This window comes from Tripterygium wilfordii, chromosome 6 (genome assembly GCF_013401445.1).
Source record: "Tripterygium wilfordii isolate XIE 37 chromosome 6, ASM1340144v1, whole genome shotgun sequence".
NCBI classification, from domain to species: domain Eukaryota; kingdom Viridiplantae; phylum Streptophyta; class Magnoliopsida; order Celastrales; family Celastraceae; genus Tripterygium; species Tripterygium wilfordii.
The window spans coordinates 7,088,188-7,141,860 of NC_052237.1; the positions used below are offsets into that span (position 1 = coordinate 7,088,188).

Sequence of the window (53,673 nt, forward strand, 5' to 3'; positions counted from 1 at the left end):
ATATAATAACTTAGTTTAATAGCTCAATGTTCAACACATAGATGAGTTCATCTGAGTAATAAATTATTGTTACCTCTTCCTATCTTTCACCCTTCTCTTAAGTGATGCAGATATGGGCTCATCATCAGAAATCGATGCATTTGAATTAACTGGCAGCACCTTCTGTTTACATTTCGTTGAAATTGCAGGCCTTAATTTCTTGGGAGTATGCACCTGGATATCTTATTCTAACTGAGTTTGCTCATTTTCTCCATGATCATTTGAGAATGCTGACTCTTGAGACAACACTTCCTGAGATTTCGTTAGCCCTTTCATGCTTGGTTGTGCTCCAACAATCCTATCTTGGTTCCTTGACTTGAAGTTATCACCGTTCACCTCATCATAAACATTTGATACCTTAAAACATATGGATTTCATTTTTTTGTTGTTAAGGTTTATCATGACTTGGAAGATGCGAGAAATAGGGAACAAATCTTTGATTAGTTACGACAAAACATAACGATCTGATCCTTTCATGGAGGTCATTGTTGCTGCAGATATTCCAATAATCTTCTCTGCTTTCCTATCAAAAATTGTGAATAATGTCTCTCCAGTGTCATCTTCAACAGTTGCATTCAGTATGTAACTGTTTCAAACAAAACAAATATTTTAGTTTCACATATCATGGATGACTGTCAAGAGTTTGATTAATGAATGATCAATGACATGGTTGATAATATAAGATACCATGGAATTGGAGGCTGATCGATGTCACTACACTATGAGCACAGATTAGTTTGGTTCCATTGTTTGGTTGAGCTGTTGCAAACTGGGCATGTAGCATACCACCACCCATCACTGACATCTATGTTATTGATCTTTGCTTTGCAAGTAAACTTCTTGTGTTTTTTTTTTATTTTTAGCCACAGAACAAATATTTATCAGTTCCGAGGATAACAATTTTTTTATGTGTAACATATGAATCAAAAAGTCACATTACTCACAAAATTAGGCTGGATGTCTAGTGATACTAACTCTACCACTGTCTTTCAATTGACAGGTAGTACGGGTTTATCTTTCCTTCTTGCCAAGCCTAGCCGACTCTGACACCCTCTCTCTCCCTTTGGCTGGGTTTGTTCTTTCTGTGTGTTTCTTCCTAGGGTTTCCTGGCTAACCATGGCTTCCTGGGATTTTGCATTAACCATGGTGAGTTGCCATTTTCTGTTCCTTTTGGGTTTAGTTCGATATTTTTTTGGGCATTTTCTCTGTGGAAGAAAGAGGGAGACGAAGTCATCGACTGTTCTTCAATGGCCCAGCTTGGCTGCTCAGCTGGTTCGTTTCTAATATGTAATTCTATTGGGCCACTTTCGAGAGAGATTCATTGGCCTTTGTACTGAAAGCCCAATCGGTGCGGCCATTTTTAGTGTCAGATCCAAGTTAAGGCCCAACAAATTAATCGTAAAGTTTCATCTAGAAAGTAGAAATATTAAAGGCCCAAACACGAACAAGGATTAACTGATCAAGGAATAACGGATGAGAGAAGCCATTGGTCATCTGCTTGATGCCCACGCTACAGCTCTCCAATTGCTTCATTTCTATTTCAAATGAATTATTTAATAAAATAAGGACTACACATTTTTAGAGCTTATAAATTAGTTTTATATGGAGTAACTTTAGCTAAATCAAATACAATAACTTAAATCACAAATTATAAAACATGAACAATATCGGAAAACTGTATTAGACTACATATCAGTTTCAATCATAAATTCTTTCTTGATCAGCAGTATGCACAACATAGATCAAAACAGTGGGTGGAGGTCTTCCTCACCTTCTCTAGACCTTGAACACAATGGGTTCAATGAATGTGCTAGAGTGGAGTGGTGAGGGGACATATCCCATATATAAGAGCATCCACAATGGGATGATTTTGAAGTGCTTGAGATGATACTTTCTTGATAAATTAAGCGCTAGATGTTCACAATGGATACTTGAGATGATACTTTCTTGATAAGTTAAGCGCTAGATGCACACTTGTGATAAAAAATGTCACTTGAAAAATTAATCCATACTTGATTTTTGAAGTGTATGATAATTGATGAATAGTGAAGAGAGATGATGAAAAAGTAAGAGAGATATGATGAAAAGTAAGAGAGATGATGGAAAGAAAGAGAGAGAAGATGAAAAGGAAGATAGAGGTGATGGAAAATAAGAGGGAGATGATGAAAAGGAAGAGAGAGAAAATAAAGAAAATGAGTATAGAGTGTTGGAATGTATAGAGTGTTGATGAATAGTGTAGGTCGTGGGATCCAATCATCCAATTAAATTGTGCCACCTAAGAGAGAGTAGAAGAGAGAGAATATAATTTAGTGAAATTTGAAGTATGTGCTCAAGTAGCACCATTGTGGATGCTCTAAGCTTTAATATAGCCCCCATCATGGTTCATAATGTGTCTACACTTGAGTTTGCCCAAATCCATACATAAGTACATAGTACATATGCCTAATCCAATTGATTGTCAACCGAGCCACCTCTCATTAGTCCAATGAGGTTGTTTATAGCCTATAACTTTAGGAATTACACAAAATTGGGTATACTACATTGTGTTAATAACTATAGGCTTTGATCCATTTTACAAAATCAAAATCACAATCACAGTAAGCCGATTTTATAGTTTATGGTGGAAATTATCCTTATAGTTGGAATTATTCTCATACCACTTTCTCAAAAAAAAAAAAAAAAAAAAAACTCAAAAAATTCTAGCTCATATTCTTATACCACCTCTTTACTCACTTACTTTAATTGATGTACTAGCTTTTAAACTATTTTAGTTGAACAATTCTCGAATATTAATAACTTATTTTACGATATATAAATAAAACTTTCTTTAAAATTATAAGCTGTAGGAAATAAATTCCATCAAATAGAGGCTGTCTTGTACTCTTGTATGGTATTAATTTTTGAACGAAAAAAAGTATAATTATTTAGCCTTTTTAAACGAAAATAAAATCAGATATAAAAATTAGAACGGCTAAAACCTCCTCTAACGGCACAAAAAAGGCGCTAGAAAACCCCTATGCTCCTGTGCTCTCGCTTCCTTCCGATACTCTCTTCCAGCATCCGCCGCCGTTACCCGTCCTCTTTTCTCTTCTTTTCTGAATCTTCATTTCTCCGCCTCCTTTGCACCACCACAGCCGCCGCCTCCTCCATGGCATCCCATCCCAAGGATGAGGCCTATCTCCAAGCAGCCATTCCCAAACGCATCAAATTCTTCGAATCCATTCAATCTCAGCAGCTCTCACAACGTCAATCCCTTCCCCATGACCCTATCAAGTACTCCTCAGCCCTTATACTCGCGCATTCACATATGTAGATGTGTATCTGTTTGATAAATTGTATGTGATATATTTATTTATTTGTAGGATTACGCTGCCGGATGGGGCAGTGAAGGAAGGGAAGCGGTGGGAGACATCGCCGATGGATATTGCAAAAGGAATATCCAAGGGTTTGGCTGCTGAAGCCTTGATTTCATCGGTCAATGGAGTTCTATGGGATATGACCAGGCCGTTGGAAGCTGATTGCGAGCTCAAGTTCTTCAAATTCAACGATGACGAGGGTCGTGATACTCTCTGGCACTCAAGCGCCCACATTCTTGGTCAGGTGCGATTGCTATTCTGTGAGTCTATTTGGAATTCGTTGTCATTAATTAATTATTTTTTTGGACTTGATTGTGGTTCAGTCACTCGAAATGGAGTATGGATGCAAGCTCTGCATTGGGCCGTGTACTACAAGAGGAGAGGTGCATTCTGGTCACTGCTCAATACTTGTTTTACAATGACTTTTATATCTCTTCATTGTCAATTGCATTTTCTCCTTTACTATATATAATCCACACACATATCACGAATTCAAACTAATACCGTCTAATGATTATGGAAATCAACTTTTGATGATGTAGTGCCTAAACATTTATTCAGTGTCCTTATCTAATAAGATATGATACAAGAGAATTGTCTTCATTAAGATTTTTTTTTCGCATTTAATTTTTGTTTTTTATCCGTGAAATTATGATACAAGTGAATTGGTTATTGGTTTATCAGTTGGGAATGGAGTGCCTAACCTTGAAAAGCACAAGAAGCATTTATATAAATAAGTAATTAAGATATTTTGCCAAATAACTGATTCTAGTTTTGAGTGTCTAGTTTAAAACAATTTGGGTGGTTTCTTTGTTCTCATATGGAAACACTTGTTGCAGTTCTGTGCCCTCTTCTACTTGACTTTGCATGAGACAGTGGCCATGTAAGATTCATTGTGTGTTGAAACTTGAAACTCTTGATGTTGTACTTATTAAGTTCATTCACTTACTCCATCATCTTCATTTCACTTAAAAAAAAAAAAACTCTATTAAATCGTTCTCGTCAATATAAATTAAACAATTCAGACAACTAAGTCAAATTCCAACTCATGTGGCTGTAATGGGAGGATAATGATATGGCGTGCATATCCTGCTAGAAGAAATGATATGACATGGATAAAGACCTTTCGTGCTCTACAGAACCAGTGTTTTTTTCCCATGCTCCTTAGACTATGTGTCTTTGTTTACTTGGATGATTTTTGAATGGGCCCTGACTGTTCTTTTTAGATACTTGAAACTGCAAATTTACCAGAGTTAATAATTATATGTTTAAAATTTGCCACATTTAACTATGCGCGCACATGTAAATGTCTTCTTTCATACTCCTGCATGTAATTGCTGAACTCTGTGGACTTGTACAAAAAAATTCGTCCATCAGTGAAATGTGAAACACGTTGATATTCCCAGTTGAGGTATCCTAGAGTTTAAGAGAATTTTTATTATTTAACTTGTGGTGAAGCTAACTATTTATGGAATGGTAAACTCTCTTACAGGGCTTTTATTATGATGCCTTCTATGGTGACTTGGGCTTGAATGATGATCATTTCAATCAGATTCAAGCTGGGGCAGCGAAAGCTGTTGGGGTATGCTTAGTTTTTTTGTATTTGATATATAATATGTTATCTATTAGTATCATGTGAAGTTACTAATATGATTAGTGGTAGTGTGTGAGAAAGGTGCTGCTATGCTTATGCTCTGATTTACTTTATGTGTATCTTGAGTTCCATGACAATAGAAATATGAATTAGGATTGAGGACTGAAACGGTGATTTGCTTAAAATAGCTGTTTCTTGTTTAAAGTGGTAAAATAAGTAATCATCTACACTAATTCTTCAACTGACATGAATGACATGTTAAAGGTTTGCTGCTGTCTGTGTTCTAGGATAGTTCTGTTGTTAATGACTTCAAAAAAGAGGGATTACCGTACAGTAACTACAGCCGTGACTATATGGATCATTGCAAGAGTTGCTTTCTCAAACCAATTTCTGCTTGAATTCGCAAATTTCAACTGTTAAGGTTTCTGTAAAATTGCTTTAGCTTGTGGGTTGCACGACTTGCGAGAGACATATGTTAAAATTAGTTACTTTGCTATTCGACCCAATAAGTTAACTTGTTGGGTTGGGGCATTTTACATCATTTATACATATTCTAACACTCCCTCTCACGTGTGGGCTAGGCAATCCGACGGCCCAACACATGCACAACAAACGAGGCCCTCACTTGGGGCAACAACAAACACACACAAAAGCCCACACTTGTGGCAACAACAAATGGGAGTTTAAATTGTGGGAGCTAAGGTTGGAAGCCAAGACCTCCCGCTTTGATACCATATTCCGATTAGTTATTTTTCCATTTATCCCAATAAATTAACCTGTTGGGTTGGGGCATTTTATATCATTTATACATATTCTAACAACATCCATCACTCGCTAACAGTCAACCTTTTGATGTAAGACATCTTTTGAATGTGCGTCCGCCATATGGTCTCTCTTTTATTTTATGTTATTTTATTTTTTGGTGATCTTAGATAGGAGAATTTGGATTGTCCTGTCAACAGGGCTCATGTAAAGTTGTGTGCAAGTTTTATTTATACCATTTATGATGTTACTGGATTTATACTATGTGATATCCCAGGATGATATTTATCCTAAAACCGGATAAACTTACCCTATGGAAGATCAGATAAATGGGTAACCCATGCCTGTCAAAACCTTAAAAAAAAACTCTCAACCATTTTAAAAATCATTTTATAGCACACTATATCCTGACTTATTGATATAAATGGCCAAAAAATTGATAGAAAGTTGAAAGTTTCTTCAAATTTTTAATGATCTACCAAGAAAAGTCATCCATTATGATATAACATTACCCTATTTACCATTAGTAGACATTTTTTTACCCCTTTTACTGTGACTCCATGAAGTGTTGCCCCTTTAAGGAATCAAATTTGTTCCTTTGAAGCTTTTTGCTGTTTTTGATACAAGATTTGCTTCTAATGTTGTAATGTTGAAAAGGTTCAAATTTGGTTGAGGATATGTAATGAAATTAGGCTGTTATTGTTATTTTGTTCTGTAATGTATATTATATAAATATATTTCTGAATTTTTATATGAATACATATAAAATATTTAATTGTATAAGCCGTATCCAGGCGCACATGTATCCTAGTTTTTAGTAGAATTGGTGAATCCCCGTATCCGTATCACCGCACCCGTATTGGTGCTTCTTAGCTTTTCACTCATAGACAAATACACTGCTATTGAGAATGGTGTTTGTCTGTGAACCGCAAGTCTTTTTTTTTCCCCTGTTCTCTCAGGAAAAACAGCCTTTTGAGCGTATTGAAGTTACAAGAGATCAGGCACTTGAAATTTTTTCTGACAATAGTTTTAAGGTGAGTGAAGCTGCTTTTATTCATTGTAAATAGCACATTGTGTTTTTAATTTTTCATGTATTCATTTTGTAGTTCTTGTTACATTTTCACATGGTTTTTTCTTGTTTTACTATTGTACTGTTGCAATAGATTGAAATCATTAGGGATTTGCCTGAAGACAAAACCATCACAGTATACAGATGTGGTCCCTTGGTTGATTTGTGCCGTGGTCCCCACATACCAAATACATCTTTTGTGAAAGCATTTGCGTGTTTGAAGGCAAGTTACCTGTTCATTTGTTAGAGCTTTATAAAACTTTATTCCTATTAATGCCAATTTAGTTTCTGCTGTATTCATGTGTTTGTAATTATAGGCTTCATCAGCTTACTGGAGGGGGAATAAAGATCGTGAAAGTTTACAGAGAGTCTATGGGATATCTTATCCCGATGCAAAACGTTTGAAGGTGATTTTTTCCTCACCCCGTACAGTTGTGTTGTTTTCATGTTACTAGAATAGGCATTGTTATGAAATGCATTTAATTTTATGATGGTCTTCTTTTGTGATGATGTTATTTTTAGATAGATGTGCCCCAAATGGACCAAGTATCAGCCGAATATTTCGGTTAGCCACACACAGTGATAAACTAGTTTATTACACTTCTAATATTTGAGTTGATAAAAATTTCATAGGATGGGGAAACATATAACAAGGGAGTGGTACTATTACAATGAGGACTTGAATGTCTCTTTTACATGGCACTCTGCGTTTTAACTGCTTACATGCTACATATGTTTCAGAGTATTGAATAATTAGTGGTTATTCTTGTTGTGTCACTCATAACTGTTTTGTCCAAGAAGCAGAAACTCAAACAACCAATGAATAATTGAAGCCTGTGGAAAAAATGAAATATATAGCTATTGTGATGCTTTATTTTAGATTTCTTATGAATGGTAAATTCTTAAAGGTTAAATTTCTGTGCAGGAATATCTTCACCAGCTAGAGGAAGCAAAGAAATATGATCATAGGTTGTTGGGTATGAAGCAGGAGCTTTTCTTCTGCGACCCTCTGAGGTATAGCACGGGTTCATATACTTGCCACTTGTGGTCAATGTTGTCCACAGATATTAAATGATACTTTGTGGATTGCAGTCCAGGAAGTTCATTCTTTCTTCCGCATGGGACTCTGATCTACAATAAGTTGATGGAGTTTATACGAAATCAATACAGGAAGAGAGGTTATCAAGAGGTGAAATGTCAACTTTTATTTGTTTAATTGTCTATGTATCTGACACTCACAAATGATTGTTGAAGTTGCAGGTTATAACACCAAATATATATAATATGAAACTTTGGGAAACATCCGGTCATGCTGCAAATTACAAGGAGAATATGTTCTTAATTGAGGTGAGAGTTTTTAGAGCTACATACTTCTGTGATTTTAGATGATTAAGGACCTTGCCTTCGGGCCATGCTTACTGCATGCCAGTTTTTTGGGTGGATAATCAATATGGGGACAATGAAGTCAGAATGCATATTCACTTGCTTACTAAATTCTGAATTGCATTGCTGAAGGGAAAAAATATGGTCACCATTTAAAGCATTATCATGTTTCTTCGTACAAAATATATTTCAGCCTGCCATATATTTATTTTTTGGATATAGATTGAAAAACAAGAATTCGGACTGAAGCCGATGAATTGTCCTGGACACTGTGTGATGTTTCGACATAGAGTTCGTTCATATAGAGGTAAGATGGCACGTCCCTTTTCAAAATATTTTCGGTTTGAATGGCGACTGAATAAAATTATCGTTCATTTAAAATGATTGGAACAATTTACTTAGAACACTATTTGATTTATAGCTTTTTAAGTTATAGTTATTTGAGTTTTATCTTGTTTCCTCTAGCTCAATAAAAAATAAAATAGCAGCACTGCTTTGGTAATATTTTTTTTAAGTGTCCTTGTCTAGGACTGATAAGAAATTATTGGTTACCAGTACTGATATTTACACATAGTTTGAATTTGATGAACAAAGTATAGCTCAAATGATTCCTGTACTCACTACTCGATGACGTATTAATTTCTGAAAGTAAATCAAACAGTCTTATGCTTCAACGATGGCTAGTCATTTTGCCAATATAGAAAAGATATAAAATTGTTAAATGAACCAATATTCATATATATCTGTTAACTGCAAAAGAAAAGTAGTCTTGTAGGACTAGAAGTGATATATAGACGTGTCCTCCTGGGCTTTATGATGTAAATCCAGGCCCAAGCCCAGCAACAAGTAGGCCTAACTAGCCACTAGAAAACCGGTTGACTAATGTTAGGTTTGCCCAACTTATATACTGCAACTCAGGATCCTGAACCACCGATGTGGTATTTCACATTTGATGTTCTACATCACTTTAAGAGGCAAGAATCTCCTGGATCATAATGTTTACATTTCTTGAACAGCAATAAATATTTTTTAGCTGTAGAAGCCTTATTTCCTTGTATTCAGAGTGCTTTACTTCTTGGTACTTGTATGTTTACTTGCACAGTATTTACTGGAGGAAGTTTGGACTTTGGGACTTTGTTTCCATATGTATTTTTTACTTGCACAAGGAAGTAGCTTATTATCGTGAGGGAGGATCATATTGATAAATTCTTTCATTAAAAGTAACGTTTTGTTGTCCCATGGCCGCCATTGAGATACGCCTTGGTGATTTTTGATGATGATGTGTTGTGTGTAGGTTTTTTAGCTTTGCAGAGACAGATTGTTAACCTAAGTACCTAATGAGTATCACATCTATGTATCTATTTATATAATGGTTAATGTGACAGTTCTCTTATATTCAGAGATTTGATCTCTTGAGCTCATCCCATATTCTTCAATTTGTAGGTTCATTTGAATTGCTAGTTAATGGCACTTACATTTTTGCCATCTTCCCTGCAATTTAATTCTGAGTTCTTTTTGTGTTGGTTCTACAGAACTTCCTCTCAGACTCGCTGATTTTGGGGTCTTGCATCGAAATGAGGCTAGTGGTGCGCTCACTGGACTAACTCGTGTCAGGAGATTTCAACAGGTATTATTATCTTTATGATATGGTTAGTGATTCAACCTTTTTGGACTGTAAACTGCCATAATATTCAAGGTCATTTTGGTTGAATTTCAAATTAGCTAAATAGTCATTTGGACTGCACTAGATACACGTTTTTTTTTGCCTCAGCTGGTTAAAATCTTAATGTTTGGGAGGTAGTTACTTGTGTTCTGATAAGTTTTGGTTGACTTTTTGACACAGGATGATGCTCATATTTTCTGCAGGGAGTCCCAGGTGAGACTATTACTGCTTTTATCATTCATGGAAAAACTTTGAACATCATTTTTGTCACTTAACCTGACTTGGCTGAGGTGTTTAAATCAGATAAAAGATGAAGTGAGACACGTCCTCGAATTTATCGATTATGCCTACAGAGTATTTGGTTTCAACTATGAATTAAAGCTATCAACGGTATGATATTTGTCATATATTATTTATTCATTGGCATCAGTGTTTGCAACCATCATGTTATTTGTTAGCGACTAGTTTATGAATTAACTGATTGTTATTTCTTTTTCATATAATTTAGGATTCTCAACTATCGTGTTAGGGTGACTCCTAAATTGCATGAAAAGGAAATCTAAGTTTCCAAAGCATGGTGGTGAGGTACATGAATGAATAGGAACATTTGTGTTCTAACTTCTATGCCTCCCGCACTCTCTGCTAACCATTTCAGCTTGTTATTAAGATTTTTTTTAAAATGTTATGTCTGCACACTTTTTTATTTTAATAAGAGCATAGGTCTTTGTTTTCTTGAAAAAAATCCGCTCTCTTATTTTGCATTTGAACAGAGGCCATCGTCCTTGATATAGTGTCTTCTTATGGCGATAAACAAAAAAGACTGGAACTGCGACAATTTTCTACAGGAATGGGTTCCCTCATCTTCCCCTGAAAAAAATTTGAAATATTTATTCTACCTGCTTGTGATGGATGGATTTTAGTGCCCTAGTTATGGTGAGAAAATATGTTACATGGAGTACTGCAAGGTAATAGTTTTGGTCATACCAAATAAGAAATTTAGGCCATAACAGGACTGGTTGTCTTCTGCTCTAATAGAGTAATATTTGATCCTACCTATCAAAATAATTTTAACACATCCTTGCTGTAATTAGGTTTTTTGTTGATTGCCATTTTTATTTATAATAACATTGAATATACTTTGCATGTTGGCATTTTTTTCCCTATTAATTGTAATTTCATAGCAACCTATCCAAAGATTTTCATCGTTAATGGATAATCCTGAAATCAACATTTTTTATTTTTGATAAATTCAAATAAACATGTACTTTTAATGGAACGTACTTGCATGGAATACATATTTCAGGGAATGAAAAGGCATTTATTTTTGGACCTGATTTGAGATCACCCTCAAAAGAATATGGGACCTATTATCAAGGTCATATGAGATGTGATCAATGCCTGGATAAGTAAGGAATTTATTATTTAACATAGAGTGCTTTTGTAGTGTTCTTGGTGTAACAATATTGCAACGTAGTGAATTGTGACTTATTGTTGCTACAATTTGTATATCTGATAAGGATTCAGAATTCAAATCCCTTAAATAGCATAGGGCAAGGCTCCAAATGTAATTGTATAAATTACTTATCTTCTCTGCTATTTTTGGTTGAATATCCATTACCTTGTTGTTCCCTACAATTCCGAGTTTTTCCTTGGTGGAACAGGTTCATAGTTTAAATTGATCAATGCATATATGTTTCCCTGCCCCCTTTCATTGCCTCTGTTCTCATCTGTTTTTGAACAAGCTGAGAATATATATTCATGTATGTGTGATACAATAACGTAGAGGCCAGAGAAATACCTAGGAGATTTGGCAACATGGGATAAAGCGGAGGCGGCTCTTACAGAAGCACTAAATGAGTTTGGGAAGCCATGGCAGGTAACTTTTTTTACCATTAACTTCTCTTTGTATGTGAATACTCATAAGAATTAAATTTTTTTTTTGTGTGAACTGTTCTTTTCTGGCATTTTTTTTCTCGAAATGTTGACTTAGCTGCCAACTTTTCATTACATTTCTTGATTCAGATTCCAAGATTCGATTTGCAATTGCTGAAATCTATTCCCTTTGCTTATTAATGTTGCACCAAGCTAAGTTTTTTGTCGTATCAAAGGATGGAATTTTTTTTACCTCCTTGATTGAACTTGCTGTCTCTCCTATAAACTCCATGGTCGAACTTTTCATTTTTTTGTCTAATTTCCAACAAACTTGGTTTTTTGGCATCATTTTGGTACGAAAAGTTCTCAAAGACCAAACTAGCAAGTTAGACATATAAGAATAAGAACAATAAATAGAGTACAACGGTCCCTTTGATGGTTTGGAATTGCTCTCTCTCCATGGATGAATTTTCCACTTTTTTGTCGAATTGCGAACAAAACTTGTACATAGGATTGCTATTTGTTATAGGTGGTCAAGGGTGGGTTGGATTGTGGAAGGATATATTGGGAAGTTCTTTGGTGTTCTATCCTTTGATCTTCCCAATTCCTTTCGCAATTATGAATATGGACCTTTTTCGTGAATCAAATGTTTTTTTTGAATTTCATAGGTTCTTTAATTAAAGAAAAGGCGGTTGTCTGCTCCATAAACATAAAATAATTACGTTGAAATCCATGGACTTCTCTGATAGGCGTATTATTTCTGGCCGGAAGAGAGCCACCCAATATGGAGTCTTTAAACTATGAGGATGTGATCCGTCATGACAAAGAATATTGAATTACTTTGAGTGTGATGATGTTTTGTAATGATACCTTTGACCTTTCAGTGCATCATTAGCACACTGTCTCCTGACTCTCTCTCCTCTATTGTTATTTTGCTGGATCCATGTTTTTTCTTATTTTGTTTATATTATAATTTCTAATTGCAGTCCTCTTTTATTGGCTTGAATCATGTTTTTACAGATGAATGAAGGGGATGGGGCATTTTATGGACCCAAGATCGATATCAGTGTATCTGATGCTTTGAATAGGAAATTTCAGTGTGCAACATTACAGGTTTGGGTTTTCAGTTTTATACTGTTTGCTTCCCATTATTCATTGTTGCAGAATCATCACTTAATATATGGAAGTCTGTGGTTGCAGCTTGACTTCCAGCTTCCACAGCGTTTTGATCTAGAATACTCAGCAGAGGACGAAGCAAAAAGAGAGAGACCTGTTATGATACACAGAGCCATCCTAGGGTCTGTAGAGCGTATGTTTGCCATACTGTTGGAGCATTACAAGGGGAAGTGGCCCTTTTGGCTGAGCCCTCGTCAGGCAATTGTTTGTCCGATATCTGAGAAATCCCAGCCATATGCCCTGCAGGTACATTAGTTATTCGTTTGAATACTTAACATCTTATGAACCTATTATTTTGCTTACTTACAATATTTAACATTTTGCTTACTTACAATATCGAATATCGTATCATGTCGACACATCCTTGGATTGGGAACTCTGACTTACATCATTCAAAATCAATTCCTGTATGGTTCTGGAGTGTCAGTCTTGTGATGCCCACCCTTATTATCTCATAAAAGGATGAGTACTACAAAGATGAGTAAAAAAAGTATTGAGGTATTGCTTACAGAAATTGAAAGAGACAGAAATGGGTTTTTCATCTTGTCAGACATTCTCTTTCTGTGAACATGAAAGTCACACCTTGGCTGGGTGAAAATCAAGAGATAGTTGAGTCATAGATTGTGTTTCTCTTTTATTTGTGTTCAATCGTTTTTACCCATTAGCATACGATAAGTCATTTGCATTTACCAGAGGAATTGTTGCCTAAAGAAATCGCAAATTTACAGTCCAATTTTTAATAGTAAATTGATTGCACACTGGAATAATGTTAAAGGCTTAAAGCTATGTGAGTTGATCGCCTGTGAGGCTGTTTTCCTACAGTTTTGCCTATGTGAGGTGGGAATCATACGTTGTAGTTATTAGTTGTAGTTAAAGGCCAATATATCCAGAAATTGAAGGGAAAGAAACTGATACTTTCTTATTCTTGTTGGATATTTTTAGGTACAAGACCAGATTTATGAAGCTGGTTTTCAAGTTGATGCTGACACCACAGATAGAAAGATCCAGAAGAAGGTTTGTTGTTACTCTACCCTTCAACATGGAGTTTTGTTAGAATATGTTATTGTAATTTAATTTCCCAGTTTGTTTTGATTTAGGTTCTTATCGTGTTTCCTTAATTTCTAAGTTTCCTCATCTCTATGTTTGACTTTTCCTCTATTCCTCTGTATAAGGGCTCTCTTTGTACCATGCAATTTATCGAAGGGTATTGATAACGTGTGCCCTAAGGGCACTTGTTAAGAATTCACAACAAGATATCACCTTATGCCATGTGTGATGAATATTCTCTCACCTAATTTTTTAAACTCAAAATACATATCTTTCAGATTTCAATGCCCTTAGGGCACACGTTATCATTTCCCTTATCGAATCAATATTATTAAACTTTTATTTTAACATGGTATCAGAGGTAGAGTTTTGTGTTGTTAGTTTAGAAAAATGTCTTTCTGTTGCGCGGAGGTCACCCTCAGTGAGTTTTGAGGGCGGTGGCAGCACAATCAATATTTTGTTTTCTCCTTTTCGATATTAGTATTATGGATCGCAATAATTTCTCTCGACCACCCCTTTTGTTCAAAATAGTTGCTGCTTATTCGTCTCTGTTGCAATCCTTCCACCGTTATGCAATCCCCAGCGATGTGTCCATCTTTGGTTCGACTATTCATCAACTCCGACGAGCCCTTCAATCTTCTGCCCTTGGATTCCCGCCATTGGCAAAATTTCCAGCAACCTGTTTTTCGGCCATTCACCCAAAGAAAATGTCCAGGGAGTGCTGATCTGCTCAACCCCATAAGACCGCTGCAAGAAGCGCCGCTCGAAAGTTATCTGTCACAATTGCCTTCTGCCGTTGATGTTTTACTGCATAAGAAGTCCGTAGAGACTTTTTTTTGTTCCCTTACCCAACGATTTTTATGTTGGAGTTTAAATTGACGCTTACATGTTTGCATCGCTTGTACAGTCAATCAACGACCATCAGTCAATCTCTTCTTGCACTGAAAGATCTTTTTCCGTAAACTCAATATTGACTTATTGAGATACCATATTGAGTTTGAGAGGGGATATATTATTATAATTTAGTTTCATAGTTTATGTTGATTTAGGTTCTGATGGTGTTTCCTTAATTTCGAAGTTTCCTTCATCTCTAGGTTTGACTTTTCCTCTATTTTCTTTTTTTGGGTAGGTAAGCGGGAGTGGGGGTTCGAACTTGGGTACTAACAATATTATTAATCTTTTTATTTTGAAAAGTTTGTTGGTGATCTGGCTATTTTAATAATGGTTGAGCTAATTATTGAGTTTTATTTCTTGTTCGCACAGTCACAAAAGTCCTGTATAAAACTGGTATAAGCTGTCATCGGTGCTTTGGATCCTAGAGGAGTCTCATCAAGCATTCTCTGATTCATCGACATCATTAAGACATCAACAAACTTCAATTTTACTGTTATTGGGAAATAGTTGTTGATTGTTGCAAAAGTATGTCACAAGAAATATGCCAGCTTTAACTGTAGGAATGATACGAGACTGTTTCCTTAAATGTGTGTTAGATGGCTTAAAACTCAAAATTTGATATAGCTTGTGTTGCGTATTGCAATCCTTACAGAAAATTAACATAGGCATCCACTTTGATGGAAGTATCCAATAGTTTCTATTGTGGACCCCCTCCTATAAACACCAGTCAGCTGAATGGAAAAGGAATTAGGAGATTTTCATCTAAATTGCATGTGTCACTTAACCTAGTGCATAAGCATTGAATCTAGACCGTATTCATAGCTGGCAATGGAAAGCACAAAGCCATCGATATTGTGGGGCATGATTGAGTTAGGTCATTTCGCTCAAGCCTCAAATGCTATCAAGCTAATCGGGGTAGAAGCATTTCATTGTTTTTCAGATTTTTCATTTTTGTGATGATTAGTATTTGCAATTGTTGTCTAACTCCTTCCCTTTCTCTCCCATGTGGCTTTTGCCTTGTTTATGTACTGCTTTAGATGAATTTTCTTTATTTCTATGATATTTTATATTGTTGTAGTTTTGTACAACACTGATCAGTCATTTATAATGTTGGCTACCTGCAGGTTCGCGAAGCACAGTTGGCGCAATACAACTACATATTGGTTGTTGGAGAAGAGGAAGCAAAAACTGGACAGGTTTTACTTTATACTTAAATTATTGAATCTTCATAATTTTAAAACAACTCTTGACCTGAAATTAGAAGATAAAGAGTACCTTCTTGGTGCATAATTGCAGAAGCATCTTGAAGAAGTTTTCATATGATTTGCTTAATTTGTTGGTGGGTGAGGTGTTTTGTGGTATAAATGGTTCGATAGCAGGTTGGATTTTTTTCACTGTCGTGAATCACAATCTTAACACTGACCTGGCATATAGTTTCCAACTATTTACCAAGCCATGATTTCCTGTGGCAAGGAGATGTTTTTTTTCTGGGGCTATATTATCACATTTCACGTGGCTATGAAATCGAGACAGTCAGGAGTTTGAACGTCTTCTCTTTTAATAACTTGGGCATCTACAAATTCATTATTTCTTTATCGTGATTCGTGATTATTTATGTGATGAGTGCTGCTGTAGTTCATGTTTTTAAAATTTTGAAGACTTGCTGCCTGTCAAACCAAGAATTTTCCTGGCAAACAAAAAATCTATCTTTTTAGGAAATCTTTACAATTATTATTCAGGATGCAATTATGAATTATTTTTTTAATTGATCGTTCATTTTGTTTGCTCAGTCTCAAATTAGAATGATTTTTCAAGTGATTGCCAAAAATTCAGTTTTAAATTAATCCTTGATATATTGCCATGTCCCTGTTCTCTCTAGGTGAGTGTGCGGGTAAGAGATAAGGCAGATCATTCAGTCATGAGCATCGAGAGCCTGCTCCAACACTTCAAGGATGAAACTGCAGCATATCACTAGGGGCCATATCGAACAAATTGACTCTACCTGGACGCGCAAAATTTATGACTTTAAGCCTTTTAATTGAATACTTCATCTACAACTGCACCATTGTATTATGACGAACATTTTTCTGATGTGTGATAATTGATCCGTAGAGTTCTAGCCTCTTCCAATCCAAAGGATAAGGTTCTGGTACAGCAGCATTTTGGAACTTTTGGTATTCTTCTTTCATGATTGCTAATATGCCTTTTTTTTTTTATTTTAACTTTTTAAGTTCAGTTTTACTTCCTTTCTCTAGTCATCAGCGCTGCTAGTTGATGAGATCTAGGCATAGCAGCTCTGTTGCAAAACTGTTCTTATATTGTGATGAGATCAAAGGAGAGAGGCCAAAAAAAAGAGATCAAAGGAGATGGGGATGGAGTGGATATGTTGAAGAAACCATCCTAATTATGTGTGAGGGCTGGGACCTGTTGTTGTCAAGAATAAATAAATAGAAAATGAAGGGATGGATGAGTATTTTTCATGCCTTTTATTTTTCTTTTCCCCCTTTCTTTTGTGTCATTCAGTCATTGTGCTTGTCTTAAAGGGATGATTTATATTGTTTTGAGAGCAATGTAATTTGTTCACGAAGTTTCTTTTGATTCTTGATTATGTTCATAGGGCATTAAGTGTTGTTTTATATGGAATGCACTTTTTTGACGACTCTAGTTTATGTTTTAATTATGATCTTAAAATTGATGCTACATCTGTTGGTACCTTTTTTTTACTAAAGATGATGTACTTTCTTTTGATTTTTTTAGTATATTAATGCTAAGAATGCTAATGGTCTTATTCGGTAGATAATATTTATTTTGTTAAGTAAGTTTTGGCTGCATAGGGTTTAGGGAATGAGATGATAATGGCTCCCTCTCATCTTGTATTGTACTCTATCCTGATACGATTATAAGCTGTGATACGATTATAAGCTGAAATTGAATTGCTAGTCTCACCGTCTTCTGTTCTATGGCACTCCTCATCAACATTCTCCTCCTAACCCACTGATGCTAAGAACTGCAGTGGTTGGTGTTGGTGTTGTGGCTCACAGCTGACCTGGTTGCTTAGAGAGGAGCGCTTCAAGGCTGCTCATTGAAGGTGTTAACTCTTTTTTTTTTTTTTTTTGAAAGGTTGAAGGTGTTATCTTGGACGGTAATTGGGGATTATTATTATTCATTGAAGTGGTGATGGCCATAGAGTACTTCTGCAGGGTGGTGATGGGGTGCATTAATAGTTGTTGCCTTGAAAGTGCCTTGTCTCTGGTGCTACTGCTGCTCCATATCCAGGGTATTCAGCTGATGATGGATGTGGAAGTAGCACACATGGAATACTCTCTATGTAGCTGAACTTTCTTCCTCAGCATTACTATATAGCTCAGGTCCTCAATTACCTACATAAAAGTAGCATACAAATAATTATAAATTATATGTACATTTTTGTTTTGTGTGAATATTAAGATTAATGATGAAAGTGAAATTAAGAACCTTGTGAACAGGGCCTTCTCTTACTGCAATCAAGGCTATGGTCTGCAAAACTTCATGAATCAACCATTGACAGATGTAGTAGTTCATAATCTGATATGGGTTGTTATCAAAATCATACCTTTATACCAGATTGGAACTGGGCTTCACATGTCCTGGGCTGCTGGAGATTATGGAATATGTAAAGTAAGGAATCACAAGAAATGCTAAAGTAAATCGTGTAATCTGCAATAGAGATAAATGTGATTACTGAGTCTGCTGGGTTGTGCCATGCTGACAAGAAGTTGATTTCTTGTTGATTTGCTTCCTTGTAAATCCATTTGTGACTCTGGTTTGCTGCTACTTTTCCAATCAAACTATATGCACATATGATATGTATCAACATTTAAGCAAAAAATTAATTACCTAATTAATTTAAATTAGTAATGTGAAAGTAATTGAATATATATAGTACCCTTCCCAATAGTTATAGATTTCATGGGACGTCTTGAAAAAGAGCTCAGGTTGCAGTCCCTGAAAGTGTTGGAATTGATCGATACCGCCGCCATACAAGGACGATTCCGCCGGACATTCACCTGATGATGAGTTCATCTCAGTATAAAGATGTTTCACAATATTTGAACAAAAAAAAATTTAAAAGAGTGAGAGACTGATCACAAATTAATGCACTTATATATGAAACAAGTATGTATTAATTAAGTACCAGTTTCTTCTGTTTTCTCTAGACCTGTCATAAGCTCCTTGACCATCCCATCTAATGATATTGAATAAGAAAATGAATTACATGTTAGTATATAAGGTATAGTTCCAACACTATTAGAAAAGAAGATTTTTGAGGCGGAATTTTCCGTCGCAAATAAGGGTAATTCCATCGCTAAAATAGTCAGTGATGGAAAAAATCTCGTCATAAAAGTTTAGCAATGAAAAATTAGTGATGGACAATTTGTGATGGATTATAGTGATGGAATTGTTGTGGGAAAAAAATAAAAACAAAATAACCCAAGTCCAAGTTTAGACACCGACTTCTTGATTTGATAGAAATTTGTTGGTGTCGTCTCTTTCATAAGGTGAACGATGTCATTGAAATAACCCTATGGTATATTGTAATCAACCTTAATGCTTAAAAGCCTCATCGCAGCTAACAACTGCGAGTGTGATTCGCAACCATCCCACAATGAAGCATGGGTAGCAGACAACATGTCAAATAAATTTGCGCCTCGAGATTAAGAGATTCCGACACAAATTATTGGTTGTAATTATCTGTTTGTAATAACTCATCCCCAACCAACGGTCTAGCAACGAAATTGTTCGTTGCTAATTTCCATGCAACGACTACTTTCGGCAGCCTCATGAGAGAACCATAATCCTAAATTTCATTTTCCCTTGAGTTGCCATGTGCCCCTGCCGAGTGCTGATAGCCTTGTCTTCATTCTTCTTCATGTGCCCTTGTCGAGTGCCGACTGTTGATTACCAAACTGCTGGATATATTGGGGTGTAACTGAAAAAAAGTGGGATGCAAATAAAGCTCACCAAAGTTATCTAGGTATGTTAATGAAGAAGTGTTCAACGGCCCGAGCCCGAGCCCGAGCCTGGGTTTTAAGGCCCTATCGAGCTTGGACCCATGCCCATCAGAAATGAGAGGGCCGAGCCTTGGGCCTGTCAAAGCCCAGCTCGGTCCGACCCTCTTTCATCTCAAATGCAAGAATCTGTGGTGGGGGTTGAGATGTGTTTCTCTGGGGTCGCGTCACTTGTTCAGTTTGTGCTGTGAAACTGATGCAAGAGAGGAAATGGAAGTGAAGGTTGCGCTTCCATTTGTGGGTATGGTTTTGGCATAGTGTGCCCAGGTTGGGCGGATGATCGTAAGCAAAGTAGCCATGTCTAGAGGCATCAGCATCACCAACCTGGTCTTCGTCTTTTACTCTACTGCTCTTGCCTTCCTCATCCTCCTTCCTCTCTTTTTGCTCTTCCGCTGGTAATGGTATTCTTTCTAAATTACACCAAAAATTTATAACTTCATTGTATGCACTAATTATAACCTTGATTCACCCCAAACAGCACACAAATTTTCATTTGAGTTCATCTTTTGTTTTTCTTTACTCTGCAGAAGAGAGCTTCCGACGCTTATTTTCAGGATTTTTGGTGGATTCTTGTTGCTTGGTCTGCTTTGGTATGTAAATTTGTTAGTTTTATTTAATTTTGGACTAAGAAGTTGAGAACTAATTTTTAGGTTTAGTCTCGGGTTGGATGGACTTCTGTTACTTTATTGCATATTTCTTGGCCCTATTTACAGTTGCTTGGCACAGATATTTGGGTATGCTGGAATTTACTATAGCTGCCCTATACTTGGCACAGCAATGCTAAACCTCGTCCCCGGTTTCTCCTTCATGTTTGCCATTTCTTTCAGGTTATGCTCTTTACTTGCTGTTTTTATCGTTCAGATTGTTCATCATGAATTGCATTGATAGTCTCTAGTTATTTAAGCAGTGGTATTCGTATTCGTTCATCTTTGAGTTAGAAATGCCAATTCTGGTTTTGAAGACCTGCTAAAATATCTGTAAGGATGGATATAAGTCAGAGTAATACACTACTGCTGCCATCTGTTTGTTGCAATAACTTAATCAATCATAATCAATTATCTTGGTAAATTTGCAATAGCATGTTGGTCAAACTATTGTCTATTGGAGGACAAATATTGTCTGTTATGTTCTTCTTCCCTAGTTAATATCCAGTCTTCGAGTAAATCCAATGATTAAGAAAAGGATTTAGGAGATCATCCAATCCAATATCATGACAAGGTTTTCGTCAGGTCATTAATTAAAGCTATTATAGAGAAGGTTCAAACTTTGAACCTATTCGTTTATTGGGAAAACTGACTTTAGTACCATAATGAAGTTCAAGAAAGCTCTATTTCAATTTGACTGGTCATAAAGGAGGTAACCTGTATGCTATGTAGCACGGACACTCTGTTTTGGTCAGAGTGTCTGTGTCCGACACGTGTCGGACACGGACACGTCCCGACAGGCTCAAAATACGTCTGGGACACGTGAATCTAAGTATCCGATTTTCTTTTTTTTTTAAATATTGGACACGTTTTCGACACGTTGAGGACACGTTGGGGACACTTTTTTGTCTTTTATTTTTAATTTACTGAATTATTTTTTAATTTGTTATAAGATATTTGATTTTTTAAATACTTTAATGAGTCTTATATTATGTTTGATTTTTTAAATACTTTAAGGATTTTTTAATTTGTTATAAGATATTTGATTTTTTGAACTATCTTAATTGAATTATATTATGTTTTAATGTATTGTTGTTTTGGACCATATTGATTGAAATGAAATATATGTATATATATAAAAAATATAAAAAAAAATTAATCAACGTGTCCCCAACGTGTCCGTATCCTACTTTATGGAAAAATCACGAGTCCGCGTGTCCGTGTCGTGTCGTGTCACGTGTCCGTGTCCGTGTCCGTGCTACATAGCCTGTATGAGACCTTTCTACCTGCAACTCTAATTTCTCGGATTCCCAAATGTCTTGTGAGACTAGCTATTTTCTTTGAAACCATGTAAAAAAGAAAGAGAAAAACAGCGGATGACATGTTCCAATTATCTGACCACTAAAGGTAATCTGCCTCTCAGCAAGCCAAATCCTTTTCGTTCTCGATGGACAAGACCAATTTAATTACTAAAATTTGTATTCTAAAGTGTGAAGAATAAATCCATAAGACCTTTCCTTGTCAGGCTTCAGATTTCAACTCTCAGTTCTATTCTGGTATACCTTTCTGCAAATTATATTTCATATGTGCTGTTAACTTGAAGTGCAAGCCCATTTCCCAGTGGCAAGATTCAGCAACCTCGTGTCATAGGTTCAAAGTTCACACCTTGGAAACAGCCTACCCACATTAATGCGGCCGCGCAAGGCTGCCTACATCCTGCCCTTTCCCAACCCTGCACCACTACCGAAGCCTTGTGTACAGGAGTTGTTGACCTTTTAGCTATGTGCTGTAATCTTGCTTATGTTACATAAAGCAGTGTCATTTCTGGAAAAAACAAAAAAATAAAATAAAATGTCACACTAAGTAATCTTTCTTATGACTTTTACACACCAGCTCTTTGTTTATTCCATGACCTCTAAACTAATTTGAACATGGGAATGGGGTGTCAAGATGGAAAAGCTTGACTGGAGAACCTCAACGAGCCTAGCTAAATTGATGGGAACCATCGTGTCAATTTCAGGATCATTCATAGTGACTTACTTGGAGGGCCCCTTACTACTGAGGACAGTTTCTTCTCGGAACTTATTAAATCAACTTGTCTCGCAAGAGTCCAATTGGATCATTGGAAGATTATTCCTCGCACTTGATTGTGTGCTTACATATGCATGGGTTATTCTACAAGTGCAAGGATGAAAACAAAAAAGGTCCTCTTTGATTATGGAAAAGAGCTACAGAACAGAATAATTATAACTTCTACTTTGTTACATTTTAGGCATTGATTCTTAAGAAATACCCATCAGAGCTGATTGTTATCTTCTATTACTGCTTCTTTGTGGCCGTTCAATCTGTTATAGTTTGTCTGTTTGTGGAATGGGAATCCGGTGCTTGGAACTTGTACCTAATGTGAAGTTAATTGCTGTTCTATACTCGGTATGTGAACTAGATTAGGAAAATATGGAACTGCAAGAAACTTCTAAATCTACTTAATCTTAGTGCATCCCACCCTGCGACTTGATCTTTGATGTATAATGTTATCTGTTTTTGACTCATTTGTAAAAGAGCTTTCTACATGGTGTTTGAAGTGAACATACATATGATGATATAGGGAGTTTTTGTCTCTGCATTTCAAGTAGGCATTTGTACATGGTGCCTGCCCAAGACATGGCCTGTCTTTGTTTCCATGTTCAAGCCTTTGGGGATTGTCATTGCAGTTGTTGTTGGTGTTGTCTACCTTGGGGGCTTGGAAGGTAGCATATTAACCTTTTCTTTTGCATTATTGATAAGTTTTTGAGTGATCATGCTCATTCTATTAGGTACAGTCTTTCTGTTTTCTTTCCTTTTAGTTATGTTTATGAAAACATTGTAAAATCGAAAACATTATTAACCACAATATTACAATTTGATGCATGCAGTTTGGTTGGAGCAACTGTAATCATAATTGAGTTTTATTCTGTAGCGTGGGGGAAAGCCAAAGAAGAAAACATGTACTGATTCTGGGCTAAGGAGCTTGCAATCAAACAGCTGAAAGGTTCCTCTCTTGCAAAGCAACATCGAAGAAATATGAAAGGCTTCTGCTGCAAAACAATGCAAGAGGCCTCTCTGGCCACCAGAATGGGTATTTCTAATGCCTTCTCTCTCAAAATAGAAAGATATATAACGGATCATCTTAAAACTTTGGTTGCAGTATTATTGAATAATTGCGACTGAGGTGGCCATGAATCTCAAAGCTTCTGTTGGCCCATTAGTGTGTTGGTGAACTTAAATATTGTAGGAAAACTTGGAACATAAACATTGCATGTCTCACCTATACTTGTTTGGTCATAAGCATGCCAATGTTGATTTAAATGATCCACACTTCATCATCATCATCCGAGCCTTTGTCCCAAAAGTTTTGGGGTCTGTAGCCACAAAAATCAATGAAAATCCACAACTTGAATTCTTTTCCACCATTCATTTCTATCTAGGTTATACTTTCAACAATTCCTATTGAATACATATCTTTCTTCGTATTACTTCAAGCCACGTCTTTTAAGTTTTAACTGGCCTGTACTTGCAAGAAAAAAAATTAGAGTATTAGACTTGGTGCATAGTGTGCTTGGAATTTGAAAGAATTCCACCATCATTCATGTCACATTTGGAGGGCTGAATTTCCATTATTAATGGTGGGGGGGGGGGGGGGGTTTTCAATTGGGCTACTTTTTTGGTTTAAATTTGGAAAATTCTAAGCTAAGTGAGGCCAACCATAATGATCAGTTATGAACTTGATGATGAAATTGGCTTCTATTTAGGATCTTTTTGGATGTGTGCTATATAAATGGATGTCTATGAATGTGGCCATCTACACTTGCCCTGATTGTGCATATGATAATGTCTCAACTTATCTATATGACGTGCTTCATCAGGCTTGGACATCCATCCATGAGTTGACAGTGCTTGTAAACTAGATTGGATCAAATTAGTTGACCTAGTTAGTACCTTTGACATTAGTTTTATTTGTATTAGTCTTGCACCAAATTAAAACTCACATATTATGTATGCTGAATTGCTGATTTTAAAAATGTTGGACATAAAAACTCAATATGTTGCATATATTATGCATTTGATCAGAGTGTCAATTAGGAGGATGAGTTGCCTATGTTCATATGAATTTGAACAATGCATCTAATTTGATCATGGCTACTCGCTTTTGATTATTCTTTACAGGCACATATTCCTAAAGCTTGGAATTTCTGTGTATAGGTACCTCATGCTGAATAAGTATGAATATGCAAATGTAACAAAATACAATGTCTACTGGAGAATCACAGTGTAGTATGTCCCCTGATTTTACTCTGAATCACTACATGTTGATTTTAATAATGGGTCAAGAGACAAAATGAAAAGAAAAAGGAAAGAGAAAATCTGATTAATAGCTGGCGTCTCCTGCTCGTGAAAAGGCGCGTATAGTTGCTGGCCCTTAGCCTTTCGAAATATTTTAGTACAGTGTAATTTCTTGCACTTCTTAATATTTTCCTTTGTCAATGAGTTCATACTTTTTCTTGAGTACTGCTTTTGAATTCGTATTGGATCATGCGGAGTCGTAATGGGGAGGTGCTTAATACCTTTTCTATTGTGTTCAAGTAATTGATATTATAATTTTTATTAGCTGGGAGGAGAAGGGAAGCAGTCTATGCAAAATAGTTGACGTGCATAAACATATGCTATCAGAGTGCATATTGTTTTATATGTAGTGAAGAGATGGAAAGCACACCCAAAGTATAGCGTTGAGAAAAGGATATGATTGTATATGTAATGGGACTCTTGGCCTGTGGACTTTATTGTGTTTTCCTATAATTTGCATGCACCCCAACTTGTTTTCTGGGGCTACTGGACTTTTTCCTCCAGAGCGCACTAAAATAGGTCAAGCTCTACCTCGGTTGAAATGCATGAAGTTCTTGAATGTGGATTTTCTGGAAGTTTCATTTTTCTGAACTCAATGGTGTAATCATGAGATAATATTAGCTTCTTGAACTTAATTTTTATTTTTCTTATTTTTTTTATTATGGCTTTTGATAATTTTTCGTCAAGAGCCTTTCACTGAACTTATTTGACCTGAGAATCATATATATATATATATATATATATTGACTTTCAGCATACAACTCAATATGTATTGACCTGATATTCTGGTATATAGCGAAAGAGGCGAAGAATGAGAAACAGATTTAGTATTTGTTTTGACTTACACCCCTCATCCATCCTAAATACCAACTTTAGCGGTGGTTTAAAATTTATATTAATCTAATCACTAGGAGTAGGAAACCATATCTGCTGGAGATGGGTTGAACTGGCTATCTTGTTCCATTTTGAGTTCATCTGGGATTGCAATAGAGGTTTAATTTGTGTGCACGGCAAGCATAAAAAAGATGGTATGAGTGGTAGGAGCTAGGGAAGATAGACTAGATGGTTCCTCGAATCTTTGGTCCCTTTGTCCTGAATAGTTCTGGAAGCCTTGTCATGGTTGGGCTTGAACTTGGGGTTGGGAAAGTGGACACTATCTTACATTAAGGTTAGATAAGAGCGGCAACCTTAACACTTTAATCATTCATCACTCCTGTGCACAAGCACTATCGCAGCAACCTAATCTAAGCATAAATAATTAAGCACTACCACCTGAGCCTTGTTTCACTGGTATATCTGTATGTATTATAAATAATTCAGCAGTACTACACCTGAGCCTCTATATATATAAAATACACACACACATATAGTTCTTTCTGGTAGGTCCTCGGTTAAGGTCGACCACGAGACACTCCGAAGAAGATACAAATTCTTCCTGTTCTTGGTCCCTTGTTCATTATTTTAATCAGATTATTGGCTATGGTAAGCTCAAAAAATAGTGGATTAAGGGACAAATCAAATATTCAACCCCTTCTTTCTTTCTTTCTTTTTTTTAGAAGATACATTATTAAGGCCCACGTCAGCCTTTTTTTCCTCATCATTATTATTTTTGGTTTGGAGGGACACTCGAGTAGCGTTTTTCCATGAAGAGTAGCTTCAACACCTTGTGAAGGGTTACTCTATATATTCTGGCATGTATATATAAGAACAAGTGTAGTTGCAGGTTTTTCATGAATTCATTGTCTGATCTAATTAGTTCATTGATTTATTAGTGATTAGAGATGGGAGTGAGAGGGAAGGTGTTGGAAGTGGTACCATTCATAGCAATGGTGACAATGGAGGGTTGCACAATTGGATTGACAATCTTAGCCAAAACAGCAATAACTGGAGGGATGAGCCCTCTTGTATTTGTTGTGTATACTAATGCTCTTGGCTCCATCCTCCTACTCCCTTATTCTATCTTGTTTCATAGGTATAGGTTTGTTCACAATCTTGCTCTGTTATTTCCAATTCAACCCGACAGACTCTAACAGTACTGCATATATATATATATATGTATGTATGTATATATGATTCCCTTGTTGCAGCCCACAACAATCAATCTTCACCTTTCCTCTTCTTATGAGGATCTTCTTCTTGGGTTTCACAGGGTTTGTGCTCTCGCTCTCTCACACAGTTACTACAGTTGTTATTCTAATAGCATTTTATGAAGTCTCTTGGTTGAATTTAATTTTGTGCGGTTGAATTTATTTGTAGGATATTTATGGCACAAAACCTTGCATTTTTGGGTCTAAGCTACAGTTCCCCAATTGTTGTGTGCGTCATGGGACTCTTGCTTCCTGCTATTTCTTTCATCCTCTCTCTTATTCTCAGGTATCATGTACTATTTACTCAGTCTCGATCTACATTTTGATAAATATATCATAAATAGCAATTGTCAAATTGACAATCATGGGCTTATTGCAGCCCAACCTGTGTTTATCTGGGCTTCAGCCCATAGATTTTGTGGGTCTCTTGCAGTTTAATTACTCTTGTTTTTCCTGATTAAATTAGAGATCCCCAAAGCAGAATCTGTAAACAAGCAATAGATACTCTTGGCCACATGATCTTTGAACCTTATTTTCAATATCACTTGTTAGTAAGATCTGACTAGGGGAATCTCTTTGAGGTTAAATTTTATAAATTCGGTAGGTCCTGAATTCAATACAATACCCTTTATGACTACGCGATGAGTTTTGGCCTAAAATACCTTATCATCACTTGGGAAATTTTTGTGCACATTGATAGTCCGAGTTTAGACCATGTCGAATGACCAAATTACCCCAAAAAAAATCTGTCTGGGAAGTGTCCACACATACCCAACTTGGCATATTTACATATACATTTGAAACTCAGTCTAAACTCAAAACTTGAAGGTATTAAAAAATGATTCTATCTGGGTATACTATAAACCCGTTTACCTGTCTTATGCTTTCATTATTATAATATCCTAATCACATTTGTATTGCCAACGATTGCTAAATTATGAGATCAGGACAAAAGAGAGAGATTGGAGAAGAACAAGTTTCCAAGTCAAAGTGGTTGGGACCATAGTATCAATAATGGGAGCAACAGTGGTGGAAATCTACAAGGGGCCTTATATAAGAACAGCTTCATCTTCTTGTCTTCAACAACATAACAAACCACACCTCTTTGTCTACTTGTCAACAGCAGATCATTGGGTTCTTGGTGGCATTTTGCTTGCTGCTTCTTCTTTATGTGTTTCAGCATGGAACATCATTCAGGTACAAACAAGTCTTCTTTAAAAATTTCTTCATTTTTTTCCCCTTTTTCAAACGTGAAATCTAACCAGACAAAAAAATGGTTTTTGGTCAGCTGGGAACAGTTAAACAATATCCTCATGTGATGAAAGTGGTGTCCTTTTATAGCTTGGCTGGGACAATCCAATGTGTTGTATTCTCTTTATTTGTAGAGAGAGACCCAAGTGCTTGGAAAGTTAACCTCAACATGGATCTCCTACTGATTGTCACAACAGTAAGCACAAATTACTCTATTGCATGTACTAACACTAATTAAATCTGTTAGAAAAGTACGGCTTTGTTCTTCTGAGCCGTTGCCTATGGTTATTAAGCCTAGAAAAAGGCCTTGGTTGTGTGAGAGGAAAATGACCTCTGCTTATAAACCATTCAGTTGGATTATGAGAGACCGATGTGGGATTTTTAGTCTCGACAAAATCACTATCTTAAACAACATTTTTGTATCTTTACAGGCAATCTTTGTGAGTGTTATTCGAAGCAGTATTCACATAACATGTAGCACCATGAAGGGCCCTTTGTATGTACCTATGTTTAAGCCATTTGGGATTGCTTTTGCAACCTTTTTTGGTGTCACCTTCTTCACTAATAGTCTCCATTATGGAAGGTAATAAAATACTATTTATTACTTATTAATTTTTATCTTCTTCACTGTCTTGTGATAAAATTAATTGAAGCCATATGTGTGTGCAGTGTCATGGGAGCAGTAATAACTGGGATGGGGTATTATACAGTGATGTGGGGACAGCTTAAAGAAGGTGAAGATAAGGAAGAATATTCTTCTAGTCTCAAGAGTAGTGAAGATTCTTCCGACATGAAGGTTCCTCTGTTGCAAGAAGATTTGCCAGTGTAAATGTTATACAAGCTATGTATGTCCATGGAAGTTGTCATTTTACTGTAAAAATCAGAATGTTTGCGGAAGCATATTAGTGCACTTCCCCTGCATAATGATTAATACTTTGATATGTAAATATCCGTTTTATGAAAGGGCTTTTGTGGTGTGTATCCATCAAGCTACTCGTATTCATATACATATATATACACACACATATATATATACATATATATTTATCAAACAGTTCTGAAAAGTGAAACTCTTGCAAATTCTTTGTTACAAAGACATTCATGTGGTTTGAGTCAGCAGGTTCATTTACCATTTCATATTCATGAGACCAGTTCACCAAGCTCCCTGTCCCTTCTTCCTTTGCTTTCACTCCAATTTTGGCCCTGAAACTCTTGAAGAACATAAGTAGATTCCCATCCGGGATACTGTACCTGAACGTTTTATTCGCTTCATCAACAAAATCAATCCTCTCTATTGAGTTTGAAATAGCAGAACCTGTATAAGACATCTACATATATAAGTAGCTGAGTTTTTTTTTAAGAAGAGCTCGTGGTCTAGTGGTAGCCAAGTCGTTAACTTCAGTATATGTTACGAGACATACAGAGCCAACCGACGTACCATCACCTTGAACACTCTTGACACTATCAGGTAAGGCCTTTGGGAGGACAGGGACACCTTTTTTTATGCATTCCCAGAACTTGTCTCTGCATCAGACATTCAGACTTAACCTCAATTTCCAGGTGATGCTTCCCACTTGAACCCATTTTTTCTTTGGTCTAGGGACAGCTAGCAAGAAATTAGAGATGTATGTATGTATATATAAGGGGGAATCTGAATGAAAGTTTGTCCCAATTTATGGGTTGTTGAAATATTGGGATTATCAGCATCTTACATTGGTTGTCTAAATATTGCTTAGTTAGTTAGTTAGTCTAAATATTGCTTAGTTAGTTAGTTAATTAATCAGAGTTACATGGCCTGCAACAGCTGTGTTATTTTTATTTTTATTTCATACTTGTTGATTTGTCCTCTTGTACCTCATGAAGATTTGTATGTGTATTTACATGGAGCATTGTTCTGTTGAATGAATGAAGTGTCCTGTATTCTTCTTTTGTTCTTCTTCTTGGGTTTGTCTTGTATTTATAGTGAATTACAACAATGCCATAGGATACAACAGACAAGAGGATAATAGTAGTTTGCACAGTAAGTAAAATAAGTATCAAGAAAGACAGATCAAAATTATTAGAGCAGAGTAGGACTCCACATTATTATTGATTTAAAACATGCACACACACACACACATATATGTATGTATGTAGATCACTCCTCATTTCTCAATAGGTAGTGTTTTTGGCTTCTCTATGCCTTCTGAATCAAGTCATCCACTTCAGTGAAGTTCTTGACCACAAAGTCCTTAATGATGTGTGGAACCTCAACATCATCACTTACCTTCTCATTCTCGCATGTCCATTTCACCAAGCACCCATCCCCCTTTGGACTCACCTCTATTTTCCCCTTGAAACTTTTGTAGTATTTCAACAGATCTCCTTCAATGACACTGTATGAAACTTTCTTGTTTTCCTCATCCACCGTGTCGATCTTTTCTTTCGATATTTTCACAAGTGGAGAACCTACAAGAAACCAAACCAATCAATAATCATAACTTCAAATTTTCAACACAAACTTAGGACTTAAGACTTCGGGCTCTCTACCTTCAGCATATGTGAAGAGACGAATGGACCCAGCGGCCTTTCCATCACCTTCAAGTATTTCAATGGTCTTGTATTGATCTGGGAAGTATTTTGGGAAGAGGGTTGTGGAGTTTCTGATGTCTTCCCAGAACTTTTCTGCAGAAGACTCTATGTTAACATCTACCTCAAGAACTCCACTGGAAGCCATTGCAGTAAATGCAAAGAAATTAGAACCGGAATGATTCGGAATTAGTGGATAGACACACTGGAATGTGAAACATGTACATATATATATATATATATAGTGAATTAAAGGCTTTTTTAAAGCTATGGTTGATAGATGAGAGCTTTAATTCCTTAGCAACCAGTTCAACTGCCACTTTATTAGCTACCAAGAAAAATCCATGAAGAAAATAAAGTGATCACCGACTTGATGGGCCCAATTAATAATCTTTGATTAAGCCACGACGAAGGAGGTTGCCGTACCAATTACTTTGGTCCTGCAATGAATACCAGAATCACTATGCCATGTTAGTAGTCCTCAATGAGACCAATTTCACCTGTTAGAACGGCTAGGAAGTGCAGCAATGAAGAGATGAGAGATTGGGAAAAAAAAAAAACCAGTAAGGCTGGAAAAACTCCTGAACAGAAGAAGGTTAAGCAAGAACAGAGACATTGGAAACAGTCGTGAGTCTGAAGATATGCAGAAATTAAATTAGTCACTGAGAGACTGTTTATCACAATCTTTAGAACAGATAGCCATGAAATGGAATAGCATAACACCAAATTGCTAAAACCATGAAATATAAAATATATCACACCAATTTCCATTTCCTGTTCTTCAGCAAGATTTATTCATATCAACCAAGGTATATGGTAAAATTGTGCACTAAGATTTCACAATTTTTGTGAAACGAATCCCCAAGAAAATTGATATTCAAACACAATTACAAGATTTAATCTTTGAATCAATGGAATAAAGCAAGAGAAAAGAAGTAGCTCAATTTTGAACAATCCATCAAAGCAAGTTCTTATGGTTATGATATCACACAATGGCATACAATACCTCTTAAGAGTGTTAGTGCTAAAATCCAATATCTTTGGGCAAAGTACCAAATCAATTGACTGATCAAACAAATCCAAACTAGCTATGTAGTGAATGAAGCAATAAATCAAAGCGGTAAAAATACATACGATATTCGTGATTTAGCATACAAAGGCCTATGTCCGTAGATAACAGAGATCCAATATTCCACTATGTTTGGAGAAGTTACAAGTTGAGAGACTCATCAGTACAAAGAGAAGCAAACCCACTTTAGATTCTATCATCCTCTCTCAAGCTCTCTCTCACACAAATCAATCGAAACCCCAAGAGCCGCTCTCTCGACTATCTCTTGTATCTCTTCAATCTTCACTCTTTCTCAAGTGTTTACCATTGTGTATTGTGCTCTCTCTCTTCCTCTCTCTCTCTAGGTGGCACTCCAAGGTATTGTCGAAGCAAATACATATATTTTAAGTCTATTTTCGACCTATTTAAATATTTGTTTGCGACTAAGCCCACTCAAGCCCCCGTTGGTGCTGCAACAGACTTAAAATGGCAATCTAACACAGAGAGAGAGTTTTGGGGTGCTCAAGTGCTCACGAGCGCTCGAGCGATCATCAGTTATCCGGACAACTCCTTTTGCTATATGGTCAGAACTTCAATTGACCCAAATCCCACAAATATTCACTTTAGCGAAATTTAAGCAAGCGAATAGCCCCACTTACTCCAAAACAACTCCATCAAGCGTGAACAAGACAAATCAATCACGCAAGATACAAACAAAAAAGCAAACACGATGCCAACAAGCACATGTTCATCTTTAGCCAACACAAATCTCTACCTTGGCGAAAAGAAATGAGCCAACGCTTACATATGCCCCAAATAGACAAGTTCCACCTCACTGAGAAAAACCACAAATCTCCACCTTCGTGATAAACAAGCCAACACCTAAATGTACTCCATAACCAACATCTAAATGTGCTCCAAATAAGCTTCACGAAGCGTGAACAAGTCAATGTCGATGTCGTCAAGCAAGAATCATCTACGAACCAAACAATCAACAAACTCTGCTACCTCCAATCGACACCTTAGTGCCCAAGTCAAGGTTGATCATGTCACTAGCATACTGGACATTGATCTCAAGCAAACACCACCAAACAAACTACATGGTCATCAACAACGCAAATACGAGTGTGGTGAAATCTCGTCAACCCCTACAACCAAGTCAAGTTGATCATGTCTTTAGCATGTTGGAGAATTTTTGACAATGTAGAATGTTGGAGAATTTTCAGCAATTTAGATTTTGCTTCAAGGCACGGATTAACGCTTTCCTTAAAGTGTTATTTGCCTCCACCAATTGGTGTGCACAGGATAGCAGCAAATACACTTCCAATATACAATGAAGCACTACGTATTTAACGTTTTGATATTCGGCCTTTGCATAAAGGAAGAACACCCAAGAATGACCAAGAAAAACAGAACTTTAACAAGTGCTTGGAATTCTATTTTGCAAGGATAGAATCCAAGTTTGAGAGTTTTTGAGATGGTTTTTAGATCGTCATTGAATGTCTTGGAATGATGTATTTATAGAGAATAACACACATTTTGATGAAAGGTTGTGTCCAAAAAGAAACACATCTTTTTGGTGAAGGGTTGTGTCTAAAAAGAAAGATATCTCTTGTCAAAAAAAACATAACTCTTGTGAAGGGTTGTGTTCAGGAGAAGTTGTAAGAGAAGTTATAAGAGAAGAGTTGTGTCTATTGGTATGAAACTACCAATGTAAAAATTTCTTTATTATTTTGAAAATATTTCGACATTCCTCCACCATTTTCAAAATACAGATGAAAAATACACTTGTTGTGTTCATTTGAAAATTTGTGCATAAACAAAGGTGTCTTTAGGACTTGAACCTTCATGTAGTGTATGTATATCAAGGTTATTCAGGATGACATAGTTGACAAACTTTGAACTAGTGATCCTCTTCGAATAACCGGACACACAACACACACAAATTTTCGATATAAAGGTCATTATTATTTGCCGACGCGTGGATTGGTCTTGCGTCTGTATCTTGTTTTAGTAAGTGCTTTAGAGACAAGTCCAAGTCGTATAGAAAGCGGCACCACTTTCGACACTCACGTAGGTAAGCTTATCAAAGGTACTCCTATAAGTATAATACCTCACAAACTTTGTTATAAACTTATTAAGAACTTTATTGCTCAACCTCCTTCTTTACCTTATAGGTCCAAAGCACTTTTTCCTTGGGATGTATATACACTTCAAGTACTTTCCATCACCTAATATGATGTACTTTGCTCGTTGAACTCAAGAACATCAAATTTTCAAAGTGTTGAGTTGAGTTTCCACCATTGGTGATTGTTTAGTAATGGACATTAATCCCAACCCTTTTGATGTTTTCCACACCATATCTCTTGCGAGACCCTTGGTTAATGGATCAGCCAAATTTTGACTTGAACTTACAAAATTTATTGTTATGGTACCATCTGTGATCCATTGTCTCACCATACTATGTCTCAAACCAAATCCGCCTTTAGAATACAATGAAGCTTGGTCTATGGACCACCTTCTTCTTGGTGCAATGGCAGTAGAAGGTCATAGTATTTTGAGAATAATCAAGGGAGAGAAAGATACTTGTCTTTCTATTTCTGTAGCAATAGAAAAACAATATGAAACTTTTATGAAGAGAGACTGAGAGAAAGTTGTCAGAAAATTAGATTATAAAAATGTTGGAAAATAACTCTATTTATAGAGTTTGTGGTGACTCTTTACATAAGACATCATAAAATGACATGTCTTTTTTTTTTTAAAGAAACAAACCTTTATTAAACTGGGCAAAGCCTGAGGCCGGATACCCCTACAACGTCATCCCAAAGAGAAGAAATACAGATAACATGAGGAAAAGAAGAAGTGCACTCCCTAAGACAAATTAAAACCAAAGTTGACTAAATTATTAGCACTGAAGTTTGCCTTACGATAAACATGACTAACTTTAACTTGCCAATTTTGGCCAAGAAGCCATTTAATAGGAGAATTAAATGAGAATGACCATTGGTCAAGAACATCTTGTCTTTACAATGAATAATCATGCCTTTATAATGGTGACTATTCACATAAGACATCATAAAATGACATGTCTTTTCAATGTGAATGATCATGTCTTCTAATGCGAAGAGTTGCATCCAAACCAATAAAAGGTCTTTTCAAAAAATCAAAATCAAAATAATTTTGAAAAATCTCCAACAAATATGAGTGTGGTAAACCCTCGTCAAATACCAAAAAGCTGTCAATCAATCCATGCATCCACGTAGCCAAATACATAGCCCAAGTGTATGACCAATCATCACGGACTACAAGAATGTGAACTGCAAACGAACTTAAAAAGTAGTAGGTGCCCAGCAAATGTATACTCTACCACCATAGGAGTAGATCAACACCACACCATTAAAGTCCACGAACACAAACTAAGCCTAAACACAAGCATATGTGGATGCAGGTAAGTTAAACAAATGACTTTCAAAATTAATTTACCCTCCAAGTTGGAACCACCAAAGGTCTCTAAGTATCATTGTGCTCCAATGCTAGAGCCACGAAGGCTTCCAAATCGGACTCTAGTCTTTTTTGCATAATACACAATGACTACCAAAACCAAGTTTTCATACCTTGACATCCAATCCATATGAAACTTCTAAACAAATGTGTCCCAAACAAGTATGCCTAGACTCAAAAGTCACAAGTGCAGTTTTCATCATTGTGACATCCAAGTTTTCCAAAATTGACAATATTTTATTATACTCATTCAAATGATCCGACACCAAATTACCTATCGAATACTACATAATAGAGTACTTCAAAGTTCAAATGTCTTGGTGTAATAATATGGTATCGTCGAGAGTGTTCGACAATGATCATCTTTGTTTTTTTTTTCTTATTTTTCAATGCTCTTAGTTGTATTCCATCTTTTTATGGTTTCACGAGTGTATATAAATCTTAGTTATCTAATTTAAATGAGGTGTATAACCTTTTTTTAAAAAAAAAAAGCTTTTTAGATTAATTAAAAAAATATTAAAAGATGATGTGTTCCCATCGCATTTTTATCTCCATCGAAGTCCAACTGAAACCTCTCCTCTCTATGGCTGCCACTCTCTCTCTGTCCTTGGATCCCAATCACAACTGCTGCTACCTCTATCCCACCACCACCCACTTCAAACACCACCAAGCCCTCCCCGTCTATCTCCACAAGTCTGACCGTTACACCTTCAAATCCTTCTTTTCCCATTCCCACTCTTCCTCTTCTCCTTCTCCAACAGTATCAAATGCATATCTGGAAGACCCATTTAGGAAAGGGCGTTTATTGAGCAATCAAGAGCTTGAGAAGCTTAAATTCCTTGAAAATTTCAGCTACTTTCAAGAATTGACAACTGGGTCGATGTGTGTTCGGGTGATGATGCCTGACGAGATAGATGACACTGTCGGACTTCTGGCTGAGTCGTTCGCTGAGTCCATGCTTATGCCTGCCGGTTATGTTTCTCTTTTGAAATTCTTTGTGAAGCAGTACTTGATTGAGAGGAGAGCCGTAATGCCTCATGCCGTTACCCTTCTTGGATTTTACAGAGGGGAAGAAGAGGAGGAAGAATTGGCTGGGACCGTCGAAATTTGCTTTAATAAGATGGGTGCTAATACTTCTCCTCCTACACCCACTTCTCCCAAGAATTCTCCCTATGTCTGCAACATGACTGTGAAACAGCAACTTCGAAGGTACCATTGCTTTTCAGGTTTCTGCAATTTAGTCTGCTCTACTTGAAGTGGTTTCGATCTTTATCAATGATTCTCTATTTATGGGTCCTCTGGAGTTGAAACATTGTTTTTGAATGCTCTGGCACTGATATAACAACGGCAAATGTTTGTTTTAGTCGTTCCTAACCAGATTTTAGTTGCAGTAGTCCAGTTTTGCAATACATGATTCACTAAATATGATATTGGGTATGATCAACAAAATAAGAAAATTAGCTAAATTAATTGGGGGAAGGTTGGTTGTCTATCCACACGGGCAGTAGAGATATTGTTGCTTAGTTTAGTTAAAACTACTAGTCTGGTAAGGTGAAAATGTCAATAAGCTGTTTGAGATTGAAATTTATATTAGTAAGTAGGTGGATTTTATTGTCAAATGTAGATTGCCGAGCGAATTTCAAATCCTTGTGAAGATTGGAATTTGTGAGCAGCTAAAAAGATCTTATTATTGAATGTAGACTATTGCGGTCGTTTCTAAACAAATAGAAATTCCTTACAACATGCTGCGCTTTATGGTGATGCTAAGTACATTTTTTTGGAAATTTCAGGAGGGGGATTGGTTGGCATCTTCTGAAGGCAAGTGAGGAACTTATATCCCAGATGAGTTCCTCAAAAGAATTATACTTGCACTGTAGAATGATTGATGCAGTTCCATTCAGTATGTATAGAAAAGCAGGATATGAAGTTGTTAAGACAGATAGCATCTTGGTCTTGTTATTGTTGCAGAGACGTAAGCATCTGATGTGCAAGAAACTCCCAGTCTTAAAGAACCCTTCGGAATTGTATTTGTCAGACACTGAAGATGAACATCCTCTGTAAATGAAATTGTGGAAATCCTCAAATATGCTTCTGAGGTATAAAGGCAGTTACTGACTGCAACGCATTTTTTCATTTCCAGAATATGCAGTTGTTGTGCTCTCTCTCTGTCTCAAGCATGCTTGTATAATTTTGTAAACTATTCCAGATTTCCAGTAGTAGGTTGCATTTGTGCTTGTCCTTTATACTTTTGATTTAAAATTCTTTTTAAATATGATTCTTTCTGCTAGTTTAATTCGTAATTTTATTTACGGTTTTATAATAATGTCTTATTCTAGATCTGGACTCTCTCAGGCTAAGATACAGTCCAACTGGCTTGCAATGGACATCCAGATCTCTCATGAGCCAGTCTCTCCTTGGTTGTATATTGTCATGACTGAGGTAGAAACATGTTGTCCTTCAGGTTAATGGATCTTGCATCCTTATCTCTTTGATATCACTTTTTTGAACTTTTTTTAGGTTCAATTTTGATGCATGTGAATTATGCACTGTAGATTTCATTAAAAGAAAGAAAGAAAAATGCGTAACTAAAGAAGGCTATATATTTTCTTGAGTTCTGTAGTTGAAAAATGGAAGCTTCATTTAGGTACATGGTACAAGTTACATGTAATTACACAGTTTATGCACAAAGTATTTGTCAATTAAAAAGTTTCAGCAACAAAGTGATGATGCGAGATATAAACCATACATGCAAAGAAATGTTGCCTTTTAATCCTAGATCTCCAGTAAGTCTCATACATTGCTAGGTTCTCAGTGTTCTTTTTTGTGAATCTCTTTTCTTCCGCTGATTTCTTTGTTTTGTTTCTTAAGATCATTTAGATGCTCTCTCCTTTTGGGTTCTGTATCATTTGTTCCGTAATCATACCATCTTTCTCAAAGGCCCAAAGATTAAGCTTCCTATTCCGGAAACCTGTGGAAAGAATAATAATAAGAAAAAGTTTCCTTGCGCGGAAAATCATCAGGTTTGTCAGACCACCCTTAGTTTATGGATTGGCATGCCCATGCCTTTTGAACTTTTATAGATTATTATGATATGGAGCTCTTTTACACATTCTGCCATTGAGAGTCTTTCTATGCTCTCAACATGGACACATCTTGATGCTAGATTTGCAAACATCACTATCGATTCGATGGTGTATGAACAACGACTCAGCTTTGGTTCTATCATTTCTCGCAACTTCTTCTGATCGTTCAATAAATGTCTAACCTGGAATGTCAAGCAGCAAACTCTCTATTTATTTGTTACCTCTAGATATCCTTTGAAAGTTGAGAATTATTTAGAGGGGTTGATTATTGTCATCACCTATAGTACCAGGTTTATGTCTGTTTGTTCCTGGTTAATTTCCACTGCTCTGCGTCATGATAAAAGCTCAAGAAGAACAACTCCAAATGCATAAATATCACTCTGTAAAGTAAGCTTCCCCGTCTGTTGCCAATGGAGAATTATTAGTGTACAGCAACAAATATCTAAGCAGATTCTTGCTAAATAGTACATAAGATACAAATAATCTTTCTACTTTCTAGTATTTTGAAGATTTTCCAAGTACACTTTACAAACTATGAAGTGATCTTTCAGACAAACGACCATATTAAGCCTACACGAACTGTTCATCTCTGTCATCGGTTCTTGAAACTTTTCTGATTTGCGGTAGTTTATTTATATCAGAAGCTGGCAAAGGAAGTGGCTTTGGATAACAGCATTTTTAATGAGCTTACAAGAATACAAGAGTTCCCAGTTAAATGTAAAGCTAACAGGCTATTTGTCTTATATTTTCCGCTGCATAGGATATTGATTAATGCAGTTGTGCTGGACCCAAACCATGTGTCATATAATTTTTTTTTTCAACTCTAAATATATTCATGTCTAGTTTCATGTTAATTTTGGGTGGTTTGTCTGAATGGAGCAGTTCCTGTAGAAGTATCTTTACTTGGTTTTAGTATTTGTAATTCATTACAATGCTGTTCTTTATAAAGATTGACTTGTGCATAGTGCTGTGACTATGCTTTGCTTCTTTTTTTTTTTGTTACATGACTGTGCTCTGCTTAACATAGAATACATCACAGGAATTCATTCAGAGTCATATTTACTCACTCCCCGAAGCTACCTATAATTCTATTATTTTAGCTGCCTATAAGGCACAATCTGAAGGGGCATCCCTACATGACAGTGCTCTGCTTGTATCATCATTATATTTAGGTTCAGAAGCATTAGATCTTTCATTTCTGGGCATGCTCCTTATTATACTTTCAAGGCACTTCTTCAGCATTGAAGAGGCGGAGGAGTTTTTGAAAACTGACCCTAACAAGTTGTTCGGAAATTTACCCATGATCCTCCTAACAAGTTTTTGAATACATGACAGAAGATATGATATATTAGGCTAATTTGAATAATATATTTGTGATTGATTCTTCGTTATTTGTTTCTTTATACAGCACAACTAATCTTGGGCTACACTGGGTTACTTGTCTTGTATATATACCTTGTACTTCGTTTTATGCCAAGTCCTTGGTCAATATCATAGTATGGCAATTGCGTCCTTTGCCCCATTCTTCTTCAAGAACCCTGAAGCTCATATGTTTCTTTGCTCACACACTTTTAAAACTCTTAATAAACAGTTGTTGGAAATGTTAGGGAAAAAAAACCATGTGTGAATGGCTCCCAAAGACAAATTTGTGTACAGAGGGAGTATTGGACTTATCATTTGAGCACAAAGGCACCCAATGTTTTGTGATGTAGAGACTGGGCCATTGGCTAAAATCAAATGTGTGCCGTCCGGTTTGTCGAACGGGTGAGTTGGGCATGTGTCCGGGTCCAAGATAATAAAAATAATATTATTTTTTTTTGTCGAAGTTTGACTAGAGTCCTAATTCAATTACAATTGGACAATTCGTTGGGTTATTAAATAGGGAAAATTCCAGGCCAGTACCACTTAAAAAACTTTTTGACATTTAGGTCCAGTCAAAAAAACTTTATCCCTCTAAGGTACCACTAATATGCTAATTACTTTCTTACCCTTATCTTCCTCCCACAACTACACTTCTCATCTTTTCTTTCTTTCTTCCTCCTCTCTCCTTATCTTCTTCCTCCCACAACAACTACACATATCTTCTTCTTCTCTCTTTAATGTTATTATCTGCTTCCATAGCTATAGAACCTAACGGTGGTTTTGCTCCAATTCAATGCTGAAATCTCCATGTATCTGTGTGACACGTACCTGGTTATTGTGTGATTCTATAGATTTTTATCCAATCCACAATCAAAGGTGGAAATTAAGAATATTCTGACGAAAAATAAATAAATACAGACTGTTTCTTTGGTCATCCTTTAATTCCATTGAGATCTCAAAGAAAGGTATAAAGATCGAGAAAAGAAGAAGAAGAAAACATAAGGCAAACAAGTAGTAGGGGGCATATTGGGGCAAACAAAACTGGACGAAAGTGGCTGGCTGCTGCTCCACTGAAGTACCATCTAGCTTTCTTCAAATTCTCTCTTGTTTCTTATGGAATAAAGAGTCACGTTTTTTTATTATTTATTTTGTCGGATTTTCGTTATCCCCCAACTCCAAGATATTACCAAATAAAGCAAAATGACAAGTTGACAAGTTGAAAGAGGATACTGCATGATAAAAAGAAAAACACTCTCTTCCCCAAATTCATCTCGGCCAATGTTACTGTTTCAAAACAGTAACATTGGTCAGCTGGTGTTATTATTTGAAAAAAACTTCAGATCCGATTGATTTCGGTGGCGGTTCGTCATACCACCATCACAGTTGGACTCCCCTTATTGAAGCACACAATGCCCAGCCAGGTACGACCCAAAACGACCACCGGATATGACCGTTTTAAAACAGTAACATTGGTCAATGTTACTATTTCAAACAGTAACATTGATCGGCCAGTGTTACCAATGTTACTATTTCAAAACAGTAACATTGGTCGGCCAGTGTTACTATTTGGAAAAAACTTCAGATCCGGTCGATTTTAGCGGCGGTTCGCCATACCACCACTACCATTAGAATCTCCTCACTGAGACGCACAATGCCCAGTTAGATACCGCCCAAAATGGCCACCGGATATGTCCGTTTTAAAATAGTAACATTGGTCGGTCAATGTTACTATTTCAAAACAGTAACATTGGTCGTCTAGTTTTACCAATGTTACTGTTTCAAAACAGTAACATTGGTCGACCAGTGTTATAATTTGGAAAAAAAACTCCAGATCCGACCGATTTCGACGACAATTTGCAATACCACCATCACCATTAGACTCCTCTCATAGAGACGCATAATGCCCAGTCATATTTGGACTAAAACAACAACCATAAAAAGAGATGAGAGAGAGAGACGTAGTAAAGAGAGAAGTAGTAGAGAGAGATTCAATAGGAGAGAGAAAGTTGTTGTGATGAAAGAGAGATGGAGTAGGAGAGAGAAAGTTATTGTGATAAGAGAGATGCAGTAGAGAGAGAAGATGTAGTGAGATAAAAGAGATGTAACATATAACAAGAGAGAAAACCACATTAGATTTAATACTCTTTGAAAAAGGGCAAAAAAAGAATAAGATAAAATTTAAGTGATTTAAATATTATAAAAAATAAAAATGGACTTATGAGGGATAAAATTTTTTTGAGTGGACCTAGATGTCCAACAGTTTTGAAAGTGGTATTAATATGTCATTTTCCATATTAAATATTGATGAGATGAGATGAGATGAGATGGACTAATCTCATATCTTTTTCTAAGATATGTGATTCAATTTCGTGTCAAACTTGTGTTCAGTAAGGAGTATTAATTCGTTTCGGACGTTGAAATTTATTTCTACTATAAATATTCCTTGGTGGACGACTTCCAAATCACACAGAAAATACTTTCTCTCTTAAATTTTGTTTTCATCTTTTCTTGTTCTTGAGTATTGTCGGTTCAAGTCAGCTCGACAAAGGCATGTTCAAAGTAGTGTTGCGACATTCAAGGTAAGGTATTATATCTTGGGAGGTGAAGCTCGATAATCTGCAAAACACCCAAAAGGCCAGAAGCTTTCGTCTTAAGGAGATTCGGGGTTACCCGTACCTCACCTTGTAGAATTAGATACTGAGATATGTTTTGCTTTTCTTTCTTTCCTTAATTTGTATTCAATTTACTTTCATTAATAAAGTCAGGTTGTTCTTGTGTCTTTATTTATTTTCTGCAACTTTATTTATTATTACGACAACAACATCCATTTGCACTTGTTCGTATCTTTTTTTTATTGAAATAATTGTGGATATTACATAAAATTATTGTGATTTCGATTTTCAGGTTCATAATTGAAAAGTGATGAAAGAGAGCAATTTTATGGATTTATTGAAGAAAGAATATTCTAAGGCTAAATTGTTGTTGGGCTCGCTAATAAACATTTGATATATCCAAGCCCATACTTTAAAACCCTCTCTTAGGCCCATGAAGTAGAGAAAGGAGATGAAGGGCTTGCGGCTGGTACGGCAAGGAAAGCAAAAGAAGAAAGTGGGGCCACCAAGTAAATTGTGCACGTGGTCATAAACAATGAAGGAAATAAGGGCTACGCAACTCAAGGTTTGATTAGGAATCCAAGTCCAAAGCTTCACGTGACAAAGTTTACGAGGGAATGAAAGTGGGACCCGGTGAATCGGACAAGTAATTGAAAGGAAATCGAGAGATTAAAAGAAGGAAACCGAATTCAGCTATGAGAAAGAGTGCATCAAGTGAAGGAAGTTTTTTGAGGTTTGTATTCAATACAAAAGGGAGTCCTCTAGCATAATAGAAGGAGTGGGAGAGCCACATTCTCTTTGATTTTTATTTTGTTCCTTGTAACATAAGTAACTAAAACCTTCTGCGAAGGGATGATGTAGCCTCTTTGATTGTGTTTAATGAGATTAATTTTGTCAAGTGTTGATTGTTGTACTTAATTGATTATTGAACTATGATGCTTAGCTACAATCTAGGTTTTATTGTTTTGATGCAATTTGTAGTAGATGCCCATGCTCAAATTGAGAATAGTTACTTGCAATTTAACATCATATTTACCTAGACATAGATGACATATGTTATGACTTTTTATGCGATCGCTGTATAAGTTGTCATTGATCGTAATGCGTCGTTCTTATTTATTAAACTAATCTAGATGTCATGGATAGTTGCAAATTAATAATAGACGTAGTAAGTTAGATAACTTCTATTACATGAATAAGGAGACTTGGTCTTACATACATGAAGGAATTGATAATTGACAATTAAATGATTTAAGTACAATGAAAATGGTCAAGTCTGAATCCTAGCTTGCCAACTTGTTTGTTTTTTACATGCTTCCTATAATTTTCTGTTAATTTTCTCTTTTAATTCCATACTTTTTCAACCATAAACAATCTTAACTTTTTATTCGGTGATACTATAGTAAATTTTGAAATTTAGAATAGATTAATATTCAATTCTCATGGATTCGATACCCATATTTACTGAGCTATACTACCATTGATTTATGTACTTACGAGTATAAACTGAGTTGGAATCGTTATAATTTTAGTAATTCAAAATCTCATAACAATAATCTATGAAATAAATCATACATAGAACTCTACAAAATATGTTTTTTGTTGTAATAAATTTTAGAACCTAGCTACCTCGGACCTTGCACAATATTCTTTGTTATTTAATAGCTCGTCTTTATACTAATTAATTAGTGTGAGTGTAGACTTAAGTTACTCTCTCATCATTATCAAAAAAGAAAAATTACTCTATCATCGAGTGGAAAACTTTTATGTGCCGGACTAGACGACTCGAGTTTAGACCCATATTAGATGTTCAAAAAAGCAAATTTATATATTATTATTCTCAATTAAAAAAATTGAGAATAAACATAAAAACCTGATCTAGTTCAAGTCGAAAAGAGTAAACTTTATGTCCTATTATGTGTACATCTTACCGGGATTGGAGGTGCTCCAATTCCGGCTCCAATTAAATCATTATTTTCGTTTTTGAAAATAACATGTTAGAGTTAAGAATTTAGGAATTAGGGTTTAGGGTTTATGGTTTATAATTTATGGTTTAGAACTCAATTTTTAGTTTTTGAGTTTTAGAGATTAGGATTTAAGGTTCAGGACTTAGAATTTAATATTTATATTTTTTCCCCAAAATCAACTATATTCTAACATTATGAAAACCAAAAATATTTAAACACACATTTTAATTCATAATTTAACATAGTTTTGGAGGAGAATTGGAACCGAAATTGGAGCCCCTATCCCATATTTACCACTCATATTCCCATCACACCAATGAACGTCCCCTCTACCCTATAATTGCGAATGATAACATGACTAGATCTTTCAACAACCTATCATTAAAACAATCTGGTTCCATCATTCTTAAAATTAAAAAATCTTCAATTATTAATGAATGATTTTGTGTTTTGTAATAAAGGGGAAGAATGTGGAGAGAGAGAAAGAAACTTTAAAACACATGACCTCCACAAAAACAAAAAAGAGGAACATTTAACCATTCACTATAGAGACAAACAAAATCATCACAGCCCTGTTGTCCCCCACAAGATACATTATGTGTAAACATGTTATAGTGTTTGAGATTAATACATCCACTAATATTATTTAATTATACCCACATATCATTTGATATAGAAGGTTTCCTACCTCAAAACTATAAGAAATGAAGGGCCTGTACTCCCCTACAAGGGCCATGTTTGAACAAAAACTGGTCCATTAGTTTCATTCCATCATTTAACATAGGGGTAAGTATTATAGAAGTCCCTGAACTTACAAAAAAGGATCAGTTGAGTCCCTCAGTCTTTTTGGGGGATAAACCAGTCCCTTAACTTCCAACAATGAACCACGTTTACCCTTCCAACACTTTTCCATCTTAACTGTGATGACATGGCTGTTAAGTAATGAAGTTTATTTTTTAAAAAATTCAATGATATTCCACGTGATGTACACGTGGTATTCGCCAATCATATAATAACACATGTGATTCGACAATTGAGGTATTTGTGGAGCTTGGCATGTAACAGCTCGCCCCCTCGAGTCTAGTAACACTTGGTCCGCTTTAGGCCCAACTGGCCCTCACGACTTTATCTCCCTATGAGGCCACCTATCCTAATATTACTCTCGTAGAAACATGTTTAACTATGGAGTTTTTATGGGATTTGGTGTCACCATTCCAAGGAAAACTGGTTGTTACTAGTTTGAGAGTTTTACCTATTACATTCTGCATTTCCCCTCAAGCATTGTCCGATGTGGGATAGTGGACATGCCTCCTGTGCCACACGTTGTACCCCCCTCAGGAGTCGTACACATGTGCCGACACACAGAGCCCACATGGTAAGTTTTTATAGATACTACTTATTATCTTTTGGACCTTTTAAGCACTTATTCTCTTGGTTATGCGTCAATGAAGCCCTTGAATTTTAACAAATTGGCTCAAACGACCTCTTATTTTAATCACCAATAGATATACCTCAAATAAGGATAATAGATTCATAGACATCCAAATAACATGATTCCAGTAAACAACATCAATACCAAGTTCGTCAAATAAAAAAAAACATCCATATGATACCACCGGGTATCCAAACTCCAAAAAACATCCATAAAAGCAACATAATAAAATCAAAATCAACTCCAACATACAAATTCAAGGCTGATATCCAAAGTTCAAATGGAATACACCAAACAATAGAAACACATGCAATACATCATTGTTCATTCTTTAAAAGCCAATCCTTTCATTCTGGGAGGACTTCTCCTTCGAATTTTGACTTTCACGATCAATCACCCTAGCCATAGAAGTTCCAAAATACAATATACAAATAGCAATATGTGTTAACTGAGTTTTGATCACAAAATTTACATATACAAGAAAGAAGGAAATTTCAGTTTTTAACTTACATTGAGAATTGATCGTCCAATGTCAAGATTAATATAAAGCCCAAGTCCTGTTAGCAATGTCCTCTTCGTAGGCTTGATCGTAGGCCTACAGTGTTTGTGAAAAGGACTAACATATGAAGACTTTGTTGCTCCAACTGAATTGCTGGATTGTCCTTCCCTGTTGGCAGTAGCAATTGCAAAACTTGCACATGTGCCACGAAGTTGCTGACTTAGTATATGAGCTGCAGTTAGGTCACTCCTCTGGCTACTGGAACCACTTATACTATTAACTCTTGGGCATGCCTTGTTTCTTGCATTATGTCCCTTCCCTTTGCAAACATGGTAAGTCACGATCATCCCCTACCTAGACGGCTTGTTTTTCACTATCATCTCATGCAGTTCCCTCCTATCCTCTTCTTCGGTCTCCCAGACATATTCCTCAGCTTAGGAAGAACCACAGAATCCTGCTCACTCCTTGGCCACATGTTTTCCCCTTGGATTGGATCTAGTGGTTTTTGATATGCCCTCAGATATGTAGGAGTCTTATACCACAGATTAATGTACTCTTCAACCTTCTTAGGCATCTGCGCGCGCCCCACCCTATATGTCGGGGCAACATTTAACCCCGTCCCCGCCCCGCTATAAATCATACGTAGATCTCTACAAATTATATTGTTTTTTTGTTGTAATAAATTTTCGAACCTAGCTACCTAGGACCTTGCACAATATTGTTTGTTAATTAATAGCTCGTCTTTATACTAGTTAGTGTGGGTGTAGATTTAAGTTACTCTCTCATCATTATCAAAAAAAAAATTACTCTGTTATCGAGTGGAAAATTTTTGTACGTCAGGTTAAATGGTTTAAGTTTAAACTCATATTAGATATTCAAAAAGGCAAACTTCTATATTGTTATTCTCAATTTAAAAAAAAATTGAATGTAAACTTAAAAACTTGATATAATTCAAGTGGAAAAGAGTAAATTTTAGGTCCTACTATGTCTATATTTACCACTCATATTCCCATCACACCCCAATGAACGTCCCCTCTACCCTATAATTGCGAATGATAACGTGACTAGATCTTTCAACAAACCTATCATTCAAATATTTTGGTTCCAGACATTCTTAAAATTAAAAATCTTCAATTATTAATGAATGATTTTGTGTTTTGTAATAAAGGGGAAGAATGTGGAGAGAGAGAGAGAAAGAAACTTTAAAACACATGACCTCCACAAAAACAAAAAAGAGGAACATTCAACCATTAACTATAGAGAAAAACAAAATCATCAAAGCCATGTTGCCCCCCACAAGACACATTATGTGTAAACATGTTGTAGGGTTTGAGATTAATAAATCCACTAATATTATTTAATTATACCCACATATCATTTGATATAGAAGGGTTGCCTACCTCAAAACTATAAGAAATGAAGGGCCCGTAGTCCCCTACAAGGGTCATGTTTGAACAAAAACTGGTCCATTAGTTTTCATTTCATCATTTAATATATCCCCCAACACCTCACATGGGCTTACATCTACTGACATTAATCAGAGATGTTTGTGTGAATTATCATATAGAAGAGAAGAGAAGAGAAGAGAGAAGAGATTTTCAAACATTGGGATTCAAATAGTTTAAGATGACATTTTAGGATTTATTCCAGGAGTGAAGGTGTCAAGGAAGATTGGTGGGATTTGGGGATTTCGCAATTCGTTTAAAATTGTAGAGTTTATAATTTGAATCTAATGGTTTGGGAGGTGTGTCACATCACACCACATTTTTGTTTTTTTCATTTTAAAAACTTGTCTGATTTTTCTCCACCATTATATTTGAATTGTAGATTTTAGAAAATTGTGGAGCGTAAAATCCAGATAGGTATGTTTTTGTTATAGCATATTTAGTCAGGTCCACATGCTCTTTATCCAATGCTATAGCCTATAGATATAGTAAAATCGTGAGAAAATGACAAAAAGAAAGCAATAACGGGATTTGATTCTTCCTTAAAACAATATCTCTGTAGTCTTGATCAACTTGTATCTATTTAGACACCAAAATTAGGGTAGGTAGCCATTGCTGCAAGATTAAGGTTTGCCTCAAATGTTTAGTAGGAGTCCCAGTCGACAGCTTCTCTTTGTTGACAACTTTTAGTACCTTAGGAATTATTTATTAATGTGGTTTAGTAATATAAATAATTGGTATTGCGTCCCACAAGAAAAGAAGCTTTGAAGGATGTGCAACTTCTTATATATACAAATAAATATATATATATATATATATATATATATATATATATATATATTTTGAATAATATTTGAGACCCCAAAAGACCCCCATTTAATGTAGAGTGTTGGATGTGAAGTGAGTCCTACATGTGTGTTTTTAATCAATGGTTATTTTAATGCCACATAAATTTGAGAGACTTTTGGGGGTGATATTTTGAGGGTCCCTAGCATTGTCCATATTTTTTTTTGTAACAAAAGGAATCTGTTTGGTTATGTGATGAGATAAGTGGCTTTTGAGTTTATTTGAATTCCATTTACTTTACAAAAAAGTAGTGCTTAATTGGGGTTTTAATATTTAACGTGATCATATTGGGGGATTTATTTGCTAAGCCACTATATTTTTAGTGAGTGAGTATAAACCTATGATAGTGAATATATTAGATTTAGGGGGGTCGGTTCCTTTATGGATCATCAAATCTTGAGAGTAAGATCTGACGGTCTCTCTAAACTAACTTTTTACACCTTAAAAGTGAGGAAATGATACTTTTGGTCTCTCATAGATGGGCTGTGTAACAACTCAGTCTCTTACATCCCAAACGTAACAATTAGGTCATTGGTCTTTGTAGACTGTAACTCGGTCAGATTTGGGGCAAATCAGGTTAATCAATTTACTGACCTAACATATACCGTCAAAATCATCTGACGTGACATCAAAAAGTTTTAAAAAACCTTTTTTAATTGAAATTTGCATGTGTGAAAATTTTTTATTTGAAAATTACACATGGAATTTTATGAAAAGTAAACAAATGGTAAAAAACAACCTAATTTTCTTTAACCATTGGTCTCTCTGAATGGAATCTGAGAAAACCCTAGAAGCTTCTTGTTCCCCAACACAGGCGCCACCCCTGCCACCAAGGCCATGCCCATTGAAGTCCCGCTGAAATCGACGCAGCCATTACCGATTTGACTATAATAGCCAACGAGCATAAGGAGCATGGGGAGGGCATTGCGGATGTCATTTCTGAAAACACCACTCATAATTTGGTAACTGCTTGTTTTTTTTTCCTGTCAAAACCGAATCTGGAGTATAAGATATGATTTTCAGTCAAAAAACCTCTCATCTTTACACACACAATTGAAACCCACAATAGTGCTCTAGTATGGGCAATGGCAAAAAATCTCTTTCTACCATTGCTCATCTTCTTCTACTCCACCCAAACCCGACCCCGTCGTTGTTTCTTCAGGCCAAACCACCTTCTTGTGGTTACTGGGTTTTGGTCAATATGTCAGCTCATCTATTAATTATATTCTGTTTGGTCAACGTGACAGGTCAGCATGTTGACTGACCGGATTTGTTCCAAATCTGACCGAGTTATAGTCCACAAAGACAAATGACCTAATTGTTATGTTTGAAACTTGAGGGACTGAGTTGTTACATAACCCATTTGTGAGGGACCAAAAGTATCATTTACCCCCTTAAAAGTTTTAAAAAAATACCCACAAAATAAGATAACTCTCTTTCTCCTCTCTCCCGGAAATTCTAGATCTTGTCTAATTGGAGCTCGCTCAGAGTCTAATCCTCCAAGCTTGATGCCTCTCTAAACAACACAATCAGAGGAAAAAAAGAATGTTGTTAAATCAGAGATTGAGGAAGAAAGCTTCAACTTATAAACTCATAAAAGAAAGCAGTTCGCATCATGTTAAGACTTAGAATACCATATCGGTTGGGAATGTCCCAACCGAGTGGTTAATAAGAAAAGCCCACCCCTTTACAAACCAACAAGACTTTTTCCTAACCCAAATGAGGTGAGCTTTGACCCATAGAAGCTGGACTTCGGCCCGTAGTAGCCGGGCTAAAGAGAAACAAAGTTGTGTAGGCCCAATATATCCAAGGGAATCGGAGATAAGTCAAATCGGATAATATTGTTAACATATATGAGGGTGTGGATTTATAACACATGGTTTGATTTTGAAAGAGAAAGAAACAGAAGAGAAACCTAATTTGGGATTTTTTGAGAGAGAAAATTTATCTTAATTTTTTATTAAGTAAAATAACGACCATCAGATAGAAATTTTATAGTAAGACGGTTGAAAATGTGAATAGGTTTTTAACTCCCCCAATCCGAATATATTCCGTCAATAAATACAAAACAAAATGAAATCCACATCCCGGGGCATAAAATTTAGGAAGAGCAAATGTTAATATTGCAATAATTTAACTGATAAAACCAAATTCTTATTTGAATTTGATAACCGCATGTTTTAATTAAGGGGCAATTACCAATAAGAATAAAATCAACAAAATTTATTTTAATAAGCACAGCTAGAAAAAAAAATTAAGAACAAGGACAGAGGTTGCAAAGTTACATATATGCGTCTTTGTATTTAAAGAAATTACATCATATGAAATTTCATATATGCGCGCGTCTCTTTCAAATTTTTTCCAACATATGACATCATCAGTTTATTATTTTTTAAAAAAAATTTCTTAAACGAAATTTCAAAATAATTTTTTCCAAACTACATGACAAAATTTGAAAAAAAAAATTACATATTCTCAATAAGTGTGAAAAAATTTTTCAAACAAGATCACTCATCGATATATTCTGAGATGAAAAAAATCTCATATGTAAATTTAATTTATCTGCACCGCATGTTTAAAATTCCACAAATCATAAAGAAACAAAACTAAGTCATTCCCAAATGAGGGAAAAAAAACACAACAAAAAAATGAAAACATTAACAAAAAAAAATTATCTTTGGTGCAAACTTTGATCCTTAATTTGATTTATAAAATGTTCGAATCTCCAAATATGTATTAGATGCAAATATTTGAGTTAGGGAGAGTTTTGTTTGTTTGTTTGGGAGGAGGTGGGTTAGGAGGTTTTGTATTCTTTTATGTGGTAACATTTTTATCTTGAATGATTAATTACAAGACAAAAGGTTAATCAAGGATCTAATCAAGGCATTTAAGTTGGAGAAATTGGCATTTGAAGCCAAAAAAAAAAAAAGCAAACGCGGATAAGGTGGCGTGGCCTGTCCTTGTCCATCCATTGGAATCTCCATCGTCATATGCTTTACAGTTTACCCTTACCCATTTAACATTTTTTTATTTCATTTCTAACTTAAAAAATTACATTTGACAGTCCGACATTGACCCCGTCGACACCGCCGAGCATGCCCCCCCCCTCCACCTGAAATCTCTCCAAGTGGCAGCCCCACCAGCTCCCATGCTCCGTTAATTTAACAAATGCCTACCATACATACGTATTACTACATATTATTGCATATTACCTAATTAATTAATTAATTAATTGATGTTCGAATCATTATATAAATAATAAACACATTGCCGTCTTTAAATGTCAACTTTCATTTTTAAATATGACCCACGTAAGAATTTGTTAGGCCGGAAACGAGACAAATAGACAAGGGCCCGCTTAATAGCTTTTAAGTCTATACATACACCCTCCCCAATTTTTACCATATCTGTGGTAAGAGAGTGTGTGCGTGTGTGGGAGCTGTTCAGAAAGAGACTGCTGCTTGCTTCACTCTTTCTCCTCCTCATCTTTATTCTTCCTCATCCTCCTTTTATTTCATCTCTGCAAGCAAGAGAGAAACAGAGAGATGGGCAACTGCCAAGCCATAGATGCTGCTGCTTTGGTAATACAGCATCCAGATGGGAAAATTGAGAGGTTATACTGGCCTGTTACAGCTAGTGAGGTGATGAAGATGAATCCAGGTCACTATGTTTCTTTGATCATTCCATTGGCGCCGTCACAGGATGAAGAAAACCAAGAGGTACAGAAAGTTGTGCGCTTTACAAGGGTTAAGCTTCTCCGGCCGAGTGATACTCTTGCTCTTGGCCATGCTTATAAGCTTGTTACTTCTCAAGGTATGTGTATTTACAGCTTCTGACTCGTTATCAAAGTCTACTGATGAATTTACTAACCTCTATAACTTTCTGTATTCACCAACAAATTCTGATTTTGCTTCGCAGAGGTTATGAAGGTGTTGCGAGCAAAGAAGTATGCCAAAACAAAGAGGCAGCAGCTAGAGTCCGCTGAGAAGACAGAGATGTCCACGGAGAAGCAGAGTTCGGGTGGTGAGCCAGGAGAGAAATCTGATACACAGAAAACCTACCAGGTACAATACAAAAAGCACATTGATTTAGGCCTCTTTCCAACAATAATACAAACAATTTGTCCACAATCAGCAAAATCTAACATTCATGATAAATGATAATACAGGGGACGAAGCAAGAGAGACATGGCACGCGGATAGCGTCAGTTAACAGCACTGCAATGAGGTCAAAAACATGGCGTCCCTCATTGCAGAGCATCTCTGAGGCTTCCAGTCCCAACATGATGACAAATGGCCCACAGAAGGCGTGTTAAGATGCTCATCATTTTGAAGATGTTCACTTCATCCTATTGGGGACTCTATCACTTAGGGGGAGAATAGATTCACCAACACAAAGGAACTGGGTAAAATTAGGTGCCAAAACCTTTGTCAAACAAGAGCAAGAAAAATTCCAACTGTTTGAAGGAAATGAATCATCTCATCTGTATAGCTACAATGAATAGAAGCAATGGATCTGATTTTGTTTTACAGTGAATACTATTGTTATATGCAATTTAAATTATCTAAGCACAAAAGTTACTTTCCAAGGTTTGGGCCCTCCATACTCTTTATGCAAGAAATCTGATCTCAAAACAAAAAAACCTAGTTGAATCACTATGTCTCAACTTTAAACAAAAACTGCAAAACAAACAAATTTATGGGACCAGCATGCATAAAAAGTTACAGACATTCCTATGAATTCTGTCCAAATAACTGTACTAATCTGATGTGTAAAAACATTTCCTTTTGCCAAGTCAATAATTGAACTGTTCTCAAGTCAAGCATGAGCAAGAACTACTAACTTATCAAGATCAAAAAAGAACTCCTATAATAGCAGAAAAATAGCATTTGACCACTTAAGGAATCAAAATGGATTAAGAAAATATAGCAAATGAAATGGGATGACATGAAATTAAGCGAGGATACGCCAAAAATTTTAAAATAGCACTTACCAATGTTGATTACTGTCTAAAATGGTTATGTGCTCTCCGCAAAATTACTGTG

General features: G+C 36.0%; 5 protein-coding genes and 2 pseudogenes across 10 annotated transcripts; 5 read left to right on the forward strand and 2 right to left on the reverse strand.

Moving 5' to 3' along the window:
• The first annotated feature begins 3,019 nt into the window (after positions 1-3,019).
• Positions 3,020-17,006, forward strand: LOC119999267 (threonine--tRNA ligase, mitochondrial 1-like). The gene is made up of 20 exons (XM_038846744.1): positions 3,020-3,312; positions 3,402-3,639; positions 3,719-3,778; positions 4,888-4,977; positions 6,711-6,785; positions 6,915-7,043; positions 7,138-7,227; positions 7,746-7,834; positions 7,913-8,009; positions 8,081-8,167; positions 8,426-8,510; positions 9,736-9,830; positions 10,047-10,079; positions 10,170-10,256; positions 11,650-11,742; positions 12,759-12,851; positions 12,939-13,160; positions 13,857-13,928; positions 15,980-16,051; positions 16,735-17,006. The coding sequence occupies exons 1-20, from the start codon at positions 3,056-3,058 to the stop codon at positions 16,828-16,830; spliced, it is 2,160 nt and encodes a 719-aa protein (XP_038702672.1). The 5' UTR covers positions 3,020-3,055; the 3' UTR covers positions 16,831-17,006.
• A 1,066-nt stretch (positions 17,007-18,072) lies between these two features.
• Positions 18,073-19,525, reverse strand: LOC120000645 (annotated as a pseudogene).
• A 518-nt stretch (positions 19,526-20,043) lies between these two features.
• On the forward strand, positions 20,044-23,646 carry LOC119999316 (annotated as a pseudogene).
• A 2,859-nt stretch (positions 23,647-26,505) lies between these two features.
• LOC120000873 (WAT1-related protein At1g70260-like) lies at positions 26,506-29,254 on the forward strand. The gene is made up of 7 exons (XM_038849036.1): positions 26,506-26,905; positions 27,015-27,077; positions 27,184-27,300; positions 27,962-28,211; positions 28,303-28,461; positions 28,697-28,848; positions 28,935-29,254. Exons 1-7 carry the CDS (start codon positions 26,709-26,711, stop codon positions 29,092-29,094), a joined length of 1,098 nt encoding a protein of 365 aa, XP_038704964.1. The 5' UTR covers positions 26,506-26,708; the 3' UTR covers positions 29,095-29,254.
• A 1,011-nt stretch (positions 29,255-30,265) lies between these two features.
• LOC120001103 (MLP-like protein 423) lies at positions 30,266-31,046 on the reverse strand. Its single transcript, XM_038849348.1, has 2 exons — positions 30,795-31,046; positions 30,266-30,713 (listed from the first exon to the last, which is right to left on the reverse strand). Exons 1-2 carry the CDS (start codon positions 30,979-30,981, stop codon positions 30,442-30,444), a joined length of 459 nt encoding a protein of 152 aa, XP_038705276.1. The 5' UTR covers positions 30,982-31,046; the 3' UTR covers positions 30,266-30,441.
• A 4,870-nt stretch (positions 31,047-35,916) lies between these two features.
• LOC119999464 lies at positions 35,917-39,454 on the forward strand. Of its 6 annotated transcripts, none has more exons than XR_005468422.1 (4): positions 35,917-36,591; positions 37,173-37,478; positions 37,719-37,843; positions 39,107-39,454. XR_005468422.1 is itself a non-coding variant. In XM_038847039.1 (3 exons), the coding sequence occupies exons 1-2, from the start codon at positions 35,966-35,968 to the stop codon at positions 37,441-37,443; spliced, it is 897 nt and encodes a 298-aa protein (XP_038702967.1). In that variant the 5' UTR covers positions 35,917-35,965; the 3' UTR covers positions 37,444-37,478; positions 37,719-39,454. The 6 variants fall into 6 exon arrangements, 2 of the variants coding, with proteins under 2 accessions (XP_038702967.1, XP_038702968.1); XR_005468423.1 differs by having other exon boundaries at positions 37,719-37,821; XR_005468424.1 differs by having other exon boundaries at positions 37,735-37,843.
• A 12,528-nt stretch (positions 39,455-51,982) lies between these two features.
• LOC119999711 lies at positions 51,983-53,164 on the forward strand. Its single transcript, XM_038847428.1, has 3 exons — positions 51,983-52,441; positions 52,547-52,692; positions 52,797-53,164. Exons 1-3 carry the CDS (start codon positions 52,174-52,176, stop codon positions 52,941-52,943), a joined length of 561 nt encoding a protein of 186 aa, XP_038703356.1. The 5' UTR covers positions 51,983-52,173; the 3' UTR covers positions 52,944-53,164.
• Positions 53,165-53,673: the final 509 nt, after the last annotated feature.

Excerpts from the sequence above, each read along its gene's own strand:
- LOC119999267 (XM_038846744.1), top strand. The coding sequence starts at position 3,056 with ATGCTCCTGTGCTCTCGCTTCCTTCCGATACTCTCTTCCAGCATCCGC. Across the intron at positions 8,168-8,425 it reads AGAATATGTTCTTAATTGAG|ATTGAAAAACAAGAATTCGG; the intron begins GTGAGAGTTTTT and ends TTTTGGATATAG. Across the intron at positions 8,511-9,735 it reads TAGAGTTCGTTCATATAGAG|AACTTCCTCTCAGACTCGCT; the intron begins GTAAGATGGCAC and ends TTGGTTCTACAG.
- LOC120000873 (XM_038849036.1), top strand. The coding sequence starts at position 26,709 with ATGGGAGTGAGAGGGAAGGTGTTGGAAGTGGTACCATTCATAGCAATG. Across the intron at positions 27,078-27,183 it reads TTCTTCTTGGGTTTCACAGG|GATATTTATGGCACAAAACC; the intron begins GTTTGTGCTCTC and ends ATTTATTTGTAG. Across the intron at positions 27,301-27,961 it reads ATCCTCTCTCTTATTCTCAG|GACAAAAGAGAGAGATTGGA; the intron begins GTATCATGTACT and ends TTATGAGATCAG.
- LOC120001103 (XM_038849348.1), bottom strand. The coding sequence starts at position 30,981 with ATGGCTTCCAGTGGAGTTCTTGAGGTAGATGTTAACATAGAGTCTTCT. Across the intron at positions 30,714-30,794 it reads TCTCTTCACATATGCTGAAG|GTTCTCCACTTGTGAAAATA; the intron begins GTAGAGAGCCCG and ends GGTTTCTTGTAG.
- LOC119999464 (XM_038847039.1), top strand. The coding sequence starts at position 35,966 with ATGGCTGCCACTCTCTCTCTGTCCTTGGATCCCAATCACAACTGCTGC. Across the intron at positions 36,592-37,172 it reads GTGAAACAGCAACTTCGAAG|GAGGGGGATTGGTTGGCATC; the intron begins GTACCATTGCTT and ends TGGAAATTTCAG.
- LOC119999711 (XM_038847428.1), top strand. The coding sequence starts at position 52,174 with ATGGGCAACTGCCAAGCCATAGATGCTGCTGCTTTGGTAATACAGCAT. Across the intron at positions 52,442-52,546 it reads TAAGCTTGTTACTTCTCAAG|AGGTTATGAAGGTGTTGCGA; the intron begins GTATGTGTATTT and ends TTTGCTTCGCAG. Across the intron at positions 52,693-52,796 it reads ATACACAGAAAACCTACCAG|GGGACGAAGCAAGAGAGACA; the intron begins GTACAATACAAA and ends ATGATAATACAG.